Raw genomic sequence first — 55,541 nt, 5'->3', positions numbered from 1 at the left:
AAACTTGACTAGTTTTAGTGAGTGAGAACTATCATAGTTTTAGTGAGTGAGACACTTGTTTTGCTGTTCCACTACATGTCATCCTAATGGGTCTGGCTGTGAGCCACTGGCCTGTGTGTTCCTCCTCATCCAGCAACAGGTGTCTTCTACAGGGGCTGGGCAGGGTGGTCTGGCTGGGAGCCTCCTGACTGGTCCCTAGCTGGAGACGCCTCATGTGACAGACCACCACAATGGTATTAAACGCTTGCTGCAGGACCAAACACATTCCCATCAGAGACGTATCCATTTATGAATGATTAATGAACCATTACTGAACTAGTTATAAACCCCTTGCACCTTAAAGCTCACAAAATTAAGTTGTAATAGTTGATAGTAGAAAAGTGCAGTAAGAGTAACCAACCCTGCATTTGCTCTTGGAAAAGTTATTCTTGATCTGGGTGCTGACAGACTTATGGATGTTCTTAACCAGGGCTGTGTCTCCAGCAACCCTGAGGGTGGGAGGGAGAAATCAGGGCAAGGCTCTGTGTGCGCACGTTTGCTCACCAGAGAGGTAGAGGCAGCAGGTGGCTGTGTATGTCTGTTTGTGACTGTGTGCACGTGTGTGTTTCTATATTACTACTAAACAGAGACGTTGAGGCCGCTGGATAACTATAGAGTTCCCACCACACGGTCCTGTAGATGTTAATGTACTGCGTGTGTGTGTGTGTGTGTGTACTACAACCCACCAGAGACGTAGAAGCGGCAGGATGACTGTAAGGGTACCACCACACGGTCCTTTAGATGTTGATGTACTGAATGAACAGCGCCACCAGCAGGTAGAGGAAGAGCAGGAACTTGAACAGCAGGCTGCTGTCCAATGGAGGGTCAGGGGTCAGGGATCCGGGAGTGATGGATAGGTTCCGGCGTGATGAGGGCCGAGAGGGGCAGGGCCGAGAGACTCACACAGTTACTGCTCCTAGACGGAGTGGGACATACAGGTAGTGGGGTTAGTGTGTGTGTGTGTTTGTGGTGCAGTGTGAGTTGGCTACAGGAATAAGCTTAGGTGTCTGTAGTATGGTCATAGATATGTGCTCTTGCCAATTCCATTGCTGTCATTGTCAAGCCAAACATTTGGCATCACCATGAGTGACAGGGAATTGGCATGATGGCACAAACAGACTGGGACTCAGGCTAAGGTCTGCAACAGCGAGGAATGTGTGTGAGTGTGTGTGTGAGAGAGTGTGCGGAAGAGCATGTTGTGGAGAGAACAGAACAGTGGATGATATCTCTCCTCCTATCTGTTGCCATACTTTCTTGCACCTCAGGGGAAATATTTCAGACAAGGTAAATAATCTCTACTCCCCCCTCAGTCACATCAATTATTTATCTGACTAACCTAACCTCTACTATGTTAGAGAAGATGGGAGAGAATATTAAAAAGCAGGTATCTTACATCACAAGTTAGAGCGTAGGGCCAGTAACCGAAAGGTCTCTGGTTCGAATCCCAAGGTGAAAAATCTTGAGCAAGGCACTTAACCTTAATTGCTCCTGTAAGTTGTTCTGGATAATAGCGTCTGCTAAATGACTCAAATGTAAATCACAGTCAGGATGGGAAGGAAGAAGATATGACCGTCTTATGGTAGTTGCAGACTGATAGTCAACTTCAAAAATGTTCTCAAAAGGGGGTCGGATCAAATAGGACTACACATTTCATTTCCCATGGTGCTTTGTGTAAATAAGTAAAGTATGTGTGTTTGGGGAGGGGATGTTAAGCCTGCTTGTTGTAGTACAGTAGTACAGTACAGTACAAGACATGCCACCAGAGGTCTCTTCACAGTCCCCAAGTTCAGAACAGACTATGGGAGGTGCACAGTACTACATAGAACCATGACCTCATGGAACTCTATTCCACATCAAGTAACTCATGCAAGCAGTAAAATTTGATTTAGAAAACAGATAAGAATACATCTTATGGAACAGCGGGTCTGTGAAGCAACACAAACATAGGCACAAACACATGCATACACACACAATAACATACGCTCTATACACACAAGTACACGTGGATTTTGTATTGTAGATATGTGGTAGTAGAGTAGGGGCCTGAGGGCACACACTTAATGTGTTGTGAAATCTGTTGTGAATGTATTGTTATGTTTTTAAAATTGTTTAACTGCAGTAATTTTGCTGGATCCCATGAAGAGTAGCTGCTGCCTTGGCATTAGCTAATGGGGATCCATAATAAATACAAATACAAATACTGTACCACGTCCGTGTGTGGGCACCTCTCTGTGTGTCGTCTCCCCTCATCCATTCCTCACCTGTTCCTGGGTCCGTTGCCATTGCTGAGGCTGCCTCCTACCAGTGTCTGTCAGGGAGGGGAGGGCAGAGCAGAGCGGTTCAGCTGCTATCTAAGTCCTCTCCAGCTCCGGGGCATGGCCTGGCATGGGCACCACCTCAACACCCATAGCCACACATCACCCAGAGAACACCACCACCACCTCACAGCCCGGCCCAACGCAGCCAGGCCACTGGGGAAATAAGAACAGAAGACAACATCGTCAATACAACAATAACAACAGGCCACTATAGAGATGAACAGAGAATAAGTCAATAAAGGACAGGGTAATGTTCAAAAGGCACAACACGTAAGAAAATACAGTTAAACAGGAGGTAGAATACTATCTGAACTTGCTTGTTTAATGAACACAGGACAGAATCAACCTGGTTGAGTTCAGGTGGATGACAATGTACACGTTGAAGATATTAGTAAGCCTAATGTAATGAATAGAGATGATATGATTCATTGCTAGACCTACTTGGCAGAGAGACACATAAGATAATATCTAGACAATTCATTTCTATCTGAACTTTCGACAATGTTGTGCTCTACTGAACACAGCCAGGGCACACACACACACTTTACAATGACAGACAGGTGAGCGACTACACCTACATTGAACAATAGATAACCAAACCAGGTTATCCCAATCCTTTGGTGTGTTTGTGTGAATGTATGGACAATGGAGGTACAGTATATATAATATAAAACCACTTCTAATACTCTTCACCCTGTTTAACACCTTAAATATGCGACATTACCCATCTATCTAGCTAGCTAACTGATCGTTTTGTGAGCAGAACTCGTGAGCATCACATTCAAATGTGCTTTTATTTTTTATAATATATTATTTGTTGCAAACGGACTAAGTAGATATCTATCTATCTATCTATCTATCTATCTATACCCATACTGATGGGCGATCCATTGATCTCATCCATGATATCTTCTTCTTCTTCTTTGGTATATTGGCGATCGCATAATTTAATGTGCATCCCACCACCTACTGTGCTGGATGGAAATAGGATTCCCCAAAAACGGAACAAACTACCAAAAAACTACCAAACTACTAAAAAGAAATAAAATCATATAAATCAAACAACTTTTCTGTTAAAAACATTAAACAGATCTGATCCCTACACAGGCTCAAGGGGAACCTGGGAGTGCAGGTCTTCCAGCACCAGTACCCCTTGCAAGTCTTCAGATGTAAAATCCTTAAGTCCCAAAAACCTTTCTGCCACAGCCACAATAATGTCCAGTTTCTTAGACTTCTTTGAGACTTGAGCCGTACAGATTATAACTGTGGCAATGAACACCACAAAATCCACCTTTTTAACACACAGGGTATCTTTTGACTGGCAGAAAACATTTACTACAGGCTTTGGTGCATCCACTACCATACAGTGGGGGGAAAAAGTATTTAGTCAGCCACCAATTGTGCAAGTTCTCCCACTTAAAAAGATGAGAGAGGCCTGTAATTTTCATCATAGGTACACGTCAACTATGACAGACAAAATGAGAAAGGAAAATCCAGAAAATCACATTGTAGGATTTTTTATGAATTTATTTGCAAATTATGGTGGAAAATAAGTATTTGGTCACCTACAAACAAGCAAGATTTCTGGCTCTCACAGACCTGTAACTTCTTCTTTAAGATGCTCCTCTGTCCTCCACTCGTTACCTGTATTAATGGCACCTGTTTGAACTTGTTATCAGTATAAAAGACACCTGTCCACAACCTCAAACAGTCACACTCCAAACTCCACTATGGCCAAGACCAAAGAGCTGTCAAAGGACACCAGAAACAAAATTGTAGACCTGCACCAGGCTGGGAAGACTGAATCTGCAATAGGTAAGCAGCTTGGTTTGAAGAAATCAACTGTGGGAGCAATTATTAGGAAATGGAAGACAAACAAGACCACTGATAATCTCCCTCGATCTGGGGCTCCACGCAAGATCTCACCCCGTGCGGTCAAAATGATCCCAAGAACGGTGAGCAAAAATCCCAGAACCACACGGGGGGACCTAGTGAATGACCTGCAGAGAGCTGGGACCAAATTAACAAAGCCTACCATCAGTAACACACTACGCCGCCAGGGACTCAAATCCTGCAGTGCCAGACGTGTCCCCCTGCTTAAGCCAGTACATGTCCAGGCCCGTCTGAAGTTTGCTAGAGTGCATTTGGATGATCCAGAAGAGGATTGGGAGAATGTCATATGGTCAGATGAAACCAAAATAGAACTTTTTGGTAAAAACTCAACTCGTCGTGTTTGGAGGACAAAGAATGCTGAGTTGCATCCAAAGAACACCATACCTACTGTGAAGCATGGGGGTGGAAACATCATGCTTTGGGGCTGTTTTTCTGCAAAGGGACCAGGACGACTGATCCGTGTAAAGGAAAGAATGAATTGGGCCATGTATCATGAGATTTTGAGTGAAAACCTCCTTCCATCAGCAAGGGCATTGAAGAGGAAACGTGGCTGGGTCTTTCAGCATGACAATGATCCCAAACACACCGCCCGGGCAACGAAGGAGTGGCTTCGTAAGAAGCATTTCAAGGTCCTGGAGTGGCCTAGCCAGTCTCCAGATCTCAACCCCATAGAAAATCTTTGGAGGGAGTTGAAAGTCCAGGTTGCCCAGCGACAGCCCAAAAACATCACTGCTCTAGAGGAGATCTGCATGGAGGAATGGGCCAAAATACCAGCAACAGTGTGTGAAAACCTTGTGAAGACTTACAGAAAATGTTTGACCTGTGTCATTGCCAACAAAAGGGTATATAACAAAGTATTGAGAAACTTTTGTTATTGACCAAATACTTACTTTCCACCATAATTAGCAAATATATTCATAAAAAATCCTACAATATGATTTTCTGGAATTTTTTTCTAATTTTGTCTGTCATAGTTGACGTGTACCTATGATGAAAATTACAGGCCTCCCTCATCTTTTTAAGTGGGAGAACTTGCACAATTGGTGGCTGACTAAATACTTTTTTTCCCCACTGTAGGCGTAGAGAGGCCCATTATCAGCAACCATCAGTCCTGTGTTCCAATGGCACGTTGTGTTTGCTAATCCAAGTTTATCATTTTAAAAGGCTAATTGATCATTAGAAAACCCTTTTGCAATTATGTTAGCACAGCTGAAAACTGTTGTGCTGATTAAAGAAGCAATAAAACTGGCCTTCTTGAGACTAGTTGAGTATCTGGAGCATCAGCAATTGTGGGTTCGATTACAGGCTCAAAATGGCCAGAAACAAATAACTTTCTTCTGAAACTCGTCAGTCTATTCTTGTTCTGAGAAATGAAGGCTATTCCATGCGAGAAATTGCCAAGAAACTGAAGATCTCGTACAACGCTATGTACTACTCCCTTCACAGAATAGCGCAAACTGGCTCTAACCAGAATAGAAAGAGGAGTGGGAGGCCCGGGTGCACAACTGAGCAAGAGGACAAATACATTAGAGTGTCTAGTTTGAGAAACAGGCGCCTCACAGGTCCTCAACTGGCAGCTTCATTAAATAGTACCCGCAAAACATCAGTCTCAACATCAACAGTGAAGACGCGACTCCGGGATGCTGACCTTCTAGGCAGAGTTGCAAAGAAAAAGCCATATCTCAGATTGATCTACAGTGGTCATGACCCATGGAGAACAGTTTCTAGTTTTGCCTATTTCAGGATCTGGACATTTCTGATGAGCCTATAAACTACATCAATAATTAGGTATGATATGAAAATTGAGCTCTGTCCACGGACCTATGAGCATATGACTTGTCCTTTGAAATTCTCCGGTGCGCAACCGAACGTTTAAGATCCGTCCGGTCTCTCCTGGACTGTGTCACCTTCAGTGACAGTCCCGGGGAAAAGTGCCTCACAGTTCAACAACCAAGTTGGCAATGCTATGGTTTACAATCTTTATTTATCAAAATATGCAGGCTAATATACCGTTACAATGCAGAGGCGCACAGCTGCTCGCCGGATAGTGGGTGTCGGATAAATTACTTCCAAGCTATTGAGCCCAGCCTTGAATGTCAGGGAAATGTTTCGTAGAAATATAGGCTACTTTGACTCCTATCAAATAGGACAAAAGTAGCCTATAGCCTATCCATAGTAAAAATGTATGATTGAGGACGGGTTTTATGCAGTATTCCATGGTGTCCATCTCTATACCAGTGATGTCGTTCAAGCGGTAATGCGTCCATATAGGCATATTGACAACTGAGCATCTGGCCCGCTCGAGGCTGGACTCAAATGCTACTTTGATTTAGGGCCTATACCCGCCACAGACGGGTTACATAGGCCTATAGGCTATGTCATCTTTGTATGGGCTAAATAATGTCAAGCTATTTTGTGACAATGTATTTTTTTTGCAAATTGCTATAGGCCTATACTTGAAACAAATTCATAGATCCAATTATTTACCGTCGGTAAACTATAGGACAGTGTGCCGCTATATGGTTTGATGCATCTTCGCGGGATTCAAGGCTTCCCCACTGATACACGATAATGCCTTGTTAAGTCGGAACAGCCTCAGCTCATATATTTAGGCCTATACTAAACTCCTATATGTCCGCTCATGATGACATTTATAATACTTATATGTGGAGGTGTTGCCTGAACAAAACGTGCGCGCTTTAAGGTTTCTTATAACAGATTTGTTTATCATCTCAGGCACTGCCTCTAATTGGCACTGAGCTGTTTTACCTGTATTCTGTCAGGTTCAGGATCCTGGACAGCGTTGATAAAAGACGCAGGGTGCTGAGACTTCTGGATGAGAGGCAACGGGCGAGACTATTAGGTTATAGAGTCTCTTTTATAGTAATTGAGATAGGCAGTGCTTGCCACTGTGTGTGCTATTGTTTTGGAGAGCTTGTCCCCTCGGCAGGTCTCGACAAGGAAGTATTGTCAGCAGACCTCCACCTGGCGTTTCTACATTGGCTGGTTACCTGCAGCATTAAAAGGCGGCTTTACGAAACAGAGGCGCCCAACTCTGGGGAGGAGAAACATGACCGCTGCTCTGAGCCCAGGACGAGAGATGGAAGGCTACAGGATACAACGCTCTCCAGCTCTGCAGTTGAGACATAGTCATTTCCGAACCTACCTACTAATACAGCGTGAGTTATTTAGGCTATGTCATTGTAGTATCTAGACAATTTATGACTTTGCTGACGTTTGCAAATGGTGTGTTAGAGGAAGTTGACTCAGCTTGAGGAAGCATCTGGAGAGCATTTCTATAGGGGCACCCTAAAACAGAGGAAGTCTGTTATGTGGCGTCCTGGGATTGGTCTGTAGGGGAAACCACCCATATCATGTCACAGATTATAAATACTATGGTTGGGACATAGGAGGGTGGTAACAACATATTAAAAGATTGGGCCGGTTGTTCTCCAGATGTCTGCAGAAGTCTGTAAATTGGCGCTGAAATCTTCAATGTAAATAAACTATTATAATCGAGGACAGTGTCAGCGGATTCCTTGTTCTCACAGCATAATTACCATAATTATTTAGGTACCACATCATCATTTTGACTTGTATACGCGACTTTTCGCTGTCCCTCCAGCCGCCGCATTGCCTGCTAGCCTATTGTCGAGGATGTCGACCTACGAACAGGCTGCCTCTCCAACACCCAGACACGGATCTTCACCTCGAATCTCAGAATTCCACTACAATCCGTGACAACAGCCTTGCAGACAACGCTCTCTAGCCCTGCTAAAAGGGACGATGTTCCAATTAGGCCTACGTCAAACTTTGGCGTGAGTGAGTTTATGTAGCGGGACAGATGCACAGTGTCTAGGTCTACAGATTGACCGACACTACTGGTAGGTTATAGAGACGGACACCATGGAATACTGCATAAACCACGTCCTCAATTATAGGCTATAGGCTACCGTAGGCCTATTAATTTGTAGCTTAATCGAATCGTAGGCTATTGTCCAATCTATTAAACATTTCCCTCACAATAGGCTACTGCAAAAATACCATAATTTGTGAAATCGTTGGGAAGTAATTTATCCTAATAGGCTATCTGGCCCCATCTGCGTCACAGATGCGGGACTATAGCAAAATCGCTGGAAATCCCGGAAGCTAGGAATTCTAGAAAACCGCTGCTGGTCGTCAGTGAAAGAGCAGCTCAGAGAGATGCAGAGTAAAGTCGGTTTTAAGTTGATCGATATCCACTTGTAGGCATAGGCAACTTTTATCCATCTCATATGGCGAGCCACGGCATACTAGCCTACATAATTGGACAAATAAACATTGTAAACCATAGCCTGTCCTACTTCATTGCCAATTTGGTTTTCGAAGTGTGAGGCACTTTTCCCCGGGACTGTCTGGAGAACACTGAACGTGACAGTCCAAGAGAGACCGACAGATCAGGGCCTAGTTTCCCACTTGCGATGTAACTTCAAGGGGCAATCAGCAGTTACTACATCAATTGTTGGGGACTTATAAATGAATGATATGTACCCATTGATTCTTGAAGAATATAACTTATAAATGCATCATGAGCTTAGTTCAACTGTCATACCCCATCAGAACCGAAAATATAAGCTTGTTTTACTCCAACGTTTGTAAACAATTTTTTTTTTACAAACACATATAGCCTCAAAACATGGTTAAAACCAAATGTTTTATATAATGGATGGTCCTGGCATCCATAGCTCTGTTTATTAATTTGAGAGTGATATCATTTCTCCAGCCCCATCCCTCAGCTTTTTACCGAACATGGGGTGGGGAGCCCGCTTTGTTATTGTTGCTACTGCTGATTGCCGCTTTAAGCATTTTATGGTCGTACCAGATGCATCGTTATTTATGATTAAACTTTTTAAGTGTTTCCCAAACAAGCATGTTGAGTGAACCTGTAAGAGCGTTGTCGTTTGGGCCATGTTCGTTTTTTCACGATTCCGTTGGGGGAGCTGTCCAGTTCCCTGGTGCTGAAATCGATGCAGCCTGCGTAATAACCAAACACCATTAAAAGCCAATTTATGCTTGATCCGAATATGTGGTCGGATGGGCCTTATGGATGGTGTGACGCAATCGCGGAGCCTCTGGAGGCATGCAGAGGCCAAATTGAGCTCTGCACCACATCGCCGTGCGCCGCCCAAATTTTCCAACAATGTGGATACTCAGTATAGCTCCCCATTAACATGATTTGTTGACGGTAGGTAGGAGCGGGAGGTCCAGTATAAACACAAACTCACTTCCTTGACAACTTCCTTCACAACAGCTCTGCTCTGCCACTGCAGAGCCTTTAATAGCCCACGTTTTATGTGAAATGTAGGCTAGGCCTATACATTTCGCTGACAAATTTTTATGAATGAAAATAAATAACACCATAATCTACAAACTAACCATTTTCGTCATGTAATGTTGATTTGATTTCAAGATTTGAACCCCGGTTGTCTTCTTTCCTCCACAGTGATTTAGCACACTGCACCACAATGTTTTGATTTCTGTGTTATGTCCTGATCTCTGTTTTTTTGTTTTGTTTTACTGTATAATGTGTTTCTGTTTTGTATATAATGTTTCCATGTCTAGATGTTTTAGGGATTACAGATGGAAATTAGCTATTAGCTAAATCTGTTGCGACACATGTTTTCTCAGTGCTCTGAGACGTAGCCTTTGTTTCTGTTGTGCATTGTCCCTGACAAATAAATTAATAAAATATATATCTGTCTCAGATATTAGCCCACAGCTATATACAGTAGCCTACCTGACCCTCCACTGCACACATTTTGTTTTTTCATAAAAATTAAAACAAATCTGAGGACGTGTCCATCCCCAAGGACCTGGAGAAAACTCCCCACTGCATAAAAGCACAAGGCTGTTAGAAGCTGCAACGCAGCGCAAAGTTGCAGAGGGTTGGTCCGCTGATTGAGCGAGACAAGGCCGAGCAGTCTGAGTAGCTCCTCTCGTGGCCGGGGCCGCCGGTTATGTTACAGAGCAACAATCTGCTGAATAGCAGCCATATGCTATACAGTGAGGAGAACAAGTATTTGATACACTGCCGATTTTGCAGGTTTTCCTACTTACAAAGCATGTAGAGGTCTGTAATTTTTATCATAGGTACACTTCAACTGTGAGAGTCGGAATCTAAAACAAAAATCCAGAAAATCACATTGTATGATTTTAAAGTAATTAATTAGCATTTTATTGCATGACATAAGTATTTGACCACCTACCAACCAGTAAGAATTCCGGCTCTCACAGACCTGTTAGTTTTTCTTTAAGAAGCCCTCCTGTTCTCCACTCATTACCTGTATTAACTGCACCTGTTTGAACTCGTTACCTGTATAAAAGACACCTGTCCACACACTCAATCAAACAGACTCCAACCTCTCCACAATGGCCAAGACCAGAGAGATGTGTAAGGACATCAGGGATAAAAATGTAGACCTGCACAAGGCTGGGATGGGCTACAGGACAATAGGCAAGCAGCTTGGTGAGAAGGCAACAATTGTTGGTGCAATTATTTGAAAATGGAAGAAGTTCAAGATGACGGTCAATCACCCTCGGTCTGGGGCTCCATGCAAGATCTCACCTCGTGGGGCATCAATGATCATGAGGAAGGTGAGGGATCAGCCCAGAACCACACGGCAGGACCTGGTCAATGACCTGAAGAGAGCTGGGACCACAGTCTCAAAGAAAACCATTAGTAACACACTACGCCGTCATGGATTAAAATCCTGCAGCGCACGCAAGGTCCCCCTGCTCAAGCCAGCACATGTCCAGGCCCGTCTGAAGTTTGCCAATGACCATCTGGATGATCCAGAGGAGGAATGGGAGAAGGTCATGTGGTCTGATAGAGCTTTTTGGTCTAAACTCCACTCGCCGTGTTTGGAGGAAGAAGAAGGATGAGTACAACCCCAAGAACACCATCCCAACCGTGAAGCATGGAGGTGGAAACATCATTCTTTGGGGATGCTTTTCTGCAAAGGGGACAGGACGACTACACCGTATTGAGGGGAGGATGGATGGGGCCATGTATCGCGAGATCTTGGCCAACAACCTCCTTCCCTCAGTAAGAGCATTGAAGATGGGTCGTGGCTGGGTCTTCCAGCATGACAACGACCCGAAACACACAGCCAGGGCAACTAAGGAGTGGCTCCGTAAGAAGCATCTCAAGGTCCTGGAGTGGCCTAGCCAGTCTCCAGACCTGAACCCAATAGAAAATCTTTGGAGGGAGCTGAAAGTCCGTATTGCCCAGCGACAGCCCCAAAACCTGAAGGATGTGGAGAAGGTCTGTATGGAGGAGTGGGCCAAAATCCCTGCTGCAGTGAGTGCAAACCTGGTCAAGACCTACAGGAAACGTATGATCTCTGTAATTGCAAACAAAGGTTTCTGTACCAAATATTAAGTTCTGGTTTTCTGATGTATCAAATACTTATGTCATGCAATAAAATGCAAATTAATTACTTAAAAATCATTCAATGTGATTTTCTGGATTTTTGTTTCAGATTCCGTCTCTCACAGTTGAAGTGTACCTATGATAAAAATGACAGACCTCTACATGCTTTGTAAGTAGGAAAACCTGCAAAATCGGCAGTGTATCAAATACTTGTTCTCCCCACTGTATTATTGTTGTTCTGCTGACATCGGACAATGGCTTGGCGTTTCTGGTGATCCAGGTGTTTCCAATTTGTACCGGATAAGATTCAGCTTGGGATTAAACTATATATATATATATATATATTAGTTTTATCCCAAGCTGAATCTTATCCGGTACAAAATATATATATATTTTACAAATACATATTTAAAATATTACATTTGGTCCTATACATTACCCAAATGAAACATGTATCATTGTATGATCATGCCCATTTACACAAAACTCTTATAAATGGGTTTAGAATTATATATTGTGAGGTAAGGCAGAAAATAAGCCCAATGGTGCACTTTGGCTGCTCTATGAGTGGTCTGTATCAGTCGTAGATGTGCAAGGGTTTCAAGAGCCACGTTAATAACGATCCTATGGTTCTAATGATGAACCAAAATGTTTTTGGGAAACCGGGCCCTGGTCTTTACCCACGGTTGCGAATCAGAGAGTTTCAAAGGACGTGTCATATGATATAGGTCCGTGGACAGAGCTCTTAAAAAAAAAATATCATACCTTATTATTGATGTACCTTATAGGCTCATCACAAACGGCCAGATCCTTGTTACAGGAGGGGGTCGCAGTTCCGGAGCAACCCACTAGGTGTCATCCTCCAACAACCTTAGGCACCTCCTCACTCACAGTCTGGACGAATCATTACCCTATTGGTGTCACCTGTGTCTGTATGCCCTCACTTCCCTTGCTCTGTTTTTCTCTGCTAGTTTCTCGATGCCAAACAGTACCAATCAGTGTCTGATCGTGAGACGTATGTTCAGGTACTTGAGAAGTGTTCTCCCTGTTTCATTGTTGTTTTCAGTAGTATTTTGTATGTTTGCTGTCAGCCTGTTTTTGGAGACCAATTTGCTCTTCTATTTTATCGCGACAAGTCCGTTATTTTGTATCCTGGTTTTGGGACCACCAGTAAAGATCCTGGTTTCACCATCTCTGCCTACTGCCTACTGTCTATCTACACCGCTCCTGGGTCACACCTCACACCAACCCTTACAGATCCTGACATAGGCAAAACTAAAAACTGTTCTCCATTGGTCATGACCACTGTATAGATCATTGGTCATGATGCGGGAATTTCACCGGACTGACTGCCCATGTGGTTAAGGCTGACTGTCCAAGTGGTTATTTTGTCTATTCTCATAGGCACTGAAGCTTGTCGTGATCGGTGGCATGTTATAGAGCAGGGGTACTTAACTCTTAACCTACGAGGTCCGGAGCCTGCTGGTTTTCTGTTCTACCTGATAATTGATTGCACACACCTGGTGTCTCAGGTCTAAATCAGTCCCTCATTACAGCGGAACAATGAAAAAATGCAGTGGAACTGGCTTCGAGGTCCAGAGTTGAGTTTGAGGGTTATAGAGCCTATCCACAATTATGTAGGCTACAGGTTAGTCGTTAAGGTTGTAAAAGTGACTGTCTCACTGACCTAGACCAATTTGGACTCAGGACTGGTCACATGACCCACTACAGTGGACTGTCAATCATCAAATCATTGGAATGATACTTTAATTTTATAAATAAATAACATTTATCTTTTTATTCGATTACATATGCAGATCAAAAACATGAAGAAAGACCCATTTATTGTTTTCTGTGTTGTCAAGATACCATGATTATTCATTGACCAAAACATATAGTGCACCGGTCGAACCAGAACCGTTAATTAAATCACAACATTTGAATAATCAAATAATTATTCAGTTTCTCGTTATTTAATATTTCCTTTAGACAATAAAAACAAAACCGTATATGTGTTTAATTTCAGATTCAAATAAAATAAAGGAGGAATGACCTTTTCTACTCGTTTTTTATCTTGTCATCTGAATGGAAATATGAATTGGACAAAAATTAGACGGACCCATTAGCTCAAATCTACGTTATGCCTTTAGATTTCGAGAAAATTAACAACTAAGGAATCATTTTTCGATTCTCATTGACTTCTCATTCAAACCCCGGCCTGGTCTGCTTGGTCTGTTTCGCAAGCGTTCCCGGAAGTCTCGCGATGTTGCGCCTCTGGGTTTACAAACTGTGTTACGATGGGTATAGAAACTAGTGAAAAAGGAAGAAACGAAAGTGAAAATATTATTCGAATCCGAATGCAAGATAGTGGTGGCTCTCGTCATTTAGTTCATCATAAAACGAATCTTTGTTACCTTGAAACATTTTGTATAGGCCTACATCATTATATTGTGTGCCGCTCCGCAATTAGTGGGCTTCTAATGATAATAGGAACAGGGCTGCGAGCAGCACTAAAATTGTCTACTAAATTGAGACGACACGTCTAGGATGTTTCCAGGGATTGAACGCTTTAGGCACAAATGCACTTTATTACTGGTTCCAGTTCTCGCCTACATGGGCCTACGCTGGAAGTTGTTCATACCAAATTGTTGGGTTTGGCTGAAACGCCTCTGGAGATTAATCATGCCAAGTGATCCTAGTCCAGATTCCCTTCCCAGAGGTGAAGTGGAGAGTCCAGAATCTATTTTAAGTGTTAAAGTGGAGGTTCCGGTTCTCAGGTCATTTGATGTTGAAGACACCGATGAGTACTACTGCATGTACGACTCGACATGGGAGGATCATCCAAACGAAGAAACAAGCGAAAGAAGGACCCAACATGTACGTATGCACTGTGCAGGCCCTTGGGCCCTGATAATGTTTTTTGTGAGGTCTCTCAGCAGATGAGTTTCATAATACTGTAGCCCAGGGGTTCTTCAATTCCGGTCCTGAAGGGCCGAAACACCTCTGTTTTTCATCCTCTCCTTCTAAATCAGGGGCTAATTCAGACCTGGGACACCAGGTGAGTGCAATTAACTACCAGGTAGAAATAAAAAAACAGAAGTGTTTCGGCCCGCCATGACCGGAATTGAAGAACCCTGCTGTAGCCTATCATCAAAAGTCTCTTATCGGCACCATAAAATACAACTGGCATATTTAATTTAAATTCAAAACAAAATTCCCCAATGTAAAATAATGTTAACAGAATGTTGATAACTCAATCTTTCAGAATGTTCAGATAAAAATCTATTATATAAAATGCTTCAATGGCTCATACATGTGCTCGCTCATACAGCGTATTCAGAAAGTATTCACACCCCTTGTCTTTTTCCACATTTTGTTGTGTTACAGCCTGAAGTTAAAATAGATTAAATGTAGATTTTGTGTCACTGGGCTACACACAATACCACATAATGTCAAAGTGGAATTATGTTTTTAGACAGTTTTACAAATTAATGAAAAATGAAAAGCTGAAATGTCTTGTCATTAAGTATTCAATCCCTTTGTTATACCAAGCCTAAATAAGTTCAGGAGTAAACATTTGCTTAAAAAGTTACAAATTGCATGGTGTTTAACATGATTTTTGAATGACTAGTTCATCTCTGTATCCCACACATACAATTACCTGTAAAGTCCCTCAGTCGAGCAGTGAATTTCAAACACAGATTGGACCAAAACAACCAGGGAGGTTTTCCAATGCCTTGCAAAGAGGGGCACATATTGGTAGATGGGTAAAAAAAATGAAATAATAACAGATATTGAAAATCCCTTTGAGCATGGTGAAGTTATTAATTACACTTTGGATGGTGTATCAATACACCCAGCCACTACAAAGATACGGGCATCCTTCCTAACTCAGTTTCTGGAGAGGAAGGAAACTGCTCAGGGATTTCACACTGAGGCCAATGGTGAATTTAAAACAGTTACAGAGTTTAATGGGTGTGAAAGAAGAAAATTGAGGATGGATCAACATTGCAGTTACTCCACAAAACTAACCTAAATGACACATAGTGAAAAGAAGGAAACCTGTACAGAATAAAAATATTCCAAAATATGCATCCTGTTTGCATGAAAGTAAAGCTGGGGAAAAAAATGTGGCAAAGAAATTAACTAAGTTTTGAAAACAAAGCTTTATGTTTGGGGCAAATCCAACACATCACTGAGTACCACTCTTCATATTTTCAAGCATGGTGGTGGCTGCATCATGTTATGGGTATGCTTGTCATCGGCAAGGACTAGGGAGTTTTTATTTTGGATGAAAAGAAACGGAATAGAGCTAAGCACAGGCAAAATCCTAGAGGAAAACCTGGTTCACTCTGCTTTCCAACAGACATTGGGAGACAAATTAATATTTCAGCAGGACAATAACCTAAAACACAAGGCCAACTATACACTGGAGTTGCTTACCAAGACGACATTGAATGTTCCTGAGTGACCTAGTTACAGTTTTGACTTATATCGTCTTGAAAATCTTTAAAGAACAATGTCCAAATATTGATCAATCCAGGTGTGCAAAGCTCTTGGAGACTTACCCAGAAAGACACAGCTGTAATTGCTGCCAAAGGAGATTCTAACATGTATTGACTCAGGGGTGTGAATACTTATGTAAATGAGATACAGTGCCTTGCAAAATTATTAATCCCCCTTGGCGTTTTTCCTATTTTGTTGCATTACAACCTGTAATTTAAATTGATTTTTATTTGGATTTCATGTTATGGTCATACACAAAATAGTCCAAATTGGTGAAGTGAAATTCAAAAAATTACTTGTTTCAAAAAAATAAATAACGGAAAAGTGGTGCGTGCATATGTATTCACCCCCTTTGCTATGAAGCCCCTAAATAAGATCTGGTGCAACCAATCAGAAGTCACATAATTAGTTAAATAAAGTCCACCTGTGTGCAATCTGTGTCACATGATCTGTCACATGATCTCAGTGTATATATACACCTGTTCTGAAAGGCCCCAGAGTCTGCAACACCACTAAGCAAGGGGCACCACCAAGCAAGCGGCACCATGAAGACCAAGGAGCTCTCCAACAGGTCAGGGACAAAGTTGTGGAGAAGTACAGATCAGGGTTGGGTTATAAAAAAATATCCAAAACTTTGAACGTCCCATGGAGCACCATTAAATCCCAGTGGCTAGATGTGCCAAGCTTATAGAGACATACCCCAAGAGACTTGCAGCTGTAATTGCTGGCTGTGGCTCTGTCTTATTTCTTGTTTCACAATAAAAAAATAGTTTGGATCTTCAAAGTGGTATGCATGTTGTGTAAATCAAATGATACAAACCCCCCAAAAATCCATTTTAATTTGAGGTTGTAAGGCAACAAAATAGGAAAAATGCCAAGGGGGGTGAATAGTTTCACAAGCCACTGTATGTCTGTATTTCATTTTCAATAAATTAGCAAACATTTGTAAAAACATGTTTTTACTTTGTCATTATGGGGTATTGTGTGTAGATAGGTGGAAAAAAATAAATGTAAACCATTTTGAATTCACGCTGTAACACAACAGAATGTGGAATTAGTCAAGGGGTATGAATACTTTCTGAAGGCACTGTATATGCCCACATCTGCAGAGAATTTTCAGACCTATGAATTACTACTGTCCTTTGTACCACATGCTCACTGTTGTATTTCCTCAGGAGCGGGTACACCAGTTGGTCACAACATGTAAATGCTATGTTCTTATACTTTATGTACTGATACATTGAGAGACAGGGTTTTGGGACAACCTTTCTAAATATTTATTTAACCATTATTGCAGTTGTACAACATTGGGTCTCATATTGATGAGTAGTGTAAAGCTATTGCTCACCATTCAAAGCTTTAGTCAGGGGTTTAAGAATACTGATGTTTTTATTATGTCTGTGTATGTTATCTAATAACTTCCAGATACATAAAATGGATATGACTAAAAAAGTCTGCTAGGCCCGTCAGTAGCCAAGATGAATACTAGCCGGCCTATTCAGCTAGTAAAAGTTTCCCTCCAAGTTTGTTTTACTTTACATAGCTCAGACATGGGCCTATCAGTATTGTTCAGGTCAGGTGTTTCCAGTATCTGCCATTTTGTGAACTCATGGAGTGAATGTGTTTTCAGTCAAAGAAGTTTAAGAGATTCAGAAGTGCAGCAAGGGATATGCAAAAGTACAGGCGTGATTATCCAGTAAGTCATTATTCTCTCCACACAATATTACACACTTTATGCTATAAAATATATCCACCTCAATCATAGTATGTTACTGCTGCTGACAATCAATCAGTCAATAGCTTGTACATAGTCTTTAGCACTATGTTCTTGTTTCCACAGGAGCAAAGATCAAACTTGTACTTTGGCGGGCAACAACAAGTAAGCAAGTCCTCATCCCTTTATGTAATACATGGAGAAACATGATGATTTTACTGGCCAATTCCTCTGTAATTATTGTACTGTTTTGATACAGCTCTCTCAAATATCCCCATTTCTGAATCTGCATTGCTTTCCCCCAGGATGATATGCCTAATTTACAGTTCTACCGTGGACACATACCCTCCTCCCCTGATGGTAATCTATTTACTGTTTCTTTCAGCGCAGTTTTGATTTGACAAGACTTGGACATTTTTAACTGTAACCTTTGCTCTGATTAGGTGTCTTCATTGAGGACTTTCACAATAAATGGCACAGGAAATATTCAAAACTGGAAGAAGTTCACTCATACATCCAATGGTCAGTTTCCTTTACATTTATACGTTTATTTTAATTTTTTATAATTAGGTGTTATAATACAATTGTTTAAAATGTTTGTTTAATACACAAACATTTTATTTAGGTTGTTCCCTCTTCAAGAACCAGGAATGAATTATCAAGCCAAGGAACTCACCAAGAAGGAAATTAAGGTACATCTAGTAGTTTCTTTGAGCAAGGAAAGTGTTCTCTGCATACTGCATTTGCATATTTACATTTACATTTTAGTCATTTAGCAGACGCTCTTATCGAGAGCGACTTACAGTTAGTGAATACATATTTTTTTATACTGGCCCCCCGTGGGAATCGAACCCACAACCCTGGCGTTGCAAACGCCATGCTCTATCAACTGAGCTACATCCCTGCCGGCCATTCCCTCCCCTACCCTGGACGACGCTGGGCCAATTGTGCGCCGCCCATGAGTCTCCCGGTCGCGGCCGGCTGCGACAGAGCCTGGATTCGAACCAGGATCTCTAGTGGCACAGTTAGCACTGCGATGCAGTGCCTTAGACCACTGCGCCACATACAGTATCTGGAAATGAATGAAAATATGTGTTCATAATTGTTCTGAATGACAATCTGCTTCCTCCTCAGGCTTTCCGTGAAGATGGCACAGCAAAGCAGAGGCTGGTCACGTCCTACAAGCTCATGCTGGACTTCTACGGCATAGAGCTGTCAAATGACATAACAGGGGAAGTGAAACGTGCAAACAACTGGCGTGAGAGATTTGACAACCTGGAAAGGTTAGCAATTTCTTCATTTGGTCATTTACCAGTTATTATTTTATAGTGATTGCAATACATAATAGCTAAGATTTCAGTTTTCAAATTAAACTTCTGAGAATAACAGTGCTTTTGAGGTTAACAGTACCCTTGTGTTTTTGGTCCTGGCAGAAACACACACAACAACCTGCGCATCACCCGCATCCTGAAGTGCCTGGGCACTCTGGGGTTCCCCCACTACCAGGCCCCACTGGTCCGCTTCTTCCTAGAGCAGACTCTTGTCAAAGGCAAGCTGTACAATGTGAAGGAAAGTGCGCTCAACTACTTCATATTCGCTGTCATTGATAAGCAAAAGCGCAGGAATTTAGTTAAGTATGCCTACGCGCACTATGAGCCGAAACATGAGTTTGTGTGGTGCCCCAAGACGATCCAGAGTATATTTAGTGAAGAGACATTCCCAGATGATAAAAACCCAATTGATCTGAAACTGGTTGCCATTGATGACAACACTGCCAGTTATCAGTCTGTCTCTCACGACGTTAACAAGGATAAGCCAATGGATTGGAGTGGAATGGCAGGAGAGGTTAGTGACTTAATGCGATTGGGGTTGCCAAACGATGCACGTTTGACTCATGATAACGTGTGTGATCTGTCGACCAGTTGCACTCAGAGAAACAAAGGGACCAGTCAGGGCTCAAAGACTACTGGTGGAAGGAATCAAAACACCAATGCTGATTCATCCCATGAGGATCTACCAGTGAGGCAAAACGATACTGCTCAATCCAGTTATGGAGCTTCTGAAAGTGGTAGCTCTATAACTACGCCCTACCCTAGTCAGCACCCCACCACTGATTCTCCGAAGCGATCAGATTGTCGACCTAGCAGTGAAGATTCAGAGAGAATTACTGATGATCAGAGAAAGAGAGCTGCAGATAAGCCAACAGAGCATAAACTTCACAAACGTAGCAGAGTTTCAGAGGGAAAGACTAATACTGATCATGATGTAACAAAAAACAAGGTTGCTGCGGATAAGCGAGCAGAGAGTGAACCAAGCAGTATTGTTTTGGAAGGAAAGACTAATGCCAATGATCATAAGAGTGTGGTAGCTACAGATAAGAAAGCAGAGAGTGAACCAAGCAGTATTGTTTTGGAAGGAAAGACTAATGCCAATGATCATAAGAGTGTGGTAGCTACAGATAAGAAAGCAGAGAGTGAACCAAGCAGTATTGTTTTGGAAGGAAAGACTAATGCCAATGATCAGAGTGTGGTAGCTACAGATAAGAAAGCAGAGAGTGAACCAAGCAGTATTGTTTTGGAAGGAAAGACTAATGCCAATGATCATAAGAGTGTGGTAGCTACAGATAAGAAAGCAGAGAGTGAACCAAGCAGTATTGTTTTGGAAGGAAAGACTAATGCCAATGATCATAAGAGTGTGGTAGCTACAGATAAGAAAGCAGAGAGTGAACCAAGCAGTATTGTTTTGGAAGGAAAGACTAATGCCAATGATCATAAGAGTGTGGTAGCTACAGATAAGAAAGCAGAGAGTGAACCAAGCAGTATTGTTTTGGAAGGAAAGACTAATGCCAATGATCATAAGAGTGTGGTAGCTACAGATAAGAAAGCAGAGAGTGAACCAAGCAGTATTGTTTTGGAAGGAAAGACTAATGCCAATGATCATAAGAGTGTGGTAGCTACAGATAAGAAAGCAGAGAGTGAACCAAGCAGTATTGTTTTGGAAGGAAAGACTAATGCCAATGATCATAAGAGTGTGGTAGCTACAGATAAGAAAGCAGAGAGTGGCAGTGGCGCTATGGTGGGAAAGACTAACACTGCTGCTGGCAAAAATAATGGAGCTGCAGAGAGTGAACCAATCAATGATGTTTCAGAGGGAATGACTAACGCCAATGGTCATGAGAGTACAGATGCGCAACCAGAGAGGGACAGTGGAGTTTGAGGGAAACACTGACAGCAAATATGATGGTGATGGGGAGAATAAGGGAGCTGCAGGTAACCATTTAGAAAACGAACCATGCACTAAAGTTTCAGAGGGCAATATTAGCACATTCAGTGATAGTTCATCGAATAAGAAACCTACTGAAGAGGTACTGCCGAGCCCAGCAAAGGAAAATTAAGATACCACATTGAGTGTTTGAAGCAATAGTGAAGATTGATTAGAGTATTCAGCCATGTCCTGCACTAATAAAGGAACATTTTATGTATGCCATGTATTCTTATAATTTCCATTCATATGAACACATTTTAAAGTTAATCAATTTATTACATCTGATTTCTAATCACATGTATAATATATCAGTGGGTTGTTATCCACATTTTTCAAAACAATACAAATGTTATACTATTAATTACTGTTTTCAAACCCACAATGATTTTAATATTAGTGATTTATTTTGTAATAGCATATTTTTGGTTTTGGGAATTTGTTATTTTGATTTTTGGGTAAATGTTCAGCTTTGAATGATTATGCTTGCCTCAAAAGGTATTTCAAAATACTTTCTACTGCTTAAAATAGTTAAAATGCCTTTAGTGCCTAACCATATGTACCACCAGGGGTGCCTAATGATTTGCATTAATATGACAACAAAATGTGATTTTAATAAAGAATAGATAAACAGAGTCTATGTGGTGTTTGTTACAGTCTCTGAACATTATATTTTATTAGTCTGAGATGTAATGGAAAGACAGAATCCATTAATGACAAAGATTGCCATAAAGTAGGTTTAATTGGCCAAGTTTAAACAAAATTACTGTCAACTGTAATTAGCAATACTATAGATACATCCATTCAGTTCTTAACTTCTGAATATACAAGCACATACTGTCCAATGGCTTCAGACTATAGCAATCAATGTTTCCTAAATTCTCACATTATCCATTCCAGATGTATGGCTTATAATTTCTCTACTTAGAAAAATGTGATTAAAAACATACCAGTATATACACAAATACATTCATATTTACATTAAAGGTCAGGGAGTTAATCAGTTACTTTCATGTGATTCTTAGAAAAGGTACTTTGACATGAGAAAGGTAAATGTATGTAAATGACATGGTATCATACAGTCAGATGAACTTAAATGACCTTAATATTAGTTTCAAATGTGATAACATTCATAAAATATGAAGTGGCAAAAATATTGTACCATCAAATCATTTGTCATGTAGAAAAACCTTCCCAATAATGTCTATTTACATTTAGTCATGGTGCTGAAAGTAAAAGTTACAGGGTGATTTATTTACTACAGTGAAAAGTCCTCAAAAGTAAGACATTACGATGTGTTTTTATCAGTTTCCACCTCTGCAGGTTTATCGCTCTCCTTTGGGACATCAGATTTATTTGTTTCTTTTTTGTCTTCTCTCTTTTCTTTACTCTTGCTCCTGTCCCGGCGGTCTCGATCTTTGTCCCTCTCTCTATCCCTGTCCCGATCTCGTGCTCTGTCTCGGTCGTTGTCTCGCCTGTCAGATTCTCTTTCCTTGCCTCGGTCCCGGTCTCTGCTCCTGGACCTGTCCCTTCTCCTGTCTCTGTCGTGGTCTCTCTCCCGGTCTCTGATCCTGGCTCTGTCTCGTTCGTAGTCTCTCCTGTCAGGCTCTTTCTCCCTGCCCCTGTCCCTTTCTCGGTCTCTCTCCCTGTCCCTCCTCCTGTCTCCCTCTGGAACCCTGTGTCTGTCTCCCTCCGGAACCCTATGCCTGTCTCCCTCTGGCACCCTATGTCGGTCTCCCTCCGGCACCCTATGTCGGTCTCCCTCCGGCACCTTATGTCGGTCTCCCTCCGGCACCTTATGTCGGTCTCCCTCCGGCACCTTATGTCGGTCTCCCTCCGGCACCCTATGTCTGTCTCCCTCCGGCACCTTATGTCTGTCTCCCTCCGGCACCTTATGTCTGTCTCCCTCCGGCACCTTATGTCTGTCTCCCTGCGGCACCCTGTGTTTGTCTCCTTCTGGAACCCTATGTCTGTCTCCCTCCGTCACCCTGCGTTTGTCACCCTCTGGTTCCCCATGTCGCTCTCCCTCCCTCCCTCTGCTGCGCTCCCTCTCACGGCTTCGTTCCCTCTCTCCGCGGTCTCTCTCCCTGCCTCTGTCCCACTCTCTCTCCCGGCTCCAGCGCTTGCCCTGGCCCCTGTCCCATGTCCTGGCTCCATGGGGCCCATCTCTGTCCCGCTCCCTCCTGCGGTCCTCGGACAGATCCCTTTGCCTCTCCTCAGACAACCGAGAGGAGCCAGGGATTGGCTCTCGGTCTCTGTGGCCCCCCTCAAACCGACTGGGCCTCTCTCCACCGCAAGGTTCTGAGCCCTCTCTGGTGGAGCTGCTCCTTCTCCTCATATCAGGCGAGTGTCGTCGCCAGTGGTCATCCCTGTGGGACTCTGGGCTGTGACCCCCCATGCGGTTTGGTAGAGGTATGGGGCCCTCTGGTGGGGTCGGGAGCAGAGGCCCACTGTGGCGAACTGGTCTTAAGTCCCCTGGACTGTCAAGGCGATACTGGTCAGGTCCTCCGAAATGCTGTGGTGGGGCCCCACGGTGGTCCTGAGGGGGTCTCTGGTCATCATATGACCCCCTGTGTGGTGGTGGGGAGGGTGCTATAGAGCCCCGAAACTGGTTAGGTGGATGGAAGCGCTGTCCACCCATATCTCCACTGGGAGGCAGGCCTCTCCGCCCATCATACTGGTTGTGTGGAGGTCCTCTGTAAGAGGGGCCTGGTGGGGGAGCCTGGTTGTCTTTGTACATGTGTGGAGGGGTCTGACCCTGGTGATGGTCCATGCCCTGTTGGTAGGACCCAACACTGACATTGTTGTACTGATCTACAGGGCCTCTTAGTGGGTCAATCATGTGGGCTTGGGACCCATGATCCACAAAATGAGAAGGCGGACCTCTGGGCCCGGGGAAGTGGGATGGAGGAGGTCCTCTGTTGTCAAAGTGGCCTGGGGGAGGCCCTGTGAAGGGAGGAGGGGCTCTGGGTCCAGGGAAGTTGAATGGAGGAGGGGGTCCACTGATCCTTGGTGGAGCTAAACCGTTTTGCCCATCAAAATTAGGTGGGGGAAGGCCATGGCCCTCCATGAACTGGCCTGGAGGGGGGCCTTGCTGCCCCATGTGCTGGGGAGGCATGGAGCCCATGGGGACATTGAACATCTGGGGAGGTGGGGCTCTCGGGCCCATTGGCTGGAATGGAGGGGGTCCCCTGGGAGGCATCATGGTCTGGGGTGGAGGACCAGGGGATGCCTCATACTGCTGCTGAGAGCCTCCCCATTGGTTCTGATATGGAGGATAAGCAGCAGGAGGCGGCCCATACTGGGAGTACGGAGACTGGTTGCTCTCCACTTGCATGGGTGGAGGAACCTGCATGGGTGGAGGTGGTCTCTGCATTGGTAGAGGGCCTGACAAGGAAGGAATACTCTGCATGGGTGGGGGAACTGACATGGGTGGTGGCCCGAGCATTGGGGGTGGACCCTGCATTGGTAGGGGTCCAAGTTGGGGTGGGAAGGTGGTTGTTGGGAGAATGTCAGGAGGAGCTCCATAGTCCATGTAGCTTGATGTTCCCATATGTGACATGTGGGAGGATTGAGTGTCCACCAGGGTGGAGCTATCCTGGGTGACATTCTGAGACAGTACAGGAATTGTAGGTGAAGCTAAGGAGTTGTTGTTTGTGGACATATTGAAGTAGCCAGAGGTAGACTCTTGACGGTTCTGCTCAAAATTAGAGATCTCCCCTGTTTTTAAAATGCTGTCTGCATTTGGCCAAATACTGTATTTGTCCAAGTCACTCTTGGTTGGGTCGACTTCCTCAGATTCAACAGTTTGTTCCTCCATGTAATTTACCTCCATAGCAGGTTCTACATGCTCACCTAACAGGGGAATGGAAACCTCAGTTGTGTCTGATTCCAGAAAGGGAAGAGAATCTGTTATAACCTCTTCTTGCGGCAGTGGTGTTTCTGGTTCTTGGACATCAGTCTGTGGTGGTGGCGTGGTGTCTTTGGCAGGTGGTGTCTCCTCTTTTTCTATTGAGTCTGAGGTTAGCCTCCTGGGATCCCTACTCTGCCTTGGGTCCCTTCTCTGGTTAATCAAAGGAGCGGCAGCAGAGGATTTGACTAACTCTTCAACTTTTTTGCCCAGCTGCAGGAGACAACTGTTAGCCAGTTGGGATGGCTGTGAGATCAAGCCGTCTGTGACTGAGAACGAGGCAGCTGATGTGCCTGTGGTTGACTTCTTTTCGCGGATGGATTCCTCCTGCTCCTCCAGCTGCCGTTTCTGCTCCTCAATTTGTTTGTTGATATCCTCCACCATTTTCTGCTGTTTGGTCAGACCCCCGGTGACCTTGGCTTTTCCAGGGACCTCAGTCCTGACCTCCTCAAAGATGGTGTCATCCTCCGGGTCATAGGCCACATCATCCACATCCGTAGCCTCTGACTGCTTGATGACCTCAGGTTCTTTAACAGACTTCTGGGGTGCTCCATAGCCCATGCCTGGGTCATATTCCTCCTCTGGGTCGTATGGTCTGTCATCCTCATCTTCCTCCACCTGCGTCTCCTTAGAAATCTGTCCAAATTGCTGAACAATGGGATCTAGCAGAGTAGCAGGGACGGCTGAGACGTCAACAGCACCATGCTCTGAGGGAGACATGGAGGCCTCAGAGTCATGCTTTTTGTTCCCAAACAAAGTCTTCAGGATGGTCTGAAGTGGAGTGGCATTGGCAGCAGAGCTTGAGGCAGGTGACTCTTTGCCTGTAGCAGGGGCTTTGACAGAGGACAGAAAGGACAGCACTGATAAGGCTGCCATGGAGGTGGAGGAGGTCTCTGAGGAGCTGAGAGGGGGAGGTGTACCTGGGGGGGTTGTGCTGTAGGGAAGATCCTGGGTGTACCGCAAGGCTTTCTCTGCTTTGACTTCAGCTTTGATGGTGGTGGTCGGTTTTGGAAGGCCAGTGTCATCTAGGTCTCTGATTTGGGTCTTGGAACGCTTCTCCTCAGTCTCCAAGGAGGCTCCAGCACGCTTTTTGTCCTTCTGGCAAATCACTAACCCAAGGAGGAGGTTAGGGCGCGCTGGTTCAAGTCCTACAAGACAAAGTTAAAACATGAAAATTGAATAAAAAGCATTCTAGAACATATCCTTTATCCACTTACATACTTGTATACTGTATATCTCAGATAGATTTGTCTGCTAAATGACTAACATTTCCAGAGATAGAATTTGTTTGAAGTGAAACTGTGAAATGAGAGCTTGTTTCAAACACCCGATGCTATGACAGAAACAGACAAGAGGATTTCACAGAGACCGGGAATCACACAGATCACAACAAACCAAAACCGATCACAAAAAGGTGTGTTGATTTAAAGCCACAAGCTGTGGTCTTCACTTTCCATTTTGAATTGTTCTAACAATAAATAATATGAGCACAAAATGCCACCTGTATATTCAGCTTAAAGTATAACCATTAAATTATAATATTCATGTTTCAAACGAAAACCAACAAGAATTGTAAGCTACAGACAACCTTTATATGAGTGCTTAGTCATCACACTGTTGAGCAGTCTTAAACTCCCCATGATACTTTGAGAAGTGTGACTGTCTGTGCACTGCATTAGACTGCATGTTTCTGTTGATCTAACATCACACTTCGCAGGTACACAAAAACTCACATTCGCCACTTTCACTAAGCTTCTCATCTTGCTAGATTGTCATTAGTATGCATTTTCATGAAGTCACTCGTCAATATTAGTGGACATTTCCACATTCTTTACTATTCTATATCAAAAAGGACAATGTGTTGTACAGTGCATTCCACTCATCTTATATGCAAAGTTTTTAATTGACACATACTAATCCAACCTCTGCTGACAACTAATTATCTGGATGCTTAAGTGTTTCTTGTTTCTTAAATTCAGTAAGTGTTTGAGAGCCATAGATTCTTCTCGTCTTCATCTTCTTTAAAACCCCAACATGAGTAGAACCATCTCTGTCCAAGGCTCTCCAAGCTAGACATCTCTCATAATAACTTACCATGGCTTTCAGTTTGTGGTTTGGGATGGACTAGGTGCAGGTCAGGTGCTGCCCATTCAGTTATGATGTGTGGGTACTGGAGATGCAGGTAGATCCACTAACACAGTACACCAAGTTGCAGTGAGGAGTAATTTAAATGTAACACACTGTGGCAGATGTCATTTTCAGAAACACCATCATTACCCAAACATTTCACACCAGTATCTACAGAATAAAAGCTAAGCCTTAAAAACAATAGGCTGAGACTGACATCTAAGGCCGTACCAACCTGTGATGCACAACATCCTTTATTTAAGACAGACGTGTGATACAAGGTAATATACACAGAGTACACTGAGGGCATAGATAAAGTACAGAGGGATGTTCATGGAGGAAGGCAAGCAACAGCAGAAGCACATGCTCACCCCTTACAGTGTATATCATAAATCAACTTCATGAAACAAGCTCTCATTTCACACAAAGGAAAACTAAGTAAATTAACTAAATCCTGAACATACTGACCACTCTGGACAAAACAATCGACTGACATTATGCCTAACTTAATTGTCTTGAGGTATAGAGAATTTGGCACATAATATTCAAACCAGTGTTTGGGTGTTAGGGTTATCAGAGGCCTCTGTGCGTCTCCCCGCAGATGCTTACCTGGCCCATCGAAAGGTAACAGTTTGGAGGGCAGGGGGTCCTTGGAGCTCAGGGGGATGAGGTACAGGTCTTTGATGCGGCGGTTGTTGTTGGCGACCACTCCAAAGCGCTTCCTGCTGCTGAAATAAGAGAAGAGAGAGACGTAGGCCACCTCCTCTTCCTCTGTGGCTGGATGGAACCGGATCAGACACAGCTCCTGGAGAGAGGGCAAACACAAAGAGAGGGGTGTGACCTTAGGGTCCTCAACCAGGAAGTAGGTTGTATATAAATACCTCACATTATTAGACTGTGGTGGAAGCTTTACCTTGGACAGAGATGTCTTCAGTTTCCCCACGTAGTCCCACACGGTGCTGGGGGAGATTCGGCCTCCAATGTGGATGGTGTCAGGCAGATCCTGTACAGGATTAACAATGTCACCTTTGTGTTCAACTCAGATGACATTATTACCATATATTTACAACCAGTTCAAACAAGTACAGTGCCTTCAGAAAGTATTCATAACCCTAGACTTATTCCACATTTTGTTGTTACAGCCTGAATTCAAAATGGATTCAATATTTTCTACACACAATACCCCATAATGACAAAGTGAAAACATATTTAGAAATTGTAGCTAATTTATTGAAAATAAGTCTGAGCTTTGCACACCTGGATTGTCCAATATGAGCTAATTATTCAAGCTCTGTCAAATTGGTTGTTGATCATTGCTAGACAGCCATTTTCAAGTCTTGCCATAGATTTTCAAGCCGATTTAACACAAAACTGCAACTAGGCCACTCAGGAACATTCAATGTCGTCTTGGTAAGCAACAGTGTATACTTGGCCTTGTGTGTTCCGTTTATTGTACTGCTGAAAGGTGAATTTGTCTTCCAATGTCTGTTGGAAAGCAGACAGAACCAGGTTTTACTCTAGGATTTTGCCTGTGCTTACCTCTATTCCGTTTCTTTTTATCCTAAAAAACTCCCTAGTCCTTGCCGATGACAAGCATACCCATAACATGATGCAGCCACCACCATGCTTGAAAATATGAAGGGTGGTACTCAGTGATGTGTTGGACCTGCCCCAAACATAATGCTTTGTATTCAGGACATAAAGTTAATTTCTTTGCCACATTTCTTGCAGTTTTACTTTAGTGCCTTATTGCCAACAGGAGGCATGTTTTCTAATATTTTTATCCATCCTCAGTGTTCTCCTATCACAGCCATTAAACCTAACTGTTTTAAAGTCACCCTTGGCCTCATGGTGAAATCCCTGAGCGGTTTCCTTCCTCTCCGGCAACTGACTTAGGAAGGACACCTGTATCTTTGTAGTGACTGGGTGTATTGATACACCATCCAAAGTGTAATTAGTAACTTCACCATGCTCAAAGGGGTATTAAATGTCTGCTTTTTAGAAAACATTTACCAATCTACCAATAGGTGCCCTTCTTTGTGAGGCATTGGAAAACCTCCCTGGTCTTTGTGGTTGAATCTGTTTTTGAAATTCCACCGCTTCACTGAGGGACCTTACAGATAATTGTATGTGTGGGATACAGAGAGGAGGTAGTCATTCAAAAATCATGTTAAACACTATTATTGCACACAGAGTGAGTCCATGCAATTTATGTGACTTAAGCACATGTTTACTCCCGAACTTATTTAGGCTTCCCATAACAAAAGGGGTGAATTACGTATTGACTCAAAACATTTCAGCTGTTCATTTTTAATTAATTTGTAAAAATGTCTAAAAACATATTTCTACTGACATTATGGGGTATTGTGTGTAGGCCAGTGAGACACAATCTCAATTTAATCAATTTTAAATTGAGGCTGTAACACAACAAAATGTGGAAAAGTCAAGGGGTGTGAATTCTTTCTGAAGGCACTGTAAGTAATCCATGTTTTCTGGCCAAAATGTAGTGAAAGTTTCATTATGATCAAATATAACAGTTATGTTGTCGGTCTCCGAGTTATTCATTTTACAATGTGTGGTTTTTCTTAGCTCACGTAAAAAAACTACAACTACCAGTGACATAATATTTTCTAACAAATGAATAACCAACCTCTTTCAGGTGCTCAAAGGATCCTGAGACCAGGTATGCCTTAGTGACAAACTTGGCCACAGTGTGCATGTTGACTAATCCTTTCCACATCATCTCCTGGCCATGGAGGAAGATGGCGGTCTCGCCCTCTGGAGGAGGCTCTGACAAGGCAGCTTTCTGCATGACGGGCCTGGGGATGGAGGGTGGAGGAGCCGGGGGCATGGGCAGAGGCCCCTTGGGCACCACCTCCATCACTGCAACTGGAGCAGGCTCTACTGAGATAGCTGGTCTTGAATAGGCATCTGCTGGGATAGGTCTTGAATAGGACTCTGTTGGAATGGGTCTTGAATAGGTATCTGTTGAGATAGGTGCTACCATGGATGTGTCTGGGGCAGAGTGGGTGACCGTCACTCCAGAGCTGTGTCTTGCCATGCGGGGGTCTCTGCGGGTGATGCTGACAGAGGAGATGGCTGGTGCGGTGACAGGGGCTGGGGTCTGGGGCTGAGGTAACAGGATGCTTGTGTCCTCCTGGTAGGGCAGGGTCTCAGGGACTGGCGTCTCACTGCCGGGATAAGAGACCGGGGCGCCTTCACCTGAGGAGGACCTGGACAAGCGCCTCACCTCAGGCTTCTTGGAGAGTTTGGCCTTCTTGGCTGCTGGTTCATCGTCTGCAGACTTCTGGCCTGGAAGAGGGGAGACAGAGGTTACTTAAACCTTCTAAACCTTCAAATCCACTAATCAAAGTTAAGCATGGAGTAATAAGAATGAAGATATTTGAGGGGAATTCAGGTACGGGCAAAGTTTTTATGCCACCGTTTCTTGCATGCCATCAAAACTCATTATTTTCATTCATCTTTACCTGTGCAGATTTTGCAGTTGAGGTCAAAGAGGTGGGCCCTGTGTTCAGCTGTGGTGTCCCGCATCATGCTGAAGATGTCTGGCAGGGAACTGCCACTTTTCACCCCAGCCTGAACAGAGCCAGAAGAGGGAGTGGAGCTAGCTTCCTCTTGTTCCTGAACACATTGTAAAAGGAAAACAGAGAGACAGTCAAAACTACAAACTGACAATGGATTCTCAAATAGCACATCAAACCATAACCAAATTTGCTGATGTCCTGAATGGCAAAAATATTCTGAGCAACCGTTTGTTTGGAAACAAAGTATTCTGATACATGAATCATTAGATAATCTCTAAAACGATAGCTACATTGATGCACAGTGGGCGTGAATCGTGATTTGAGTGATGCACGGGGCGGATGGCAGTGAGCTTCAGTAGGACAAAGGGACAGTTTAAAGTGGTATGGGACAGGTTGGCAAGAGAATTAAACTGTAAAACCACAATATGTTACCCACATGTTAACCACCCAGCACAACATGGTTCTCGTCTTATACAAGGAAAATGAAGATGAAAGACAAGTGGAAGTGAAAGAGAAAGGGTGAGAAAGCCACCACTTACTGCAGCAAAAGCCATGCGAAGAGATGGAGAGGTGCCAGAGTTACATACATCTCCATCAGACATTGGAGGAGCGTCCTCCATGTCCACATCAGGGGGGCCAGCATCAAGCCTATGGCCCGATTTAGACTGCCCTGTCTGGGATCTAGCACTGGGAGCCTATGGGATACAATGGAGGTCATCAACTTGGATGCATGCCTTGTTGAACATTTACAGTGTCTAACAATAATACAGTATGTGAATATTAGGCTAATGATATGGTCTCTTTAGTAGTGATATTTAGTTGCGCAATAAATACAATTCCTAGTATTGCTCTGTTGTCTATATAATTATTGGTTTCATTATCATGATCTCTAATAGGTCAACAGAGAAGGTCCTTCTTACCTCAGTGGTGTCAGGCTTCCTCCACTCTGAGATCTCTTTGGAGAGTAGCTCATCTGCACTCAGCCTCACCAGCCTGAAGGGACTGACCTCTCCCCAGACCACGCGGTAGAACAGGCCCTGAGACAAGCACAACACACCGTTTACTCACCTGGCACATCTGGCTTGGAGTGAACATAATTTAAGTGTTCAGTAATTTCATTTAAATTGAATACATGACTCACGATCAATTCACCCACATACCAACGCAATACTATAAATGTAGAAAGACGAGTTGTCATTCAAATGTACAGGTAACTGCCAAAAAAGGAAACAATTGAGTAAATGAGGGATATATTGAAAGCAGGTGCCATCATGCTTAGGTATAAAAATGTTGGGCAGGCCCAGTTATTTTGGCTACCATGGTTACGCCCCCATAAAATGACAATGACCCCATCCAAAGGGCACGAGTGGTCCCAATGGTTTGGTGAGCATGAAAACGATGTAAACCATATGCCATCTCAATTACCAGATCTCAACCCAATTGAACACTTATAGGAGACTCCGGAGCGGCGCCTGAGCCAGTGTTTTCCAACACCAACAAAACACCAAATTTAATTTCTCGTAGAATAAATAATGGTGTTGCATCCATCCAATAGAGTTCCAGATGCTTGTAGAATCTATGCCAAGGCACATTGAAGCTGTTCTGGCTTGTGGTTGCCCAACGCCCTATTAAGACACTTTATGTTGGTATTTACGGTTTTTGGCAGTTACATGTACATGGCTTTCCAACATTTACCATATTTGGTTTAGCCTACACAACTTATCGCTTGACTAGTCACTTCTGCAGACACCTGTGGACTCACCTTGTTTTTGGGGTCCTTCAGGTTAAACATGAGGGACCTGTACTTGTTCTTGTACTTGCTGTCCGTGCAAAGGCACAGGTTGAACATCTCCTTCTCAATGCTGACCGCCAGTTTTCCCACCTCGTTCTCAGACATGTTCAAATCATCACTGTCACTCACCCTGGTGGGACAATACATTTAATTGGTCACATACACATTTCAAGACAATGCAGTTGTAAAGATGTGGGGACAATGTATTTCCCATTGGACTACAACAATGTCTTAGCATTCTCTTTTTAAAATTCTACATTGAATCCCTAAATCAGATTAATGACCTTGCATGAAGTTCGAGACAATACAAGCCATTCTCTCGAAACATGGATCAGTCTAGGTCTAGGACTTCTGGGATACTCACCTCCTGTAGAGGATGTCTGTGAGCGAGCGGCGGATGTTCTGTCTCATCTGGTTGTTTGGCGGAGCCGTCGGGCACATCATGGAAGGTCCAGAAGCGCCTGGCTCATGGTGTCGGGAGGAAGGGGCTGAGGATGCGACTCTGTTCGGACTACGGCCTGTGGAGTCCCTCTGCTGGGGCTGGGCCTGCTTTTTAGGGATGGTAAAGCTGGACTTGCCGACCCTCAGGGCTCCTGTGACGTGATGTCGTGGAGCGTCTAAAGAACCAGGGGCAGAAGGGGTCAGGACAGCAGGTGGTGGAGGTGGTTTCTTGGATTTGGTTGTTTTGTTAGGAGGGGGGGGTGGTTGTTTCTTTGGTGCCTTAGCACTGCTGCCTGGAGTTGCTGGTTTATTGCGTCTGGTGTATATCTTTAATAATTTGGGGCCAGGGGACTTCTTCCCTCCTTTGAGTGGCGCTGTGGAAGCAGGGGACTTCTTCTCAGAAGGGGTTGGTTCCTTCTCACTCTGGTCCTCGTCACTCTCCTCTAAAGGAGCTGTGGAGAATAAAACAACTTGCATTAAAAACAAATAGAAAGAGTATATGAACCATCATAAAAACATGTACATTAAATTGAATTCAGGACATGTAGGCATATGCAATGTGATCTTAGATTAACTTAATGACTGACTGCCAGACATGACCACAATGCACACAAAATATTGAAGACGGGACCTCCTCCCTTTGTTGGATCTAGAAATAAATACCTTGACATTTGAAACACAAAATAAACCTGCTTAAAATACATATTTCCACACACTGAGAAAGCCAACCATAAGCACGCACATAAAATGGGTTAAACATATATAAAACAGACAGAACTTGGAAATCTCCTTTATTCTCTGGCTAAAAATGATATAAAATTAATTTGTGTAAAGGAGCCAATTTGTTAGCGTTGCAATTACAATCTTCTCAACATTAGTTCAAATGGTGGTGATCCTCTTCATGAAGAATGTAGGCGAGACACCACTTCAGTGTTATCAGAAGGGATCGATGTACTAAATGCTCCCAGGCATGTGCACTAAATGAGCAAAAAAGCAACAGTATGAATGGTTCCTGCATACCATTTAACATTAGCTCCTGAGCTACAGCACTGGACCCCAATCAACAACCCATCAGACATTAACAGATAATAGATGAGCCAAAACAACAAAAAACACACAAAAAAACCTGCCTGGAAAGTCACTGGGTACAGGGGTCTCCACAAAACTAAAATTAGATTCCATTAGGATGTGAATCTCTCTTTGCCTGGTCTTTGAAGATCCCAACAGTTGACCCACTGTATCAAGTGGCCAGAAACAACCAACGCTTCCCAACCAATAGTTCAACTAAACTTGTAACTTACCATGTCTGGGCAAAGAATGTCTGAACGTTCATCTCCTTCTACATATCTTCATACTTCCCACCCCAAATCTGATATTTTCACCACTGAAAATTCATAGTGCTGTGAGGCCAGCACACAGAACTAGGGATGTTCTAACAATACCATCTACCTTCAGGTGTACACACATCTAATGAGCATTCAATAAAGACAAACTATTTATATTCAAGGAATATTAACCTCAACAATTCAATAAAAACAATTCAAGATCAATGCAACATCTTTCCCCAGAGGCACTGGTTGTGCATGACAATACTAGCACCAATTGCTTTTGTATGACTTACTATGTCCAAATATGGGCATCAATATTAGTCATAGCTTTGTTAAAGCGGATAAATATTTTCTGCCTCGTTTGTGTTGCTCATTACCAAAGTATGAGGAATCTGGCTGTACGTTCAAAACAGCAAATACCTGTGAGTGCCATCAGCAGAAAATACTGCCATCGCCAATTACACAATTGCTCATTGAGCCAAAGGCACAGACAATTCACCTCTAGCCCAAACTACTAAACCTGTTCTTACCTGTACAATAATGATCACTTGCATTCTTTTAAATAACCAATATGCATGTTCATACACACAGATTTCAAACAAGACCCATTTAGACAAACGGGCAGCAATAGCAATTTCAATGTGACTGATTTGCACACAAAAAAACTTGTCAAACTATCAAAATGTCAATCAGAACTTGTATGTCTGCAAAATAATATATTGGAGATCTGAGAGGATACTAGGCATGCAAGCAGGTCATGAGTGAATCACATATGGCATTTCCCCCGATACATGAGGAACAGGCAGCTGGTATTATGCAGATAAGCTGATTCCTGAGGTCATGAACTACCAATGCAAATACCCACATTTAAAATACCTAGAGACTCTGCACTCACATTCAAAAATATCCACAACCTCTGTCTAATTACTCCCCTCAAAATTAGTAACCTGGATAAAACTTTGAACCAAAGCAGAGTTCATTGCAAATAATACTCTCAATTGCCCCTAAATAGCTTTCAACAATTTTATATCAGTAAAACAGAAGTGTGGTAGAACTGAGGTGATAATGGTCTGCCTCGCTGCTCTTTATGTTTAGTTGATGACTCCGGTGTTCCACTCTTCTCGTACAGTCATCTAATACTTCTGTGCAGTGTCTTCAGCGGGTCTTGTCTCAGTGGAAGAAACAATAGCTTTCCTGTTCCAGCTGTTCCGAGTCTGTCCACTTCAGACTTTCACTTCCTCTCGTGGCGTGTAGATCTGTGGCACATGCTGTCTGAGAGCAACTGGCCAGGACATCCTTAGTAATCCGAGACCCCTCATATAATCAATCAAGGCATCCAAAAATCTGTCTTAACACCTTTTATTTTATCGCCAGTGCCCCAGAGGGAGTTTGGATGCATGACATTCAATATGAATAATGCAAAATTTTGAAATAACAGCACACTATTCACAAAGCTAACCGTGAATACTTCCTTGGCTGCACTGAATAGACAGATTAATTCATCAGCAGTGTGAGCTGTATTTCTGTATAAATCCAGGGATAAAAAGCCACGGAGACCTACCTGCTCGAGAGATGAGGGACTGCCTCTAGATGAACAGCAGTTTGGAGAGGAGCACGTGGAGATTTTCACACACACCATCAGTGCCAACACACATTTTCACACAGTATACAGTAACCTAAGATTTATGAATTTACATCCTAAATAATACCCAAATCATAGCTTTGTTCATGGTTACTGATTTTCTTTTGACAATACGGCTTTCAAAATAAATCCTAAAATAGTCATGTTTGTATCCACTCACAGCAATGTGTACTTACCCACTCTGCAGCTCTGTATACCTGACTAAGTAACCATGACCTTGTAACATACTACAAATACATTTGGGGACCCATTCTCATTAGTGCTTTCCCCATAGATCTGGGTCATTAACCTAAGGCACGTGTCAAACTCATTCCACGGAGGCCCGAGTGTACTTGATTGATGAATTAAAGGTGATTGATTAGTAAATAACTCCCCTCACCTGGTTGTCTAGGTCTTAATTGAAAGGAAAAACCAAAACCCAGACACTAGGCCATCCATGAAATAAATGTGACACCCCTGATCTAAGGCACTACGTTGCCATGATAACCACATTTATAAAATGGGAAAACAATGTGTTTTTTTCTAAGAACCCGTAATAGATTGATGAATATACATTCAGATGGCTCACTTGACAACCCCTACAGTGTGAGAAGACAAATGGTTAAGAGTGGATTATTAAGACCTTCAAAGAGATACATACACGTTTTGTTTAACACTGTTGGTGGTGCTATGGGTGTAGTCTTTTCTGGCGTTACTGCATTGTAATTATGGTCGCTGGACCAGGACGACATGGTGGGTGGCGGTGGCTGCTGCTCTGCATGCTGCTCTTCATCACCATCCTTCTCGTCATCCTCACTGTCAGACTCTTCCTCCTCTGTGGACTTCTTGCTGGTCTTCCTTCCGGTGGTGGAACTCCTCTGGATGAACAGACATTCAATCAAAAATCAGTAACAGGGCACAGGAAGGGTTCCATAAGCAAAATGTTTGTTTTGTGTAATGCAGGATGTATAGTGAACAAAAATATCTAAACTGTTGGTCCCACCAGCTGAAACAAGAGATCACAGAAATGTCCCATTATGCACAAAAAGCTTATTTTTCTCAAATGTTCTGCACAAATTTGTTTACATCCCTGTTAGTGAGCATTTCTTCTTTGCGAAGATAATCCATCCACCTGACAGGTGTGGCATATCAATAAGCTGATTAAACAGCATGATCATTACACAGGTGCACCTTGTGCTGGGGACAAAAAAAGGCCACTAAAATGTGCAGTTCTGTCACACATCACAATGCCACAGATGTCTCAAGTTTTTAGGGAGCATGCTGACTGCAGGGATGTCCACCAGAGCTGCTAGAGAATTTAAAGTCAATTTCTCTACCATAAGCCGCCTCAGACATCGTTTGAGAGAATTTGGCAGTACGTCCAACCGGCCTCACAAGAGGAGACCACGTGTAACCCAGCCAGCCCAGAACTTCCACATCCGGCTTCTTCACCTGCAGAATGGACGGAGACCAGCCACCCCGGAGAGCTGATGAAACTATGGGTTTGGACAACCGAAGGATTTCTGCACAAACTGTCAAAAATCATCTCAGGGAAGCTCATCTGCGTGCTCGTCGTCCTCACCAAGGTCTTGACCTGACATCAGAAGGCAAATGCTCACTGTTGATGGCCACTGGCACGCTGGAGAAGTGTGCTCTTCATGGAAGAATTCTGGTTTCAACTGTACCGGGCAGATGGTAGACTGCATGCATGGCGTCGTGAGGGCGAGTGGTTTGCTGATGTCAACGTTTTTAACAGAGTGGCCCACGGTGGCGCTATGTTATGGGCAGGCATAAGCTACAGACAACGAACACAATTGCATTTTATCGACTGCAACTTGAATGTAGATATCGTGACGAGATCCTGAAGCCCATTGTTGTGCCATTCATGCACCGCCATCACCTCATATGTCAGCATGATAATGCACGGCCCCAGTCGCAAGAATCTGTACACAATTCCTGGAATCTACAAAATGTTCCAATTCTTCCATGGCCTGCATAGTCACCAGACATGTCACCCATTGAGCATGTTTGGGACACTCTGGATCGATGTGTACGACAGCGTATTCCAGTTCCTCCCACCAATATCCAGCAACTTTGCACAGCCATTGAAGAGTGGGAAAACATTCCACAATCAACAGCCTGATCAAAATTCAATGCAAAGGAGATGTGTCGCGCTGCATGACAAAAATGATGGTCACACCAGATAGACTGGTTTTCTGATCCACGCCCCTACTTCTTTTTGAGGTACATTGCATTCGGAAAGTATTCAGACCCCTTGACTTTATCCACATTTTGTTACATTACAGCCTTATTCTAAAATGTATTAAATAAATAAAAATCTATCTACACACAATACCCCATAATGACAAAGGGAAAACAGACATTTTTGCACATTTATAAAAAATAAAAGAAAATCCATAATTATTCAGACCCTCTGCTATGAGACTCAAAATTGAGCTCCAGGTGCATCCTGTTTCCATTGATCATCCTTGAGATGTTTCTACAACTTTATTGGAGTCCACCTGTGGTAAATTGGACATGATTTGGAAAGGCACACACCTGTCTATATAAAAGGTCCCACAGTTGACAGTGCATGTCAGAGCAAAAACCAAGCTATGAGATCGTAAAGATTGTCCGTAGAGCTCAGAGACAGGATCTGGGGAAGGGTACCAAAAAATGTCTGCAGCATTGAAGATCCCCAAGAACACAATGGCCTCAATCATTCTTAAATGGAAGAAGTTTGGAACCACCAAGACTCTTCCTAGAGCTGGCCGCCCGGCCAAACTGAGTAATCGGGGGAGAAGGACCTTGGTCAGGGAGGTGACCAAGAACCCGATGGTCACTCTGACAGAGCTCCAAAGTTCCTCTGTGGAGATGGGAGAACCTTCCAGAAGGACAATAACCCTAAGCACACAGCCAGGACAACGCAGGAGTGGCTTCGTGACAAGTCTCTGAAAGTCCTTGAGTGGCCCAGCCAGAGCCCGGACTTGAACCCGATCTAACATCTCTGAAGACCTGAAAATAGATGTGCAGCGACGCTCCCCATCCAACCTGACAGAGCTTGAGAGGATCTGCAGAGAATGGGAGAAACCCCCCAAATACAGGTGTGCCAAGCTTGTAGTCATACCCAAGAAGACTGGAGGCTGTAATCGCTGCAAAAGGTGCTTCAACAAAGTACTGAGTAAAGGGTCTGTCTGAATACTTACATAAATGAGATATGTTTTTTTTCTGTATTATAAATTTGCTAAAATTTCTATAAACCTGTTTTTGCTTTGTCATTATGGGGTATTGTGTGTAGATTGAGGAAAAAATACAATTTAATCCATTTTAGAATAAGGCTGTAATGTAACAAAATGAGGAAAAGGTCAAGGGGTCTGAATACTTTCCCAAATGCACTGTATCTGTGACCAACCAATGTATATCTGTATTTCCAGTCATGTGAAATCAATAGATTAGGGACTAATGAATTTATTTAAATTGACCGATTTCCTTATATGAACTAAAAAAATCTTTAAATTGTTGCATGTTGCATTTATATTTTTGTTAAGTTTATATTAGATTTGAGGAACAAGGTTATTCATATTATTTATGTGAGCATAAGTTTAAATCAATTTCCCCTGTGGTGTGTTTGTGCATATTAGGCTCAATAAAATACTTCATGATCAAAGTCTGACATTGACCTCAACTCACGTATGCATGTAAAAAATGCAAATGAACCCCAGCATATGCATATCAATAATGTCAAAATGTAAATTGCTGCTAATTCATTACATTGGAAGGAAAAAAACAATTTAGTGAATAATATGAGTCGTTGGTAATTTATTAGACACTGTTGAATAGATTAAATAGCAATTGAATAACAATCAAATGTGGGCCTTCAGAAAGTATTAATACCCCTCGACTTATTCCACATTTACAGCATGAATTCAAAATGGATTAAATATGTATTTTTCCCCCCTCTCGCCCATCTACACACAATACCCCATAATGACAAAGTGAAAACATGTTTTTAGAAATTTCTGCATGTTAATTGAAAATAAAATACAGAATCTCATTTACATCAGTATTCACACTTTGTAGAAACACCTTTGGCGGTGATTACAGCTTTGAGTATGTTTGTATCCATTCCAGCATTGCTTTTGCTGTATGCTTGGGGTCATTGTCCTGATGGAACGTAAATCTTCGCCCAAGTCCATGGTTGTTTGCACTCAGAAACAAGTTTTCATCAAGGATTTGCCTGTATTTGGCTCCATTCATTGTTCCCTCTATCCTTACCAGTCTTGCTGAAAAGCATCCCCATAGCATGATGCTAATACCACCATACTTCACGGTAGGGATGTGTTAGACAGGTGATGAGCTGTGCCTGGTTCTCTATTTCTCAGGAATGCCTTCCGTCTGGCCACTCTCCCATAAAGCCCAGATTACAGAACTTCACCAGAGACTGTTGTCCCATCTCAGGCAAAGAACTCTGTAGTTCTGTCAGATTGGTCATTGATCACCTCCCTGACCAAGGTTATTCTTACCCGGTTGCTCAGTTTGGTCGGACTGCCAGCTCTAAGCAGAGTCTGGGTAGTTCCATATTTTTCAACACTCTAGAAATTGTTTTATACCCTTCCCCAGATATATGCCGCATCACAATTATATCTTGGAGATCTACGGACAGTTCATTGGACTTAATGGTATAGCTTCTGCTCTGACATGCACTGTCAATTGTGGGACCTTATATAGACAGGTGCTTTTCTTTCTAAATCATGTTCAAACAATTGAATTGGCCACAGGTGGACTCCAATCAAGTTGATCAAAGGAAATTGGATGCACCTGAGCTAGAGCACGGATCCACCTCTGCCCAAATACCCGAGAGGGTCCGGAGCCAGAATTATAAATAATGTCACGGGTCTGATCTGATTGTCATGGGTATGTGTAACTGACTTGTCCGGAAGGACCCGTACAGATCCGAACGTGACTGCTGCAGTAGAGAGAGAAATGTTATAATTTATGCTGCTGCTCTTGCTTTTCACGTGTGGCGAGCATAGGTTGTTGTTGGCCAATCATAAGTCATGAAAATGGCAAAAGTTGGAAGATGGAATTAAAAGTTAAAGGATAGGCTACAAAGACCAAGAGCCAACAGGTAGGCTACTACTTAATATTCTGAATGGAGTAGCTTCTTCCGGTTTGATGCAGTCAAGACAGGTACTACGTAATCATATAGAATGAAATATCCTAGCTATGGCAGCTATTCGTCTACTACAGCGCAAGTCTGCTTGGTTGGTTGCCATCTCTCCTTCCCTGCACTGTGTCACTTGCTCACTCTCACAGTAGCCTACACACACAGCACAGCCCCTGCTAGAGTGTCACCACTTTCTACCTCGTGCTTTATCAGCTCCGGTTAATAAAGTAGCTCAAAAATTGACTTTTCTGCTGCTTCCCTGACTCGGATCAGACCCGACCAGGTCTATACGGAACGTGTCTAGTTGTCCTCAGGTCCGTTCGGAGCAGATCTCTACATAAAAATTTTTTTTTATGCATATCGGGTCCGGATGGGAAAGCCCCAGGGCCATTTCGGAACGGGCGCAACTTTTTGCACCCAAGAAGGCCTCTAACCTGAGCTCAATTTGGAGTGTGATAGCAAAGGGGTGTGAATACTTATGTAAATGAGACATCTATACTTTAATTTAATAAATTTGCTAAAATTTCTAAAAACATGTTTTCACTTCGTCATTATGGGGTATTGTGTAGATGGGTGAGCATTTTTTTGTGATCAATTTTGAATTCAGGCTGTAACAACAAAATGTGGAACAAGTCAAGGGGTATGAATACTTTCTGAAGGCACTGTATTTCTCCTGGGGCAATGTCGCCCCGTCCCTCCTCCAGATGTTCCTCAGACCAGAATTATGTTCTGTAGTTCCTGCTGATGCAATCAATCACCAATCTTGCAATGAATGTTTGTTACCAATGACTCAGACAAAATAACAATCTAGCAAGTAAACAAACATTATTTCATGTAATTTCACTATAATAATTCAGATATTTCAGAACCAAATCTGGCCTGGTGTATAGCCCGATAGTCATTGGCAATAAGATATTCACACTCAATTTCATAGAGTAATATAAGAATTGTGTACATTTTAGAAAACGTATTTCAAAACATTGGAATATATATTGCCCTTAATTTGTGCTCCACACAATGTATTACTAACCAGTGAACTGGTTCCAATACACTCAGTGAAAGGTTTCTCACAACTCTCCAGAACAATAGGTGAAAATTTAAACATCTTTGGTATCTTATAAACCCTTTGTTTACCTTGGTCGTTGCCCTGGCACCAGGTGTTTTTTTCTGTCCCTTGGCCTTGTCTTGATCTTTCTGCTTGGGCTCAGAGATTGACTTGGCTGCCATGGCTGCGGCGGCGTGTCTCAGGATGCACTCGCTGCCGCAGTAGACAGAGTCCTTCAGGGCGGTCTTCTCACAGCCTGGCCCGATGCATTTTGGCAGTTTAGACTCCTCCGCCGCCTGTTGAAACTCAAACAGGTCACACAGGTGCACAGTGCAACACAGACAATGCCACAGACGGATTCTTGTACAGGCAAAAGTGTCAGGGATGATAATATACAAATTGTCATATGGCGTAGGGATGGGCATTTGAAAGAAAGTCTGTTTGTATACTCAATTATTTAAGTTTGTGGTATGCCATTGGTTGTTCCAATTACTGGTTGTTCTGATAAACAACTGAAAAGGAAACCTCTTTTCACTACATTTGACATTCTCTACAAACAAACACATCTGTGCTCATACATTTCGAGTGCTTGTTTTCAATTATTAGTAACCAAATACAAACCTTGAATCGAGTACTCACGCCCATCCCTAATATGGTGCTCTCAGACATCTTTCGGTAAGCTATTATTGGCATGACATAAGCCTGAATAGGTCATTTATTGAGTTCATTCACTGGGGCTGTGATAAAAGTAACAGAAACCTACCGCCTGAAAGATCTTGATCTTCTTTTTCCCACTGGGGTTGGTGGTCTTCTCTATCCTCCCTTTGATCCCCAAGTCGTCACCCTTTTCTTCCGCCCCAGCTGAGGCTGTAGGTGAGGGAGCCGCCACAGAGGGGCTCTGCTCGGCCTTGAGGGCCCCGGGGGCAGCTGCTTTGGGTTTGCCGTTGGGCTTGGCCGTCTGGCTCTTCTTGGTGGTGCAGTTGGGGCAGACGTAGTCCTCCCCATTCCTCTCCATCAGACGTCCACGAGCCTCAGTGATGCCCACACAGTCTCCATGGAACCACTCCTCACAGCGGTCGCAGCAGATCATGAACCTAGGTGCACAAAGAGACAGATATGTAAAAACAGCCAGTCGGAGAAAGTGGGTTACCAACGTTGAACAAAGTCGCTGCTAAAGCATATTATACAAGTCAAGCACATCACTCAGGCTAACTAATCACTAACCACTCATCCCCTTGTAGGTGGACAACAGAGATTAATTTTGTCACATTCAGTAATCCACGAAGGATCAGACAGAGCATTTGTAAGAACTAGAGGCATCGGATTTCCAACTTAATTACATAACATCCAAATGCATACCTTTTGTTGTGTTTCTGTCGACAGATGCAGTACAGTGCATTAGGGTCGTATCCTTCATCATCGCCGGAGTCACTGGATGATGAGGATGAGGACTCATCTTCCTCCTGGTCGTTGCGGGTCTTTGTCCCTCCTCTGGACTTGGTGTCTCTCTTGTTGGGGGTGGTCCCCCTACTGGCTGCCTTGGCAGGACTCCTGGACCTGGAGGCAGGCTCGCCACTGTCCTCTACGGGCTTCTCCACGCTCCCCTGTTTTTCTTTCTCCTCCTGCTCTTCCTCTTTCTTCACAGAGTCCTGCTCTGGCTGCACTGTATCGTCCTTCTCAGGGCTGGTTGTCTTCTTGTCCTGCTGCTCCTCCTGGGGCTCTTTGGGTGCATCTCCACAACCATTCTCCACCTCCTGGGGCTCTTTGGGAGCATCTTCACTACCCTTCTCCACCTCCTCGGGGCTCTCTGGGAGCATCTCCACTACCCTTCTCCTCCTCCTGGGGCTCTTTGGGTGCATCTCCACTACCCTTCTCCTCCTGGGGCTCTCTGGGTGCATCTCCACTACCCTTCTCCTCCTCCTGGGGCTCTTTGGGAGCATCTCCACTACCCTTCTCCTCCTCCTCCTGGGGCTCTCTGGGTGCATCTCCACTACCCTTCTCCTCCTCCTCCCGGGGCTCTTTGGATGCATCTCCACTACCCTTCTCCTCCTCCTCCTGGGGCTCTTTGGGTGCATCTCCACTACACTTCTCATTATCAGAGCTTCCATCATCACTGACCGAGCCAACTCTGCTTCTGCCACGGCCTTTAGCCTTCTGAGTTGTCCTCTTCCTGCTCCTCGTCTTCCTCACTGGGGAATCTGGTTTATCGTCCACAGACTTGGCCTCTGCGTTGCCGTCAAAGCTGGCTTCAGAGGCCGTCTCCGCATCTGTAGGGGTCTGGGAGGGAGGGTCCCCACCCTCTATGCTGCCAGGTGCACTCCTCCTCCCTACTGTGCGCGCTCTCTTGGTGGTGAGCAGGAACTCCTCTAGCTTGTCAGTGCGTTTTGCCTGCCTCCCACTGCGACGTACAGGCCCTACATGGCTATCCTGGCTCTCAGCAGCCGTGTCTCCAGGCATTTCTCTCTTGGCTATGGTGGTCAGACGGAATCCCCAGGTCTTCTTGAACTTGCTTGTGGTTTTAGCAGATTGCTCTGTGTCCTCTAGATTTTCCTCAGTATCATTGTCACCATGCTCTTGGTCTTCCTTATCTTCTCCGTCCTCCTTCTCAACTTTATAGTCCTCTAGAATAGCTGTTGATGGAAGACACACATTAAGGGACAGTAGCAGATTTTGCCAATCAAAAGACTTATGGAATAGTAAGCTGATTAGGTATTCAAAGCATGAGGGAATAGTGAAATCCCTTGTGCTGATCATGATTCTAGTAATCCTGACCCTACACCCCAAATAACAACCTACAAAAGATTTGCAGAGGATCCAGCAGTGCAGTGCCCATTAAAGTGAGACAATCATGACATCCCCCTCATTGACAAGGGAAAAGAAGCTAGTCCAAGGTACCTTGAGAGCTGCTATCCACAGGGTCCTGGCTCTGCTCTGGCTCAGGAGCTAGAGAGAGCTCAGGACTCACATTCTCCTCCATAGATGGAGTCACTCACTACTTTCAAACAGAATATCTACAGTTAAGAGAAGAGCACAAGAGACGAACTGTGAGACAGCTACTCTTCAACTCCATTTAACTGAAGTGTGTGGTTGTTTTGGGGAGGGTGGTAGGAGCAGCACTTTGTCATGTTCAACTACTTTCTTTTTATGGATAAAAATGTTATATCCAGATTTGTTTGTGTCAGCGAGTGCAGTCTTTTGATACCATAAATGTTCCTCCTTTCCACAAACTGGCTACAGCAGGCTGGCTGCTGTAGTTATGATAACTCTACAGTTGTTAGCCTAGATCAGGGTGGGCAATACATTTTGTCTCGAGGGCCACAATCGGATTTTGAAATTCAGAGGGTTGGCCAGAATTTTTTTGACCGATTTGTTTGTCAAAATCAATTTGCAGGTCAGAGATAGGGAAGGTCTTAAAAAATGGGTCCATTACAATTTCTACATACTTTCTATTTAGTTTAGTTTTATACACAATAGGGCAAAACATGTATATATATCCCTTGCAGGACACATTTATAAAATAAAACTAAAAAAGTAAAAAAATTGGCTGGCGCGCATGATGCGGCCCGTAGTTTGCCCACCCCTGGCATAGATCCTGTTAAACCGCAAACCATGGTAAGATTACTAAACTACAGAAGCAGAATTTTCATTTAACTAAGTTATGAACATTCTAAACCCCCCACCCCACAGAACAATATTTGTAAATTCACAGGTTTTACAATGCCATATTATCACACCTTGCTGCTCGTTGACAGCTCTTAACTCAATAACAAAATATTTGCTATTGGAAATTATATTGGAAGCACAGAAAATCTGAGGAACTTCACTAATTGGGAAAAATACTGCAATGACATCAAATTCTTACAAGAACAAAATAGAACACCACTACTGGGACAAACCTATTCTGTTGAAATGCCTAAATTTACACAACCAATAATACTGTTTACAAAAGCAATGGAACTGCCGTAAATTACGCACCAAATGAGTGCATGGCATTTGTCCTTTCGCAGAATAAAACATGAGCCTACCTGCTGCTCTGTAGTGGTGGGGCACTGATTGGGGGCTTATCTGATGATGAAAGTGTTCAGTTCCCGCTCACAGCAGGTTCTGATCAGTAATCATCACAGGCCTGGTAGTGGGATCTTGGACCTGTAGATAAGAAGTCCGAATAAAACTTAAGTATTTGAGGGTACGGCAATGACAACAGTATGCAGTCTTGAAAAGCACAATACATCACAACACATTGCGTTGTCCGGGTTTGGCCGTCATTGTAAATAAGAATTTGTTCTTAACCGACTTGCCTAGTTAAATAGCATCATGATGATAGTTCACTTAATCCAGAGCTATAGATATATAAAGTTGGCAAAATAGTGACAGCTGCTAATAAAGTTCAGTGTAATGTACAGACAGTCAACTTGTTACTAAATATTTTGGGAGTACTCAAGAAAGAGGCTAGAGAATCATTATCAGCCCCACCCTACTTCATTCAGATTAACAAAATATGTGTGTCCCATTCCCAACTAACGACTAATCTAAACAAACCTAAATCCCACGTTGTAGTTTACATGATCAAATCACACTTGTCAAAACACAAGTAGCCCTACATGTTACAAACAACGCCTGCTCTTTCCCCTGAGTAACAGAATGTAGTATTTGTGACAACTGTTGCCCAAAAATATGATAATTCTAGCCTTGAACTGAAAACAGCTAACTTACTGGACAGGTAAAGGTAGCATTTCAATTATTATTTTGAGCACCTGAGCACTCCCTCTTTGTAGCATGATAAACAATATCACCAGCTAAAGTGACAAACCACAGATTGCTCAATAAAATATTCCTAATTGGTCATTTGTTACTACATATTCTAAATTGTTACATTTTTTTTTGACCTAGTCGGTCAACAAAAAAAGTTTATGATAGTGGAACATATTCCCCACAATCAAAGCAGCTTGCTAGATATGTTCAATAAGTTTCAGATGATCAGTCTGGCCTGAATTCCACTGACACCACCACAAGCATGAGGACCTAATTTCAACCACAAACTTCAAAACATGTCTGAGAATAAACAGAACCAACCAAGTTGCAATTGTATAATGGTGGTGAGAAGATAATTGATTTTAACAAACATATTAAAAACATGGGTACTATCCTCCAACAGCATGAGTGACTCAAATAAATCATCATTTCTGCAGTTTTTGTTGGGTTCGTCTGGGATACAGTAGGTCATATTTATCTCGTGCATTAACTAACAAACATCTGCATCATAATCTTCATGATGACACACTGAACTGGGTTGTAAAATCCTCCTGAACTCTGTCCACACCAAAAACGTCAGGTCAAAATCTTCTGCATCATAATCTTCATGATGACACACTGAACTGGGTTGTAAAATCCTCCTGAACTCTGTCCACACCAAAAACGTCAGGTCAAAATCTACTTGATTACATTGGTACAACTCTGGGGACAGCTTTGGTTTAATAGAAGTAGCCTGATACACAACCGTTCTTCAGTTTTAAATGTGCACCCTGACCCATGTTTCAATGACAGACAAACATACATTACATTAACTTTCACATAACATTCAATAACCCATTCATTGGTCTGATCATTTTCATATGCGTGGCTCATCTGACTTAATGTTGGAGAGGGTACACCACAGAATAGAAACGGTATCTTGTGCTCCAAAGGACCACATTAATAGTTAGCAAATGCAATGCAAAATGACCAACCACATTATTACAACTCAACAATAGATGGAGCGCAAACAAAAGCCAGAGTGGTAACTTCAGGCCTATAGATAATTCCTACCCTCCATATAATTTGGAAATATCGTAATAAACTTTTTAAAAATCACCCACAGAATGGATGGAATTTGAAATGTCTGGATTTGAAGACGCAGTGACTCAACAGAAACTACTTAAGAACTACGATGCTGGGATGAGAGCTCCACCACGGATTGTTCCCTTACCATGGTCACAGCACACAGCCACGTGAGAAAGGGGGGGAGAAACACTCCCAGACCCACCCCAGTTGGCGCGTGGGGGAGGGGTGGTCAATGCAACATTGTTAGCTAGCTAGCGTTAAATTAGCTGCAACGATACGGATAAACAAATACCTAACGTAATTTCACCCTGACTGTGCTAACTCGATGCCGAGTAGCTCTTCAGGCCTCACAGAACACAACGAACTACTTAACTCTTGACAACCGATTTTATAGCTACACATCGCACCACGTGCTCGACTTTGCATTCGGATCATACAAATCCCGACAGTCGCATTAAGGTGGCTGCCACACGGAAAAAGCGCCAATACAAGTCGCAAGAAGTCCGCGTACATTGAGAAATCCGACACGATAGATTGCGTGCTAGCTAGGTGGGTCGCGGGGGCCAAATTAAACAGCATTTTACCATGCTAGCTAACGACGAGACATGTCTGATGGCTAATTATTATAAATCAAATATTGGGGAAAAAAAATCGACTAACTAGTTTAGTTAAACACTTGGTGTTTACTGTAGCAAACTTGCTAGCTAGCAGCACTGAGCGCAGAAGTTCTATAAGAATCACACACCGACGACACTGCAAATTAACCTAGCTAACTACCGTTACTAGAAGCTTGCTGGGATTAACTAACGTTAGCTAACTATCACCAAAAGACAACATGCATTATTAATGCACGCACAAACAAGGACTCGTTTAAAGCTAAATAATTTACGTTTAGGAACATAGTTAGCTTATTAGCGTGCTGTATCAACCGCAACTGATGTCATTGCATAACGCGTAACGTTAGCTAACAAGCTAGGCCACAACCATGCGCTTCGCCTAGCTAGCTAGCTAATACAAACAGAAACAGTATTGAAATGTAGCTAGTCATTTACAAATAATGCTACACAAGTATCGTTTGGGTAGATAATAACGTACAATTCAACCCACTTGTAAACCTCGACGTTATGTTCTTGTACCGGCCACGTTCAGTCCTGGCTCCATTTTAATTTAGTGTTGTTTGGCTCGCGCTAGCTCAAGTATGGATAACTATAGCCCAATGGCGACCGGATAATGGGCGAGTGGGTGTGTCGAAAGGAGTGGGTGTATGGAAAGTGAATCAGCTAATTGGGCAGGATTCTTGCCACTCAATACCGTTTTGCGTGACTGATTGGGCGTCACTATGAGTCCATAGTAAACCAGTGACCAGTGCTCCGGTGTTGTGCCTGCGGACTTGGAAGTGCATCCTACTTGGTATCATGGGCTTTTTTTTTCTCACACATCATTTTATTTCAAGTAGGATAGCAGCCTACACAAGAAATAACAAATATTGATAACCATCTAGATGTAACCTTGATACATACATACAGTCTACTACTCAATGGGGAGGGCATGAACGGCAACTACACCGGGACAAAGTGCCCTTCGAACCCGCGTGACAAGCACTGCTGTCCAGCAATGGAGTGGGAAGTAGCCAATATCAGCGTCACAGTAAGCACACGCATGAAGGAACCGTACACCCATCATCAAAACCTTAAATAAAATACCTGAAGATGTACAATTAGGTGTGTAAAACTAACAGTGAAATACGACTCAGACTCATCCTCTTTAAAAGCAGAAGTCCAAACTCTCGCGGTACGGTAGTTGCATCTTCTTCTTCTTCAGTGGGGCTGATCGGCGGTTGGCATCCAACGTTATGGTGCTTTACGCCACCTACTGTACTGGAGTGTGGGCCAGAGACAGGATAAACTAAATCCAACCTGCCAGCCCCATTGCTCTTAAAAAAGATAACAAAATATTCCAGACTATATCTAATGACGTTCTACTCAATATACTCTTTAAACTAATTTCCTGTATCCCCTTCTCCCTCATACCAGATCTCATCCTCTCTCTTTCCCTCTGATACTGCCCACACTGTAGCAATACATGCTCCACGGTCTCTGTTTCCTGACAATAATCACACTTTCCTGATGGATGCTATTGGGGATTTATTATTCTCCTAAATTGATGGGATGACTAACTTAGAAAGAATACATTCTTGACTGGGCTAATGTAGGTTGTGTTGTGACTTTCCGACCTGAAGATCACTGATGTCATGATTTGACCTCATATCTTTCCGAGTTCCCAGTTGTTTTGAACGCGACGATAGCTAAACGTACATATTTTAATAGGCTACATATAGCCTACCATTTGTATTTTATCTATATACCATTGTCTCAAAAACATCTAATCTGTGCTTCAGAACCAAAAAGTTGCAAGATTGTTGACCAATGACCAGTCATCAGCATTGGCGCGCAAAGGCAAGCAAGCATATCCAAAGATTAATGACCAGAAAGGACTTGCTTCATTTTCTCTGGTTTTGCCGGACGAAAATAGAGTAGGCCTACATTTAAATTATCCATATAAAATACTGTTAAAAAATCTAGCCTGCTACAGAGGCATCTTTACCAGAACAATTATACCTGGCGATTTCATTGATCATTTTCATATTTCAGATAGGCCTAGTTTGGGTGGCTACTGGTTAGATGTCTAAAGATAGCTGTAACATCGCACTGCCTTCAATATTAGACTTATGGCATGAAGATGTAACATATTGTGGCGAATTAATTACGGTATTTGTGAGGAAGAAAATGGCTACCCAGTTCAGTTGCCAACGAGCATTCTGCGGACAGGTGGCCCTCCAAAGTGATAGCGCTGTGCCACCAGACCACGCTTTCCAGCCGATCCTGCAATCTCCGCTGCATACAGGTAGGCCGTATGATCTGCTTGCTCTGGAGTCTAGAGATGTGACATTATATCCCTAAGCTAACACGAATGACTTCCAGCTACAAATGCAGGTGTAAAACGCAGTTTATTTCTGTTACAGCGTTTATGGCTGTAATGACAGCTACATTTTCGCAGCGATTGTGCGCGCATGTGTGCATGTGCTTGCGTCAGGGATCGCAAGCTTTGAAATACTGCTTTTGGGGGGATGCGGCTCAAAAAGTTTGAGAACCACTGAGCTAGCAAACAGATTGCTGATTTGCTGTACAGCTATAGGATCGGATGCAGCGTAACGTCAAATTGTAGGGAGAGAGGATTGCCATAAATAAATATGTAGGTCCCAAAAAATTAGTGTGATCAAGAATATTAACTGTTAACTTTGCAAGCTCACAAGCAATGGGGCTTCAATCAACAATTACTTGCATAGGCCTAGCTACTGGTCTTTTGGTGTCAAAATTGCTTGAAATTGATAATGTATTTATGAAACTTGCATTTGGAATTTGTTGTTAAAATTCATTATTACATAATCAAAATGTGTTATAGTAAAAAATAAAAAGGGCTGTCTGGTATCCTCAATAAACCAAGATTTGTAGTTGAACAAGTCATTGCATGTATAGATTTTTTTTTTACTTGACTTGAAAAAATTTGTGACTTGACTTGCTCTTAGAATGCACGATTTGGACTACAGTTACATTTTACATTTTAGTCATTTAGCAGACTTGACTCGAGACTCGACCCGTTCTACTTGGGACTCGACTTGAGACTCGGACATTGTGACCTGAGACTTGCTTGTGACTCGAATAATAGTGACTTGGTCCCACCTCTGCTGAATGGTCTGAACAAGTATCTGTGCATTAGAGACCTCATGAATGGTCTTGTGTTACCACCTTATTAATAGGCAGCATGCAGTAGGATGTGTTGTTGAACAGTTCATTGACAGGTGTAGGACTGCAGAACGATAAACTTCCCTCTAGTGTGGATGTTCACCAACGTTTTATAGTTATTGGCTTGGTGGAGGACCCTTAACACTGACACAACACAACTAACATTATTATCACAACAGAACTAGCCTACTAGTAGGTCTAGCTAACGTTAGCGAACTTGAATGAAATAAATATAAAATTACACTTATACTTGTTTACTTTACTTTTATACTCTATAAATTGATTCCTTCAAATAATTTACTCTGGCAAGTTTGCCACCGGCACACTACAGTAGGGAAGTAAAGCGGAAGTCGAATCCATCACTTCTGTTGTTTGGCTGTTCCTATAGCAACGTTAGAAAATTAGGTGGATAGTAAGGAAAAATATTTTTATAACTAACCCAAGATAGACCAGAGCATGTCTTTCCAATGGGAGCAAATTAATCATAGTGGGCAGAACAAGCAAGGAGGTGGGCAGAGCCAAGCACGAGCTAGTGAGATCCTATTCGTGCATTCTAGCATTTATTTGCATATGTCCATTAGCGAACGCCTACTCTATGAAGTGCGGGTGTGAAATAACTCAATTCGCACTTGCACTCCTTCTAAACAACATAATTTTTAGGAACATTGGCAAAGGGTGAAGTCTACAAAACACATTATGGAGATCAAATGTTTAATGTATGAGAAAATGTGCAGAATGTCGGCCAAAATCGATCTCGCTCCATCTTCTCCCACATGCCGGCCACTGGGCTACCTCTCATCACCATATTTGGTAGTGAGTGAAAACTCCAACCGGATGCTTCACATTTATAAATCCGGTGAAATATCTGGCTCACTGTTCTATCTGTGGTAAGACCAAAGACTGTACAGTATGAAGATAGGCTAAAACTGCTTCTCCAATAAAAATCCCCGATCACACTTGTAGGTGATGTCATGGCGACGTTAGCTAGCTAAGGTCATGCGTAGAAACACGTCCTTGGGTCTAACGGTCGTCTCGAGCCAAACTGTGCATGTGCAGGCCGTCAAATCAAAGGCACTCCATCGATATAACGTTGTTTTTGACTAAAATGAAAACGTGTCAGTTTGTCACTTTCACGAGGTTGAAGTAATAACATGTTCAACTACTTAAGACATTCGCTCAAATCTAGGTTGTGCCTTTAGATTGAGAGAAAATTAACATCTAGGGACGCATTTTTCACTTCTCTCATTGACTTCTCAAACCCGGCCTGGTTTGTTTAGTCTGTTTCGCAAACGTTCCCGGAAGTCTTGCGATGTTGCGCCTCTGGGTTTAGAAACTCAGTGGGAAGGCCTTGAGGTGGTACCACCCAGCACATCTAGAAGGGAGTGTATTTCATACCGAACCCCTCCCTTGAGATGACGCACAGGCACCTTCTTAAGGTGTCTCTACATCACGATTTCAATGGTAGAGTTGAACCACTAGGGGCAAAAAGAGCTAGATTTACTACTAAAAGACCAAAATACACTGAGTATACAAATCATTAGGAACACCTGCTCTTTCCATGACATACATAAACTACCCAGGTGAAAGCTATGATCCCTTATTGATGTCACCTGTTAAATCCACTTCAATCAGTGTAGATGAAAGGTAGGAGACAGGTTAAATAAGGATTTTTAATCCTTGAGACAGAGATTGTGTATGTGTGCCATTCAGACGGTGAATGTGCAAGAAAATACACTGCTCAAAAAAATTAAGGGAACACTAAAATAACACATCCTAGATCTGAATGAATGAAATAATCTTATTAAATACTTTTTTCTTTACATAGTTGAATGTGCTGACAACAAAATCACACAAAAATTATCAATGGAAATCAAATTTATCAAATCAAATCAAATCAAATCAAATCAAATCAAATTTTATTGGTCACATGCGCCGAATACAACAGGTGCAGACATTACAGTGAAATGCTTACTTACAGCCCTTAACCAACAGTGCATTTATTTTAAACAAAAAAAGTAAGAATAAAACAACAACAAAAAAGTGTTGAGGAAAAAAAGAGCAGAAGTAAAATAAAGTGACAGTAGGGAGGCTATATATACAGTAAAATAAAGTGACAGTAGGGAGGCTATATATACAGGGGGGTACCGTTGCATAGTCAATGTGCGGGGGCACCGGCTAGTTGAGGTAGTTGAGGTAATATGTACATGTGGGTAGAGTTAAAGTGACTATGCATAAATACTTAACAGAGTAGCAGCAGCGTAAAAAGGATGGGGTGGGGGGGCAGTGCAAATATTCCGGGTAGCCATGATTAGCTGTTCAGGAGTCTTATGGCTTGGGGGTAGAAGCTGTTGAGAAGTCTTTTGGACCTAGACTTGGCACTCCGGTACCGCTTGCCGTGCGGTAGCAGAGAGAACAGTCTATGACTAGGGTGGCTGGAGTCTTTGACAATTTTGAGGGCCTTCCTCTGACACCGCCTGGTATAGAGGTCCTGGATGGCAGGGAGCTTTGCCCCAGTGATGTACTGGGCCGTACGCACTACCCTCTGTAGTGCCTTGCGGTCAGAGGCCAAGCAGTTGCCATACCAGGCGGTGATGCAACCAGTCAGGATGCTCTCGATGGTGCAGCTGTATAATTTTTTGAGGATCTGAGGACCCATGCCAAATCTTTTTAGTCTCCTGAGGGGGAATAGGCTTAGGCTTTGTCGTGCCCTCTTCACGACTGTCTTGGTGTGTTTGGACCATGATAGTTCGTTGGTGATGTGGACACCAAGGAACTTGAAGCTCTCAACCTGTTCCACTACAGCCCCGTCGATGAGAATGGGGGCGTGCTCAGTCCTCTTTTTTTTCCTGTAGTCCACAATCATCTCCTTTGTCTTGGTCACGTTGAGGGAGAGGTTGTTGTCCTGGCACCACACGGCCAGATCTCTGACCTCCTCCCCTATAGGCTGTCTCATCGTTGTCGGTGATCAGGCCTACCACTGTTGTGTCGTCGGCAAACTTAATGATGGTGTTGGAGTCGTGCCTGGCCATGCAGTCATGGGTGAACAGAGAGTACAGGAGGGGACTGAGCACGCACCCCTGAGGGGCCCCCGTGTTGAGGATCAGTGTGGCAGATGTGTTGTTACCTACCCTTACCACCTGGGGGCGGCCCGTCAGGAAGTCCAGGATCCAGTTGCAGAGGGAGGTGTTTAGTCCCAGGATCCTTAGCTTAGTGATGAGCTTAGAGGGCACTATGGTGTTGAATGCTGAGCTGTAGTCAATGAATAGCATTCTCACGTAGGTGTTCCTCTTGTCCAGGTGGGAAAGGGCAGTGTGGAGTGCGATAGAGATTGCATCATCTGTGGATCTGTTGGGGCGGTATGCAAATTGGAGTGGGTCTAGGGTTTCTGGGATTATGCTGTTGATGTGAGCCATGACCAGTCTTTCAAAGCACTTCATGGCTACAGACGTCAGTGCTACGGGTCGGTAGTCATTTAGGCAGGTTATCTTAGAGTTCTTGGGCACGGGGACTATGGTGGTCTGCTTGAAACATGTTGGTATTACAGACTCAGTCAGGGACACTTGCCAGTTGGTCAGCACATGCTCGGAGTACACGTCCTGGTAATCCGTCTGGCCCTGCGGCCTTGTGAATGTTGACCTGCTTAAAAGTCTTACTCACATCGGCTACGGAGAGCGTGATCACATAGTCGTCCGGAGCAGCTGGTGCTCTCATGCATGCTTCAGTGTTGCTTGCCTCGAAGCGAGCATAGAAGTGGTTTAGCTCGTCTGGTAGGCTTGTGTCACTGGGCAGCTCGCGGCTGT

At 43.2% G+C, this 55,541-nt stretch overlaps 2 protein-coding genes and 1 long non-coding RNA gene across 4 annotated transcripts; 1 reads left to right on the top strand and 2 right to left on the bottom strand.

The window, feature by feature from the left end:
• Positions 1-13,998: 13,998 nt before the first annotated feature.
• LOC121578232 (opioid growth factor receptor) lies at positions 13,999-21,778 on the top strand. Its single transcript, XM_041892439.2, has 8 exons — positions 13,999-14,538; positions 17,798-17,863; positions 18,008-18,046; positions 18,187-18,241; positions 18,325-18,403; positions 18,507-18,573; positions 19,016-19,164; positions 19,315-21,778. The coding sequence occupies exons 1-8, from the start codon at positions 14,209-14,211 to the stop codon at positions 21,095-21,097; spliced, it is 2,568 nt and encodes an 855-aa protein (XP_041748373.2). The 5' UTR covers positions 13,999-14,208; the 3' UTR covers positions 21,098-21,778.
• Positions 21,779-21,865: 87 nt separating this feature from the next.
• LOC121578233 (death-inducer obliterator 1-like) lies at positions 21,866-44,317 on the bottom strand. Of its 2 annotated transcripts, none has more exons than XM_041892440.2 (13): positions 43,478-44,317; positions 42,882-43,212; positions 42,208-42,414; positions 36,568-36,784; positions 32,881-33,409; positions 32,487-32,646; positions 31,645-31,761; positions 31,264-31,419; positions 30,668-30,821; positions 29,830-30,491; positions 28,093-28,182; positions 27,789-27,984; positions 21,866-26,200 (listed from the first exon to the last, which is right to left on the bottom strand). In XM_041892440.2, the coding sequence occupies exons 1-13, from the start codon at positions 44,227-44,229 to the stop codon at positions 22,431-22,433; spliced, it is 7,341 nt and encodes a 2,446-aa protein (XP_041748374.2). In that variant the 5' UTR covers positions 44,230-44,317; the 3' UTR covers positions 21,866-22,430. The 2 variants fall into 2 exon arrangements, with proteins under 2 accessions (XP_041748374.2, XP_045079796.1); XM_045223861.1 differs by having other exon boundaries at positions 31,312-31,419.
• A 348-nt stretch (positions 44,318-44,665) lies between these two features.
• LOC123492050 lies at positions 44,666-49,165 on the bottom strand. The gene is made up of 3 exons (XR_006661605.1): positions 49,034-49,165; positions 46,144-46,264; positions 44,666-44,748 (listed from the first exon to the last, which is right to left on the bottom strand). It is a non-coding gene; the product is annotated as an uncharacterized LOC123492050 (long non-coding RNA).
• Between the last annotated feature and the right edge of the window lie 6,376 nt (positions 49,166-55,541).

This window comes from Coregonus clupeaformis, chromosome 12 (assembly GCF_020615455.1).
Source record: "Coregonus clupeaformis isolate EN_2021a chromosome 12, ASM2061545v1, whole genome shotgun sequence".
Taxonomy (NCBI): domain Eukaryota; kingdom Metazoa; phylum Chordata; class Actinopteri; order Salmoniformes; family Salmonidae; genus Coregonus; species Coregonus clupeaformis.
This window is presented reverse-complemented; position numbering and strand designations above follow the sequence as displayed.

What these genes read in the sequence shown, in the direction of transcription:
- LOC121578232 (XM_041892439.2), top strand. Translation starts at nt 14,209, where the DNA reads ATGTTTCCAGGGATTGAACGCTTTAGGCACAAATGCACTTTATTACTG. An exon ending in CATACCCTCCTCCCCTGATG is followed by an intron (nt 18,242 to 18,324) that starts GTAATCTATTTA and finishes TGCTCTGATTAG; the next exon opens with GTGTCTTCATTGAGGACTTT. An exon ending in GTTCACTCATACATCCAATG is followed by an intron (nt 18,404 to 18,506) that starts GTCAGTTTCCTT and finishes CATTTTATTTAG; the next exon opens with GTTGTTCCCTCTTCAAGAAC.
- LOC121578233 (XM_041892440.2), bottom strand. Translation starts at nt 44,229, where the DNA reads ATGATGGAAGCTCTGATAATGAGAAGTGTAGTGGAGATGCACCCAAAG. An exon ending in AACAGTGTTAAACAAAACGT is followed by an intron (nt 33,410 to 36,567) that starts GTATGTATCTCT and finishes TATTCTCCACAG; the next exon opens with CTCCTTTAGAGGAGAGTGAC. An exon ending in CCTTTGAGCACCTGAAAGAG is followed by an intron (nt 28,183 to 29,829) that starts GTTGGTTATTCA and finishes AATCCTGTACAG; the next exon opens with GATCTGCCTGACACCATCCA.